Source organism: Vicia villosa, linkage group LG1 (genome assembly GCF_029867415.1).
Source record: "Vicia villosa cultivar HV-30 ecotype Madison, WI linkage group LG1, Vvil1.0, whole genome shotgun sequence".
In the NCBI taxonomy this organism is placed as follows: Eukaryota; Viridiplantae; Streptophyta; class Magnoliopsida; order Fabales; family Fabaceae; genus Vicia; species Vicia villosa.
This window is the reverse complement of record NC_081180.1, coordinates 78,752,430-78,824,518: the sequence shown is the minus strand read 5'-3', so window position 1 is coordinate 78,824,518 and position 72,089 is coordinate 78,752,430. Positions and strand designations below refer to the sequence as shown.

Here is a 72,089-nt window from a genome sequence, read left to right as displayed (position 1 = left end):
ACCTCTACCAGAAGCTGAATGAGGCCTCCAACTGGAGGATGAGGCAGTTGGTCGGATCCTGCACACTACTTACGGTATGTTTTATTTTAACACATTATCGTATTTATTTATTTATTTATGTTTCGTATTTATTTTTAATACATTATCGTGTTTGTGTTTCAGAGCTGGATCATTTCCTACTTCTCCCGCATCCACGGCTTCCACATCGATCGTGCATACGTTGACGCCATGCCCAGGGCCGCCAGATACGCTCTCCAGAGGGGGAACGATGCGGTGGGACCATACCGTTTGTACCTGGACCGCACGATGCACGACGACGTCACCTGGAGGCCGTTCGTCGACTACGCTCAGATTGTCCCCTTTGATGGCATTGCTCTATATTCAGGCTGGTTGGCATGCGGGACCGGCATCATGGCCCAGTATCTCCCTGAGCGGTGCATGCGTCAGTTCGGATTCGTGCAGCGGATACCCAGGTCACCCTTTGAGGCAGCTCCTGACATAGTGACCCGAGTGCAGCTCACTGCCATATGGGAGGACTGGCAGCATCATGTGGTACCGCAGGAGTACCGTCTCACTCGGTTCACACAGGACTGGCACAGTGAGGAGGGGTACGTCACATGGTTCTACCGGGTGTCCCATCCTCTACTGAGACCCGACGTTCCCGGCGCTCCTAGGCCAGCACATGAGGAGATCTTGGAGAACCAGCACGCCGAGGATGACCACGCCATTGATCTCCTGCCGATCTGCCAGCGGATAGAGATGCTTGGGCGGGACGCCTTGGATCGGGGTGTCGTTCTTCAGGGCGGTCCAGATGCAGTCGCCGTGATGGAGGCGATCGTCACTGATGCGGGCCGTGCGGCGGGGTACAGGCGGCAGAGGAGGGCTCAGGGTGAGAGGGTTAGGCACACCCAGTAGTGGTCGGGTGGTCGGGTTTATTTATTTTTTGTTTTCGGATTGTATATTGCGCACACTATTACTATTTGGTTCGGCTTGTATATATTATTTGGATTTTATTTATCGTATTGGTATTTTCTGTTTATATGTCGCTTATTTTATTTGGCGTTTGCGTTTAATTAAAATGCGAGACTATTTAAGAAAAAACATTAAAAAAAAAAACACAGTTTCTGCATAATTCGGAAATGAACTTCCGAATTCACCCATGAGGTGTTTTCGAAAGTTCCTCTCCGAAGACACCCCCCATGAGGTGTTTTCGGAGATGCACTTCCGAATTATGGAAATTTTTTAAAAAAAAAAAAGCGCTTCGGAAGTTCATTTCCGAAGCAGAGGTATTTTCGGATTTTCGCTGGGGGTGACCCCATAGGGAGGTGGCTAAAGAAATTTTCAAAATTTAAGGGAAAAAAAGGTAATTTCTTCTAGAATAATGTAAATATTTACATGAGATTTGATTGATAGCTATCATCAATAACATTGATTTTCTTTTTCTTTTAACTAGTTTCCTTATCTTTTCCCCCTCTTTGTCTTTGTCTAATTTGTTGGTTGAAAATCAAAATAAAGAAGAAAAAAAAAAGACAATTTCTTTTAATGAAGACATGATCCGCTAGTGAGATAGACCATAGGTGAGGCTCCTCCAATTTCTTTTGTTGATTTCAGGTTTGTGGAGTTAAATCTCATTGTTAGATCTAATAAAAATAAATAAATAAATTATATTAGATCAAGCCTATTAATTAGATTGGCCTAACAGATGCATAGAAGTTTCTTCAATTCAAACACTATTTTTTTTTGTTAAATCAATTGGGCTAACATGTGAGTCCTTATGTGTTTAGTATGATATATATTGATGAGATAATTATGGATTAATCTAACCGCCAACAAAAATATTTAAGATTCTTGAGGTCGAAAGACATGATATTATAGTAATAGTTGTCATGATTTGACATGAAGGTTGTCTTGGGCGTGTCCAAGGATCCATCTGAAACTGGTTGTACCCGGAATATGCATCAATGAAGCTCAACATGCGGTAGCCTGGTGATCTATCAATGAGGCGATTGATTTTCAGCAGTAGGTACAGATCTTTAGGACAGACGATGTTCAGATTGGTGAAGTCTACACACATGTGCCACTTATTGTAAGCTTTCTGTAATAGAACCACGTTAGCCAGCCAGGTGGGATACTTTATTTCTGTGATGAACCTGACGTCAAATAGTTTTCCCACATCTTCATCAATGGCGACCCTCCTTCAAGTCTTTCGCGGAAGTGAGCCTTTCTGCTTCGGCTCCCAATCTAGGGTCCCAACACTCAAAGTTAGTATTTGGAACTTCGGAAGGGGGCACATTAATAAGGGTGATATTTTCTCTGACTATCTCCAAGCTACTCGAGTAGCATTTGCGAGCCGCTCGTTAATCCCTCGGATTGTACCGACTCATCAATCGAGGAGTGGATATTTCAAGGTTAGATACATAACGTGACTATGATCGCTTTGAGGGCCTTGATAGCCAACTACCCAAGGATGATGTTGTATAAGGTAGATGATGTCAATGGCCTTGGCGTCAGTTCCCTCTCCAGATGTGGTTTCTAGGGTTATATGACACATAATTTGTACATGTTCTCCTGACAACCACGTCAAAGAACCGTTGAACATTTTTATGTCGTTCGAGTTGAGTTGCAATTTTTATAAGGCATCCCAAAATAAGATGTTAGCAGAGCTGCTAGGGTCTATCAAGACGTGCTTGATGTCCCAGTTTCCCTACTACTCCGTGATGACAAGAGGATCATGATTGTGAAGGTTGAGTCAGTCCTCCTCGAAAAAAATGATATTTTATTCATGTTTTTCCTTGAGATACTCTAGAGAAGTCAATGAATATTATATTTGCCGCAAATACTTGTTTTACATACTTTCTTCGGGAAGATCTAGAATTACCTCCACCGACGAAGATAAAAAATAAGTAAGTGAATTGTTTGAAAAGAACCTACAAGTCATACTGAAATTTGGTAAGAATTTTTATAAAAGTTGCGAAATTTGAAGTTATAATTAGTCATCAAGTTTTAATAATTATCTCATTTATGTTTAGTATTTTAAGTTTTTGGTAAGAATTTGATGTTTATGTTTACATTGCAATATTTAGTCATCAAGTTTTAAGAATTATCTCATTTATGTTTAGTATTTTAAGTTTTTGGTAAGAATTTGATGTTTATGTTTACATTGCAATATTTATCTATTTCTACTCTAATCCTATTATTTTGGAGTTGTTTGAGTTATTTTAGCATGTGACATATATCTAACAAGTTTATGAAAATTATACAAAGAATTCAACTAACTAGCATATGGAGTTATGGACTATAGATCAAACATACATACTCATGCCATCATCTGTACATCCATTTGCCACTTCATCAGCATAAGTACACTAGTTCAAATGTCAGGCCAACATCTGTACCCAGTTCAACGTATGAGGCCAACATATGTTCACCTAAATCAACTACATGCGCTATTTCAAATTCTAGGCCAACATTTGTACGCCCATTTCCCACTTCATCCGCGCACATAAGGAAGAAAAAAAAAATATGATGCCCTGATAGTATTTAATCGGTACACTACCTTTAACCTCTAAGCCAAAATGTCATGTATGTATGCCTACACTCATCTAAATTGTTTGTATGATTTTTCATTAGAATATAAGTTCAACGTTAAATACTTTGATAAAAACATTATTGTCTTTCATCAGATAGGGCTATGGATAAACTCTTAAAACCTGATTATTCCTTTTAATCGAATAATTTAATTTTATATAATTCACTACATACTTTATGGGTTAACTTAAAACTAAAGGTATATTCATTAAGGAATTAAGGATAAACAAAATAGGGAATCGGAAGTCTCTTAGGTGACAATTTTTTATAGAAAATTACTAATTTAGAGTACCTTGGAAAAATTAAAGTCAGTCTTATTTAGAGCTATCAAAATTGACTACTCGGTCCTAAACAGGTCAGCCCATGCAGGCCTCAGGCTTTTCAGGACCGGGCCCAAAAACTCATATTTAAATAGACTCTATTTTTACTACTCAGACTCAGTCATGTCTGGGCTGCGGGCTACCAGACCCTAAATGGGCCCAGTTCAAAACGGGTCTATTTCTAAAAAAACCAAAATTTTCTCCTTATTTTTCTAATAACCATGCAATTGCATGCAATAATACTTTTATATATTTTTAGTTTACTTATTCAAATATATAGTATATTTTATAAATTAATTTCATTATATTTAAATATATGAAAAATTAATTTTAGTTTATTTATCCAAATTATATTATAAATTAATTTCAATTTATTATTATATGCTAAAAATTAATTTCAATTTACTTTAAAATATATACTACAATTTATTTATCCAAATATATGTTAAAGGTTATTTCTAAATTAATTTCAATTTATTTTTATTTATCATTTTAAAAATAATTATACATCAAAACACATTTTAATAGTATATATTAAAATAAAAAGTACTTAAAACAAAAAATTAAAATCGGAAATTATTTAAAATAGATTTAGTAGTTATTAATTATAAAATAATTAAAACATTAATTTTCCAAATGTATTAAAACTGGAAATGTATTAAAACATTCAGTTTATTATTATATGCTAAACAATTAAAACCGAAAATTAATTAAAATAGATTTAGTAGTTGTTAATTATAAAATAATTAAAATATTAATTTTCAAATGTATTTGATGTATTGATAATGTTTATTATATATAAATATCATGTGAAAGATTATAAACTAACTGTCATGGTGTATTGGTAAAGATGCTTGCATTGATGTGGAGGGTTGTGCGTTCAAGTCTAATGTGATGCAAAAAAAAATTAGAATTTTATGTATTTTGAGTTTTAATAATATTAAAATAAAAATAAAATAAAATATTATGTGGCAATAAATAAAATATAAAATAAAATATGACGTGGCAATTATCTGACGTGGCACAATTAAAAAAAATGAAAAAGTCAAATAGGATGACACGTAAGCAACCGGAGTGTTTCTTTCCTGCCAAGCTCTAAAAGGAAAGAATCTTTTAATGGCAGAGGTAAACCAAAAATGGCTTATATGGTAGGAGGCAAAAATAGTAATAACCCTAAAAAATTTAATTTTATTTTAGCTCACGGGCTACCTATTGCCTATACGGCCCGACCCATATTTTTTAGGACTTTTTAGGACTGAGCTTAAAAAGGCTCAGATGTAAATGGATTTGAAAAATAAGGCTCAAATCTTAACTATTTTTGAAGTTGATAACCGGTCCATGGACTTTGGCCCACTTTGAGAGCTCTCTTATCCCTATAATTTCTTTTAATCATCACATCTTACCTCGGTCTATCTATCCCTCACCTATCTTACATTTCTAATATTACTTATTCATAAAAAAGTAAAATTATAACTACACTTGAATACCAACAACATGTAAAACACAAGTCGTGTCTTTTTTACAAGAAAAGTCAAGGGACTTTAAAATAAATTTCAAGGGTTTTGATAATCAGTGTCATCACGGTAATGGTTAAGCATTAAAAAAAATATTTTATAGAAAATTTAACATTTCAATTTTTAAAACATTAAATATGTAAATTACCGAGATAAATTTACTATTTTAAAAGTCTTAATCATTATCCTGAGAGCACCGGTTAGTGTTTCCCAAATTTCAACTATACTGTAAAAAAATATACTGAAGATTGTGCACCACTATGCCTTTACTTACCCACTCACTCAAAAGAATCCTATCCTATGAAATGATAGTAACTCGTGTACTACACATATACTAGTACTGCAACCAATTGACTAACCTACACATTTGACTTAACAAGATAAGGTCGCAACAAAGTGGGCCAACATTAGCATGTGCCATGTGGCCTACGTCGCACGTGTGTATTAATCGCAGGTGATTGTGCCAAATTCTACGTCAGCATTACCTCATAATTGTGTCAGAATTTTGATAATTATTCCGATAAGAGCAATTTATATTGCAAATAATTGCAAACAAAAAAAAAACTAAATTTGTTAGAAATTTAAAACATTTTCTAGCACTTGATCAACAATTGAGAAGAAATTATTTTGATATGATATCGGGAAAATAGATTCCCACGGTTTTGGCAAGAAAAGGGAGGAGGAAAATTGTGAAAGAATGTTATTTATAGAGATTTTAAATCCATGTAGTCATCACAATTTTTCTTAGGTGAGATGTCACATTTTTGGGCATAGAAACTTACTACATGATCACCAAAATCTATTCAAATTTATTATTTTATTTATGTCAAATACGAAAAGCTTGACTCCGAGATTCACTTTAAACATCATATTTTTCTTGTGGATAAATTTTACGGTAATCCTAGATGTGAAATGATTTTATTATTAAAAATAATGTTATCTATTATATGTATGATAAATAAACAAATGTTTGTTTCAAAGGCATAAGTTAATAAATTATTTATACAAATATTTTCTTTAAAATCGTGTATTCAAACATGACATGATATTTGATAAACTAATATTTAATTTTCCACAATTATATAAGGAACATTAGCTATTCAATTCAAATATATAATATTATTATTTTAAATCGTTCATGGTATAATTTTTATGGGTCAAAACTAATTACAAATAAAAAATATAAAATGTGGCGTCAAGTTTGGTTCTCTATAAATAACCCCCATTAAAGTAAAAGTTTCTCAAATCAATTATACATTTTTTAAAATTTTTTAAATCTTACACATTACTTTGGGTCTACATAAAGGAATTTTTTTTAAAATAACCACTTTTTTCAAAAAAAAATTACATAAATAATCAATGTTTCAAAAATATTACAAAAATAATCATTTTTTCAGTTTTTTATCCATTGTCGCCACCCTAGGTGGCGACTACACCTAAAAAAGATACCAAGTCGCCACCCTACTTGGCGACAATGTTTAAATTTTATTTTTTTTTAAATTGTGGCGCTTTAAAACCGTCGCAAATGTATTTTTTTAAAAAATATATATTTGCGGCAGTTTTGAACCGCCACAATTAAAAAAATTAATTAAAATTTTCCGACTTGCTCCTAAAATGAGTATAGTCGCCACTATGGGTAGAAATATGCTAGGCTAGGCTTTATAAGGCCTGAGTCAGGCCTACGATAAATTTGAAAGGCCTGAGCCTAGTCTGTGGCCTATAATAGACTCTCTTTTTTGACCTGATCTGGCCTTTTTAAGAGTCTGGTCTGGCCTAAAAGCCTATTTAAAAATCTATTTTTCATTATGGTTTTCAAATAATCCATATTATTTAAGAAAACTTATAAGTCGTCCTATATATGCATATATAGGTCGGCCTATTTAGCCTTTGTTCTAATATATGTGCATATATAGGTTTGCATATTTAGCCTTTTTTCTAATAAACATGCAAATATATGACGATCTATTTAGCCTATTTTTAACATACATGAAAATAAAGGTCGGCCTATAAGGCTTGATAGTCTTTTTAATAGCCTAAGTCTGACCTATTTTATTAAATAGACTCTTAAAAAAGCCTAAGTCTGACCTTTTTGTTAAATAAGTCTGGTCTGACCTTATATAGACTAGATCATAAGTCTCTGTAGGCCGGTCTGACATATTCTCGCCCCTAATCGCCACTCTCATTGGCGACATTATGTTAATTGTTAAAAATTAGCGATTTGCGTAAATAATTGAAATTTTTGGTTATTTGTATAATTATTTTTAAAAATTTAGTTAATTTAAAAAAAAAAATCCCACATAAAGTATCTTGGCTTACCTAATTAATTTACTCCTAGTCAATATGCTCTAAACTCAACATTCATTAATAAAACTAAAAATATGAAATTCTATAACTAAGGATTTGATTTGATACCCAATGCATGGTAGAAAACAAAAAAGGAAAGTGGGTGGAGATGTGAAAGTATGTGTTGTTACTGTTAACGTGTCCGGACAAGGGCGAACAAAGAGCGGCGCGTGAGGCCTCGAAAGTGTGTCTGAGCCAACAAACGCTGTGGTCCCGTTTCAAGCTTTTTTACGGAAATGCATTGGATCACGCATGCTCAAACCAATTCAATCTTCTAAGTTCTAACAGTGATTTCTGTTATTTTTCAATGGCTATTGTCTTTCTCTTTTACATGGACTCTATTGTTGGTATGTGGTTATGTGTAATATAAATTATAATCATGTTATTACTATGCATTCACATTAATTCAGACTTTAAGCATGGTTTTACTTTTTCTCACTTCAGCTTTTAGACACAAAACCTTAAATTAGACAAACGATTTAGGTGTTTTCGGTAAAGTCTGCCGGTTTGGATGTTTTATCAAATTCATTGGAATTTTAATTAGTATAATCAATAGGCCGATAGGCAACATTAAGTTTGTGGTAGAAGAGGATGGATGTTCAATCTTTGTAAAGGCGATTGAAGAAATTTTAGCTTCAATCAAAACATTTGAAATACAAGTCCCATAGTCGGTTCAATTAGAGTTGTTAAAACATATTTGCCCAACCTTAAATGAATCGGCTCTAAGGGATTTAGACTTTTCAAAACCAAATTTAAAACATTGGGCCTTATATAAATTACATATTACCCGTGTCTCATACAAGCTAGCCTTAATATGTAGCGTACATTGGGAACTACTCTTCACACCCTAATTGGAGATCACCCACCATAGTAAAAAAACAATAATGCCCCTAAAATATGAAACATAAACTTCAGACAAATCCAAAATACAACAATAGTTAAGTCTCTGATGCAAGTCTGAACAGAGAAAAAAATCTAGAGTTTAATCTCCATATTTATATCAATGTGCCAAACCTTCCCTCTTCCTTCTTCATTTTAGAAACTTACTCAGAACTTAAAACAGAGCTCGTGAGCAAACTCCATTTACATCATTTTTCAAACTTTGCCACTTCTTTTACTACATTCAATTGAAAATCACCTGCTTCTCACGTTTGGTAATTTTCTCATTTTCTTTTATTTTTTTGTTTGTTTTATGATGTATTAGGTTGCAGTTAAATGCATAATATGTTGTTTATGGTACATTAGATTGTAGTTAAATGCATAATAGGTTGGTTGGTGAGGCACGCATTTAGATTTTTTTAAAGTTTGAACTTTAGAGCCTAGTGCATCCTCTATTTCTCTGTTGGCACAATTTTCTGTTTCTACCTGGTACGAAAGTTAACTTATGTATTTTCTTGATATGCATAGCTTGTTTAATTAAAGGTAAAATATCTAACAACCAAGAAATATTGAGACATGGTAGAGTGGCTCAACATGCTTGTGTTCAAAGGAAAAATGCTAGACCCTCGCGCCCATTCGTTGGTGCCACTTCATTTGATATAGAAGCATCATTTTTCCGAGTTCATGGGTCTCCGACATTGTCTTCCCTAGATGCATGTGTCCCCTGCTGCTTCCCTAGAAGTCCAACCCGCTTCCCCATAAGCCCCAAAAGTCCAACATGTTGTTGTCGTTGCTGATGTTTTTACAAGAGGACCATCAAACACCTTACCACTTTATATATATGCAGACCAAACTGCTAGGTATGTGTGGTATGGAGAGATAAAATAAATCTTTATTTATTCATTTAAACATATTAAAATTTGAACTTTCTGACGATTATGTTTTTTTTACACAATTGCGAGTCAGTAAAATGTATCAACCACGATAGGAAGATTGCACAATCGTCGCAGCCTGAGGAACCATAATTTTATGATGTCATGTAGCTACCAGGACTGCAAGATTTATGCATGACTGAGTATAGTTTTAGTTACCATGGTTTGTTGTATGCTTTTATCGAGAGGTGACACTTTGAGACATCATCATTTCATCTTCTAATTGGTGAAATGTCCATTATACTTGATGATGTGTCATCCCTTCTACATCTTATAATTATAGGAAGAATTTTACAGAAATTGAAAAAGACCGAAAGATGTAAATTCAGATCTTCCGTTGGCGAACCAGAAAATTGGTTTTGTTATACCATGGACAACAATGAGGGTTTTACCACAAAGTTATTCGCTGGTATGGCAGGACGAACAATACTTGAATGGGATTCTTCATCTTAGGGTACATTGTACTCTTTCAGCGGTCAAATATTGTTTCCGACCATCACTTTTTGTGTTTGTAGTAATCGTCATCTTTCATGGAAATAACGCTCAGCTTCCCTAATCAGTTCAACAAGGTTCCCTAAACTTTAGTTTCTTCGCATGCAACTGAAAACGATTGTTCAGAAAAATAAATTAAATAAAAACAAGAAATTTGTCTTAGTCTAGATGGTGATACAGCAGAATAACGATATTGAAAATTTTGTCCCCAAAACGGCACCAAAAACTTGATACTCTGCAAGTGTACAACAATATCAAAGTAGTAAAAGAGATATCATCCTGAGAGACAAGAATTTGAGTATCATTTTCTATCGTATTGGTGTTTATCTAAGACGATAAAGTATTAAATTTGTTTGCACGAAAAGGTAAAAATAATGATTCTTTCCGGAAAAAAATGTTACTTCGATTATGCATATGCGAAGTCACATTTTTTTTCAAATAAAAAAGGTGAATTCGAAGTTGCATATGCGAAGTCACATTTTTTCTAAAAAAAAGTAACTTTGGGATTTTCAACAGAGGTTTTTAAGAAGGTATATGTGTGCATAAAAAAATTCTCTAAAAAAAAGCAATTCATTGAATTTTTAGAATAGGTTGGATGGATTGGATCCATCCCTAACTAAGTTAACATAAAGATGGATTGGATAGATTATTGCTTAGTAGATCCAATTGTCACCCCTAATATAAGAATTGGATGGTGAAAGTGTTATGTTATTGATGAAATAACGTAGTATTTTATTTGGAGTTTAATTAACATGTAACATAATTTTACAATATCGTTCAATAATAAACCAACAATCTATTATGTTATTTAAATAATTTTAAAAGATAAAGAAATTTTGCGAAATACACTATATTTATTCATTGATGGTGTAAAATTAATTTACACATTTATTTGTAGTATCTCAATTTGAGGGAACATTTGTTTTTGGGAGGAGTAGTACGCTAATTCTCTTTATTAATCCAATTGCTTATAAAAAACATAGAGTAATGGAGCGATGATGATGGAGTATAGACTAATTATGTGTATGAATTGGGTGAAGGGATTTATATGGTTGTGAGTGTGGAATAAAATGGAGCATAAAATGATAACTCTTGTTGAAGTCAAAATTACCACGTAAAATCTTCAAAGATGAAAACAGTTATGTTTTAAATAACGATTATAAAACTATCTATAAAAAAAAAAACACGATAACAAATGATAACCCAAATCAATAAATTAAAATATAAATCAAATTAAATGCTAAATTATTTTAATTTAAGATTTTGAAAGGAATATACTATCAAAGACTTAAACATTCTCCAGCAAACCAACTTCTTAGGCTATGTTTGGGAGTTTGGAGGGGAGGGGAGGGGAAGGCTTCCAAAAATAAAATTTTAAAAAAATATAGGAAAATATTTGACATTTTTTGAAAAAATGATTTTGTTTAGAATGATAAAAGAGTCATTATCATTAATAAATTTTTAATTTTCATAATACTATAACAACCTAAAACATATTTGGAAAATTTATGTAAGCCCTTCAAAACCCTCCAAAACCCTCCTACAATACAATTTTTGAGTTCCTCCATTTTATGGGGTTTTTGATGTTATGAATAAACTCAAACCCTCCAAAACCCTCATACCCAAAATCTTTTTACCCTTTTCACCCAATTCTTCATATTTTTTAAAGTCCTCCCCTCCCTTCCCCTCCAAACTCCCAAACATAGCCTTAAAGTACTGATGCACATTGTTTATTTCTAATTAAAGTTCTTTTCTAACCAATGAGCACAATGACAATGACAATGACAACGATTATTGTTTGTTATAAGAAAAAAAAACTAATAGAAAATTTTATCTAAATAACTAAATTTTTAAGTTTTAATAACCGATGTTTCTCTATAATTTCTAATAATATAATCATGTTTTAAATAAAAATAATTAAAGAGAAGGCATCCATTAAATTGGTATCTCCTATATATATATATATATATATATATATATATATATATATATATATATATATATATATATATATATATATATATATATATATATATATATATATATATATATATATATATATATATATATATATATATATTTTCAGTTATTTACAAATTTTTCCATAAATGTTACCTGTAAATTTAATTGCGAATTTACCTGGGAATAAATCCACAGGAAACATGTCTAATCCTCAAATAACAAGAAAAAAAAATTAAAAAGAAAGATTGGAAACATTTTTTCTTTTATAATTCATTTTTGAAATAAATTTATATTGAAAATTATGATTACATTGAAAATTATAAAGAAAGATTGGTTAGTGTAGTATTAAAACTTAAAAACTTCTTTACTTACATAAAATTTCCAAAACTAATGCTACTGGGATGCCATCACGAGATTAACAAATTGCATAAACTTACCTTCCCCTGTCAAAACATATAAATCAAGAAATAATTCCAAGATCTATATATATTTTTTGTTTATTTTATTACAAAGTGGATCTATGTTTTTCCTAAGATCTATATATTTTTTGGAATCGGAAATACTTCCAGTTAATACTTCTACTACCAAGAAAATAATTATAACTATATATTAAGAAAATTAAGCTAAAAAAAATAGATCAGAAACACAAATCAATATACTGAAAATATACTGAATGAAGATAGTGTTAGTGTTTCTCACCAAATCGAGAAGGGTGCAGAAAGTAAGGGAAGAGGGAGAAATAGAAGAAAAGCATAGGTATGGGAGGTGTAGGTAAGAAAAAACAACATAGCATAACTGCATATGTTATTACATTTTCTTTCCTACACCCCCATGCCTAAACCTTCCTCCAATTTTAACTCCCTTTTCCTCTCATCTCTTTAAAGTTACACAAACCATAACTGTGAGGAGGAAGTTCTATCTAGATTTAAGATGGTAGTGATGCTACAAGACCTGAGTTATTATAAAACGAGAAAAGATGCTTAACGATTAAAGAAAAAAAATATTGAAAATAGTGAGATTCCTGACATAAGAAGTGGACAAAAGTAAAACTGGACCTTTACTTCCTTCTAGGCCCACTTGACACCCACTTCTCTTTATCACCTCAATAATTTTTGTTGCTTAAGAAAAATTTTAATCAAATTTATAATGTCGCATTTCAATGCTATATGGGTCGAGTTAGAGTCCGTCTTAATTTTTTTTTTGGTCGTGGGTAGATTAATTGCAGTATAATCATGACAAAATAAATAGATGTTTTATTTAACTATAGTTTAACTATGATAAAAAAATTATGAGATCTTTTTTAATTATAGTTTAATTGTGATAAATTTTGGATACGGTGCGGTTGTCCACCTTATACGCCCTCAAAGATGATTCTGGTCTAGCCATATAAAATACAAAGTTTGTGCTTTAAAATTAAAGTCGGTAATTTTTATTTTTTTTTGTGTTTTTTAACTCAATTTGAAAAAATTGATTATCAATTAGGTTTTGCCAATAAAGGCCATGGATAATTTGTTTGAACTATATAACTACAAATTTTAAATTTGTATTAATATTTATGTCGTCTTGTTCAAAAACAACACATTGAGTTCGCTTTACTAAATTTTATTTCTTCTTTTCTATTCTATTTTATTCAATTCTATTTTATTTTATTATATTCAATTTTCCTTTGTTAAATATTTTAAATTAATATAATTAAATTAATATTTAATTAGTTCATGTTCCACTTCACAACTTTCTCATTTTCTATTAGTTTATGTTATATTGAATATTTGTGTATTATTTCGAACATTTTTAAATTTGTAGTGTTTAAAAACATATTATAGTATTTTAAAAATAATATACTATTTTTATTATAGTTAAAGTATTACACTGTATGTATTATTTTTATAATAAATCTTTTGAAATTTTTATTTTAGTTGTTATTACAACATAATAAAGAAATTATTTGTTTAGGATTGGGTAGCTCGTAACCAATATATGATTATCTATCTCATTAAGGGATCTTCTAGAACCTAAGCCAAGGATTGTCGGATCCATATAATGGATTCCATGAAGTCCCCTGAAAGATCTACACTCAAGTATTATTTAGAGGAATTAAGGACCATGGAAAGATCTCATCCTAGTGTCGTATAGAAGCGAGACGAATAAATGCTCTAAGGATCCCAAGATTAGGAAATCAAGGAATACTAACATTATTCTCTAGAGTAGCTCTTAACAAAGAAAGTTCTAGCACCGTTGAACCTAAGATGAACCTACCCTAGGAGGACACTTGATCAAAGCAATCACAAAATGAAATGTTCGTAGAACAAAAGTAAGTATTTGTTTGTATCGTCTCAACAAGGACTTGTGTCATAAATAAAATTTGTTTAAGAATTCTCATGATTTTGAGGAAGGTATTTAAAAAGTTTTTTTGTCAACTAGATTAAAATAACAACGAGCGAAAATAAGATTTAACAAGTGAAATTGAGATTGCTCATGTTATATTTCTTTATCATATCCTTATGCATTTTCTTGATCAATTATGTATATTCTTAGACATCAATTAATATTATCACATATGGCTCTGCATATATATTTTTATGTCTAAACAACAACGTGAAATCAATAGTATTACTTAATTGGCGATTTCTCATTCGGTTAACCAGTACGATATCATTAAGATTCGACAATATATGTAAATGTTAAATCTAAATCCATGTATAGAGTTTAGCATCTAATAGATGAAAATCTTTGATCTAGTCAAGAAAAATATTTCTCAATATCAATTCAAAACCATTATAAAATAATTTTAAGTAGCTAATTCATAGCAAGAATTAAGAATGAAAATAATCATCAATATTAACAAAAATACGAGAACAATCAGAACATACACGACACCATGATCAATATGAATACATAATTTTTTTGGATAACTACATCTAACCCCCAATAAATAGGGATGGCAACGGGTGCTCGCAGGTGCGGGTCTTATACTACCCAAACTCACACCCGAAATTACCACCCGAACCCGAACCCAAACCCAAATGCTATTCGGGTGACAAAATAACACCCACGCCCATACCCATTGGGTTCGGGTTTTTTCACCCAAACCCAAACCCGCAACAAAATACATAAAATATATTTTTCCTACAATTTTCTTACAACTTTCCAAAAAATATATATATAATATATTATATATATCATATATATTATATAATATATATTATATAATATTATATATATTATATATATTATATAATATATATATATATATATATATATATATATATATATATATTATATATATAATATATATTATATAATATATATATATATATATATATTATATATATAATATATATTATATATATTATATATATAATATATATTATATATAATATATATATATATATATATATATATATATATATATATATATATATATATATATATTCGGGTGTGATTTCGGGTTTCGGGCGCGGGTTTCACACTACCCAAACCCGCACCCGAAATATCGGGTGACACCCGAACCCAAACCCAAACCCAGTCAACTCGGGTTTTCATCCGTTGACTCGGGTTCGGGTGCGGGTGGGCCCCGCGGGTTTGGGTCTGTTTGTCATCCCTACCAATAAAAGAGGATTTATATACTCTTACTCACTGTAGCTTTACAATGATGATTAGGAAAAAAGATACTCCCTCTGTCCCAAAATAAATTTCACATTTTAACAAAATATTTGTCCCAAAATAAGTGTCACTTTTGGTTTCCAATGCAATTTTCATTTTTTCTTCCAATTATACCCTTCAATTAATACTTCTTACATCATTTTTCTCTCACTTAGCATTTATGATCATTAGAATACACCAATATATAACAAGGATAACATGGTAAAATTGATATTCTCTCTTTTTTATTAATCACACTTTCTTAATATGTGTGAAATACTCAAATGCAACACTTATTTTGGGATGAAGGGAGTATGAAAAAGCATCCATGACGATTTGTTAGTCGGATGTTAGGTGCCAAATTGTGTTTATATTTAGTTTAATTAATGGCACCTTTCGACCGTTTTTATCGGATATTCGTACAATTCCCTGAAGTTTTAGATAATTATTTATAGTTTATAATATTAAGCTTTCATTTTATGTTAATATGTGTTTTAGTTATGATTGTGTAGGTTTTGGCCAATTTTGGGATGTTTGGAGCTTGTCTTGATCTTGACAAGAGATTCACTGGCAGAAGTATGCGCGCGTCACGCTGGGATGTGGGCGCGTCGCGCCCTGGGCAAGATATTTTGGAGCTTCCAGACAGAGAGTTGCGCGCGTCGCGCGCATGGGCGGTTTATAATTTTAAGTGTAATGGCGCGTAGCGCGCTGGAGGGCGCGACGCGCCCTGGACAGAATTCAGAAATGCTATATAAAGGGGTTTTCAGATATTTTGTTTTGGTTGGTTGATCTTGAGAGCTAAAGAACACTTGTGCACTGTAGCAAACAAAGAATTGAAGATTGGAAGCTTTGATCGTCGATTAATCGCCTTTGATGCTTGTTGATCTTCATCCTTTACTTCTTGAGCAAGCTACCATTCTCATGGATAGCTAAATCTCTTTTGTATCAAGATAAGATGTAATCTTCCTAGCCTTTTGTAGGTTTTTCTTGTGAATATATGTGTATGAACAAGTGATGATCAATATAGATGGTTTAGTTTGTTTATTAAAGCTTTTTCTTTGGTATAAGTGTTTGAGACATCAATATTTGTATCTAGATCTAACTTTATCATCTATCAAACTATAAATTGCAGACATGGATTTAGCGTTTGATGTTTACTTAGTATCGGTTTTAAAACGTTATTTGTATTGTTTAAACGGTGGAGAAATCGTCGGTTAAACAATACGGTAAATCTAACTATATCGTTGCGGACACGGACGATATAGGCGTCGATACGTAATTATGTTGATCGTTACCATGTTCATATACGTATATTTATAAGGAGACATACAAATTTAGGTCGATGAAATCGAATCTTGATACATTTTCTTTAACTTAGAACTTTCATTAATTTACTCTTTGCTACTAAAAGAATTGAATGACCTTTTGCAAACCCAAATTTAAAGTAACATTAACTCAAGACAAAATAGGCTATAGAACGGCGGTGATATCGCAATAATCCCTGTGGATACGATAATAACGAAAAGTACACCACAATACTCTTTCAACAAAATGGCGCCGTTGCCGGGGATTGTTGTTTAGATATTGCAAGCATTGCAATAGTTTGTTTTGTATTGAGTCTTATAATTAATATCTTGTTTCTAAATTTATTTTCCTTGTGTTTGTTAATTTGCTTGGTTAGTTTTTCAGATTACAGTTTATGCGAGGACGTGTACCTGCAGATCAACTCCTTTTTGATCCTGAGATTGAGAGGACTGCTCGTAGAGAGAATAGCAAAACTCGTAGGAGGAGACAACTAGCTAGGGAAAGAAGACAACAACAAGAGGCATCTTCTTCTTCAACTCCGGTTGAAAACTTAGTTGAGGGAGAAATGGCAGGAGAGATTCCTAATGTTCCAGTTCGAGGGCCTTGTGTTAATAGCCCTCGACTCAATGCACAATTTGCTCGTGATCAGGCCAATGGAAGAAACTCCGAGATGAAGACGGGGTTACTTCAATTATTATACCAAAATCCGTTCACAGGGGCAGATCACGAGGATCCATTTACTCATCTAACAAAGTTCTACGAGATCGCCGGAACAATTGGTGCTCCGGAAGACCAAGAAGAACAGGTGTTCAGGAGACTTTTTCCTCATTCCTTAATTGGAAAAGCTAAGGAATGGTACCTTGATCAACCTAATAATGTCATGACAAATTGGAACGAGTTAGAAGAGAAGTTCTTGGATCGGTTCTTTCCTCACAATAGGTTCATGGAAGCGAAAACTTCTATTGCGGTGTTCTCTCAAGGGTCGAATGAATCTCTCAATGAAGCATGGGAGAGGTTCAAGTCCATGGTTAGAAAGTGCAAAGGTCATGGGTTTGATGAATTGTCTCAAATCCATATCTTTAGAAATGGACTCCAACCTCAACCAAAAACTCTTTTAGATGCTACCGCGGGTGGTTCGTTGATGTCAAAAACTGCTGCAGAAGCGATTGCTATCATTGATAGAATGGCTTTGAATGATCATCAAGGGCAACACAACCGTAGTGCATTGCAAAGAAAACCGGGAGTTCTTGAATTGAATACTAGTGATGCAATACTTGCTCAAAACAAGTTATTGACACAACAAGTAGAATTGCTCACTCAACAAATGTCAAAACTCCCTCAACAAATCAAAGAGATAAATGGGAGCCCTTCTAAAAATCAACATGTGATGTGTTGTGAATTGTGTAGGGGTGACCATCAAACAGGTTTTTGTCCTCCACCGGGTGAAGAGGTGAATTATGTGTCTAATCCTAATCAAGGATATGGTGGGAGACAACAACAACAACCTTACAACAATAACCAAGGTTACCAACAAAGAAGTAATCAAGGTTATCAACAAGGATGGAGGCCGGAAGCGGGCCCATCGAATCGTCAAAATCCTTATCAAGGCGGTTACAATCAACAACCTCAACAAACAAAGCTTTCAATCGAGGACACTCTTAGCCAATTCATGCAATTGCAAATTGCAAGCCAAAAGAGTACGGATGCCGCAATAAAGAACCTTGAAACTCAAGTCGGGCAATTGTCAAAGCAACTTGCCGATCAAAACAAAGGTCCTTTTCCGGCTACTACACAAGAAAATCCTCGTGAGCATTGTAAGTCAATTCTAACTCGTAGCGGTAGAAATATTGATATGGGTGTAGGAGAAATAGTTGAGGAGGAAATTGTTGAGAGTGAAAAAGATAGGGTGATTGAAGTAGAAAAAAATGTTGAGGGTGATTTAGTTGAAAATGAGAAAGAGAAAGAATTAGTGGAAAAAGAAACTCTTGAGAAGGTTGTAGAAAAAGAGAGAAAAAAATTGAGTGTGAGTGAGAAGGGAAAGAAGAAGGTGGATGATTCTATACAAGTGAAGAAATTACCTTACCCTCCCGGTCCGTCAAAGAAAGAAGATGCAAAGCACTATGCTCGGTTCTTGGATATTTTTAGCAAGTTGCAAATTAATGTTCCTTTTTCCGAGGCATTAGAGCAAATGCCGATGTATGCAAAATTCATCAAAGACATCATCACTAAGAAGAGAAGATTCTTGGATCCGGAGGTAGTAACGGTGAGCTCTTGTTGTAATGCGTTAATTCAACGCACTACTCCGATAAAATCGAATGATCCTGGGCGGGTAACCTTACCGGTGTCTATTGGAAATGTCCACATAGGCAAAGGTTTGGTAGATACCGGTTCTAGCATTAATTTGATCCCATTGTCTATGGTGAGAAGATTAGGAATCAACGATTTGAAGCCGACAAGAATGACGTTATCATTAGCAGATAAATCCACAGCTCATCCTCATGGAGTTGCGGAAGACTTGCTTGTCAAGGTTGACAAATTTTGGTATCCTGTTGATTTTATTGTCATAGACATGGAAGAAGATCCTGAGATTCCATTGATCTTAGGAAGGCCTTTTATGAAGACGGCCCGAATGATGATCGATATTGATGATTGCTTAATGAAATTAAGGTACCAAGATGAAGAATTATGTCTTGATCTCTTTGAAGCCATCAAGCATCCTAATGATGAGGATGATTGTTTTAGAATCGATGCTACCGAAAGGGCTATTATGAAAGTGGAGAATCAAATGCACTTGTCAAATCCTCTTGAGAAGACTTTAATGGAAGCTCTTGAAGTTCTCACCAAAGATCAAGAGAAGGAAATCGAAGATTGCTTGAGAAATTTAGAGGCTTGTGAGGAGATGAATCCATTTGAAACTCAAATTGAAGAGTTGAAGGATGAACCTAAAGTTGAAGAGCAAAAGGTGGAGTTGAATGTGTTACCGTCTCACTTGAAATACGTGTTTCTCGGTGACAATTCTACTAAGCCGGTTATCATTAATAGTGGTTTGTCTAACAAGGAAGAGCATCGATTGAAGGAAGTGTTGACAAAGAATCAAGAAGCAATAGGATGGGTTTTATCCGACTTGAAGGGTATTAGTCCGGCCTATTGTATGCATAAGATTATGTTAGAAGATGATTTTCGGCCCGTGGCACAACCTCAAAGGCGATTGAATCCAACCATGAAAGAAGTTGTTAGAAAAGAGGTTGTGAAGTTATTAGAGGCGGGTATGATTTATCCCATCTCCGATAGCGAATGGGTGAGCCCGGTGCATGTGGTTCCTAAGAAGGGTGGATTGACAGTTGTGAGAAATGAGAAGAACGAGTTGATTCCTTCGAGAGCGGTGACCGGGTGGCGTATGTGTATTGATTATAGGAGGTTGAACCAAGCAACAAGAAAAGATCACTTTCCATTACCTTTTATGGATCAAATGTTAGAGAGGTTAGCCGGAAGAAATTTCTATTGTTTCTTGGATGGTTATTCGGGATACAATCAAATATCAGTGAATCCGGCGGACCACGAGAAAACTGCTTTTACATGTCCTTTTGGCGTTTTTGCATACCGAAGAATGCCATTTGGACTATGTAATGCTCCTGCAACATTTCAAAGGTGCATGCAAGCTATCTTCTCAGATTTGATCGAAAAAAGCATTGAGGTGTTCATGGATGATTTTTCTGTGTACGGGTCATCATTTGACTTGTGCTTGAAGAACCTTGATGTGGTGATGGAGAGATGCATTGAAACAAATTTGGTTCTCAACTGGGAGAAATGCACTTTCATGGTGACGGATGGGATTGTTCTTGGCCACAAGGTTTCTTCAAAGGGGCTTGAGGTCGATCCGGCAAAAATTGAAGTTATTGAAAAGCTTCCCCCTCCGGTGAATGTTAAAGGCATAAGGAGCTTCTTGGGACATGCTGGGTTCTATAGAAGATTCATCAAGGATTTCTCCAAGGTCGCAAAGCCTTTGAGTAATTTGCTCAACAAAGGTATGGAATTTAATTTTGATGAATCATGTCTAAAAGCTTTCCTAGAACTTAAAGCAAATTTGACCACCACACCCATAATTGTCGCTCCTAATTGGTCGCTCGAGTTTGAACTCATGTGCGATGCGAGTGACTATGCGGTTGGTGCGGTCTTAGGCCAAAGGAAGAACAAACAATTCCATGCTATACATTATGCGAGCAAAGTTTTAAATGAGGCACAGGTTAACTATGCCACTACCGAAAAAGAATTGCTCGCAATTGTATTTGCATTGGAAAAGTTTCGCTCTTACCTTATTGGTTCTAAAGTTGTGTGTTATACTGATCATGCCGCAATCAAATATCTTCTTACCAAGCCTGATTCAAAACAAAGGCTTATTCGGTGGATTCTTTTGCTTCAAGAATTTGATCTTGAAGTGAAAGATAAGAAAGGTACAGAAAATTTGATTGCGGATCATTTGTCTCGGTTAGTGAATACCGAGGTGACAAACAATGAAAAAGAAGTGAGGGAAGAATTCCCAGATGAAAAACTGTACATGGTACAAGAAGTTAGACCCTGGTTCGCAGATATGGCTAATCACAAAGCATCTGGCTGGATACCGGAGGATCTAACTTGGAATCAAAGAAAAAAGTTTTTAAACGATGCTAATTTTTATGTTTGGGATGATCCTCACTTGTTTAAGTTGAGTAGTGACAATCTTTTGAGAAGATGTGTCGCGGATGAGGAGGCAAAAAGCATTTTGTGGCATTGCCACAATTCGCCTTATGGTGGTCATTTTAATGGTTTGCGTACGGCCACAAAAGTCCTTCAATCGGGATTTTGGTGGCCTACTTTGTTCAAAGATGCTTACCACCATGTTGCCTCATGCGACAGTTGTCAAAGAACTGGAGGAATAGGGAAAAGAGAGGAAATGCCCTTCCAAAGTATTGTAGAAGTTGAGGTATTCGATTGTTGGGGCATTGATTTTGTTGGACCATTCCCTTCCTCAATGTCAAATGAATACATCTTGGTAGCTGTTGATTACGTGTCTAAGTGGGTGGAAGCGATTGCTTCACCCAAAGCAGATGGTAAGACCGTGATAAAGTTTTTGAAGAAAAATATATTTTCGCGGTTTGGCTCGCCAAGAGTATTAATTAGTGATGGTGGATCTCATTTTTGTAATGCTCCGCTTGAAAAAGTGTTGGAGCAATATGGAGTAAAGCACAAGGTAGCTACTCCATATCATCCACAAACTAATGGGCAAGTTGAGAGGACCAATAGAGAGATTAAGAGAATTCTTGAGAAAACTGTGTCTAGCTCTAGGAAGGATTGGTCAATGAAGTTAGATGAAACCTTCTGGGCGTATCGGACCGCTTTCAAAGCACCGATCGGTCTTACACCATTCCAAATGGTGTATGGTAAAAGTTGCCACCTTCCCGTAGAACTAGAGCATAAGGCATATTGGGCCTTGAAGCTTTTGAATTTTGACCACAAGTTGTGTGGAGAGAGAAGAAAAATCCAACTTAATGAGTTGGAAGAGATGAGATTGCATGCCTATAAGTCCAATTCAATTTACAAGGAAAAGACCAAATTCTATCATGATAGTAAGGTTAGAATGAAGGACTTTAAGGTAGGGCAATCAGTTTTACTCTTCAATTCCCGGTTAAGACTTTTCCCGGGAAAGTTGAAGTCTAAATGGTCCGGACCGTTTTTGGTCAAAGAAGTGAGAAGCCAAGGGGCTATTGTGATAGAGGACCAAAAATCAAACCAAGAGTGGGTAGTAAATGGTCAGAGGTTGAAGGTGTATCGAGGAAGCGATTTTAATCGTGAAACTTGCGTTTTATCGTTTGGCGATCCTTGATTGCCTTTGACCGTCGAGCTGACCGACGTTAAACAAAGCGCTCTTGGGAGGCACCCCAAGTTGTATATATTCACTTGTATTTGTGTTATTTATGCAGGTGGGATTTTTGAGTTGTCGTCGAGCCAGAAGCGATCTACCGGTATTTTTGGGCGTGCTGAAACAATGCAGTTTTTCTGCTGTTTCTGGTGTAGCGCGCGTCGCACCCATTTGCGCGCGTCGCGCGCTTTGTGAGTTCTAAGACCCCTTCCTGGCAGAGATGAGGGCGCGTCGCGCCGGTTCTCCGCGCGTCGCGCGCTGTACATATTTTTGAAAAAAAAATAATTTTGGTTTGGGCCTACCCACGCTGGGCCCGACCCGGTTTCGTGGCTGAAGAGGTTCTTAGGGTTGTTGGAGGTTTTGCCTCCATTCTTCCCTTTCTCCTCTTTGTTCAAAGAAAAGAAAAACAACTCACACACTCTAGTTCTTAATCTCTTGCATTTTCCTCACTATTCTCGTCTCTCTATTGTCATCATCATCAAAGGTATGTTCTCTCTTCCCTTCTATTTCCATTAGTTTAAGTTTTAGAAGTTTAGGTTTTTAGATTTAGGAATTTTGAAAAAAAAAAAAAACTAGGGTAGAAGACATCTTTTGCTGCATCTTTTGCCTGCTGGAACCCTTAGAAGGGAGGAGAAGCAAGTTCTTCTCTTCTGTTTTGCAGAAAAATGAAGTTTTTTTTCTGGGTTTCGCAGAGCGCGCGTCGCGCCCTGTTCAGCGCGCGCCGCGCCCTGGGTTCAATTTTGAAATTTTTTTTTATGTTGTCTGTGCTGTTGTATAGGTCTGTTTGATGATTGATGATGACTGTGGCTTGAATTGTGCTGTTAATTTTGAGCATGTGCTAGCTTTATTTCAATTGTTGTGTGTTTTGTTTGAATTGCAATTGTGCAGGAATGGCACCCTTTTTAAAGAGAAAGAAGACTGGTTCTGGTGAGGGATCTTCCTCACAAGCTGGCAGGTTTGATCGGACGAAGTTTCTAGGTCCGGAGCAAGAGGCGAGGTACCATGAGCTTGAAAGCCGCGTTGTGTGGAGTGAACGAACTGTGGTTCCTATTGACCACGGCCTCTTCCAAAGGGCGTGGACTGCTTTGTCTGAAACATGCTGGGACAAGTTGTTCACTCCACCAAAATTCTATCAGGTGGAAATTGTCAGAGAATTCTACGCAAACGCCTTGCCTCCGAGCGATTGGTCAGGTACTGAAGCTTACCCGTTTAAAACATGGGTAAGAGGTAAGGCCATTGATTTTAGCAAAGAGGCTATTTTTGATTTTCTGGATAACCCTCTTGCTTTGGTAGAAGAATGCCAGTACCATCCCAGGTTGAACAGAGGAAACTGGGACGTGGAGAGTATTAGGGAGAGGATTTGCAGGACTGGTTTCACCTATACTCTGACTAAAGCTGGGCTGCCAAAGACTTTTACTCGTAGTCAGTTGACGGAGGAGGCTCAGTTGGTGACTTCGGTGGTCCTTTACAACATTAGGCCACGGAGTCACACTTCTTCCCTCACCATTGATACGGCAGGTTTGGTTCAGGGTATTCTGAATGGTGATAACATTGATGTGTCCAGGATTGTGGCGAATGAGCTGAAAAGAGTCGCCCTGAATGGGACTCTTCATGGAGATGGGGTGAAATGTAGGTTGATTTTTCCTGGTTTAATAATGGGTTTGTGCAGGAAGGCTGGTGTCCGGTTCCCAACTGGTGGGATGATCCCCATGGATGGTGTTATAGATGATATTTTTGCTAACAGGTACTGTTTGCCTGGAGGTCGTCCTTTTGGTGTTGCTGCTGGTGCATCTGACCTTCCCGATGCTTCTCAAGCTGTTCCGGTTGCTGCTGCACCGCCTGCTGGTCCACAGTATGGTGATGCAAGTGATTGGAACTATCAGATGCATATGGCGCATCAGAGAGCGTTTATGTTTTTGCAGGATTCTATCCGGCAGCTTTCTCTGCAGCAGCCTGTTGGTTCCAGGGATGATTTATCTGCCTATGCTTCATGGCCTGAGGGCAGGCCAGATCCTGAGGAGGGGATGGAGCAGGATGATCCGGAGACTTCCGATGAGGAGTAGTTTTGTTTTACTGTTTTATGTTTTATTGTTTTTAGTTTTATGTTAGAACAATTTTTAGTTACTTTGTTTTTAATGTTTATAGTTTTGTTCCATCCTTTTGGATGAGGTACTTTGAAAGGCTAAGTTTACGCCTTTGGATAGTTAACACCTGTTTGGTGTGGTTTTTATTTTATATAAGTTCAGTTTATTTTATTTTTGCATTTATTTATTTTTAAGTAGTTTATTTTAGTTTAGTGTTTATATTTTAGAAATAATGGTTTGATAAGTTGTCCTGATGATTAATTAGCTGGAACACGAATTTTTGTTGCCACGATGAATTTGGATGATGCAACACAATTTGAGTGGTGATGATATAAGTTGAAAACTGTACGCGCAAGGTACATCCTTTATCATTTTATTTATCAAGTACCTTCGATTCTGATGCTTTTAATTGTACAAATTAGTTGTCATTAATTTCTGTGGATAAAATTAGTTCAATTGTGAATCACTTTAGCCTAGCTGTAGTTGTGAGGAGACTTTCCACTGTGTATATATATAAATTGTGCTGGATACCAGCAATGTGCGTTTTAACTCGTTTTTATTATGATTAATCTTGCATTGTTATTAAATTGTGTTAAGCATGAAAGTGATCAAGGCGTTTTGTTCTGCACTATGAGAAAAACTTCCAATCCAAATATAACCTACCCGGTGAGTGTGTGAGTATTTGCTAACCACTTTGAGCCGTTTTCCAAGATTCTTATCGGTTAAGCTTATGTTGTATATAGATCTCTATACCGATTTTTGATAGAATCTTGATGACTTTCTTTTCTTTCTACCTTGAACTGTTGCCATTTGATATGGTAAGGATTGATCCCTTTTTGCCTTAGAATAGGGAGCATTCTTAGTGATGTCTTGGTAATATACAAGTTGGGGAGAATGAAATAAAGGTGTACATTGGTGAGGATATATCAAAAACTAGTGCTCAAGGGGTATATATATTTATGTATATAATAAAGAAAAAAAAAATAATAATAATATATAAAAAAAAAAAAAAGAAAGAAAGAAAAGAATTCTGTGACCCTTGAGCAAGTAATGAATAATGTGGTAAACTTGGTTGTTTAGGTTGTGATAATTGAATTTGAATGCTCTCTTAGATTTTGACATTTTCGATTCAATGGCCGTGAGATATGAGACACTTCCTTGTTAACCAAGCCAAGCTACAACCCGAAAGTCCTTAGTGATTCATGCTTATACACTTTTTATATATCTTATGCTTAGATGAGTTTATAATTAATTCGGTATGTTTGCGTCATTGTCTGGTGAGTGTTAGGATCCTCCATTTTTGTTCTCTCAGTAGAGAAATACGTAGGTGTGATTCATTCTTGAACTTCTTTTGCTTTGTGGAATTTCTGACATAGAATTTGTATATAGGATTAGCATTGCTATCATGGTATTTTGATGAAAACTGGTAAGGATTGATCTTTGTGTACTTTTGGAATTTGAACCATTCAATTGTTCTTGTTTCTACCTTGTTGTTTCATTTGTGATATTTTGTGTTCCCGGTAATTTATCATTGTTTTGTTTGAGGACAAACAAGAGTTTAAGTTGGGGAGAGTTGTTAGGTGCCAAATTGTGTTTATATTTAGTTTAATTAATGGCACCTTTCGACCGTTTTTATCGGATATTCGTACAATTCCCTGAAGTTTTAGATAATTATTTATAGTTTATAATATTAAGCTTTCATTTTATGTTAATATGTGTTTTAGTTATGATTGTGTAGGTTTTGGCCAATTTTGGGATGTTTGGAGCTTGTCTTGATCTTGACAAGAGATTCACTGGCAGAAGTATGCGCGCGTCGCGCTGGGATGTGGGCGCGTCGCGCCCTGGGCAAGATATTTTGGAGCTTCCAGACAGAGAGTTGCGCGCGTCGCGCGCATGGGCGGTTTATAATTTTAAGTGTAATGGCGCGTAGCGCGCTGGAGGGCGCGACGCGCCCTGGACAGAATTCAGAAATGCTATATAAAGGGGTTTTCAGATATTTTGTTTTGGTTGGTTGATCTTGAGAGCTAAAGAACACTTGTGCACTGTAGCAAACAAAGAATTGAAGATTGGAAGCTTTGATCGTCGATTAATCGCCTTTGATGCTTGTTGATCTTCATCCTTTACTTCTTGAGCAAGCTACCATTCTCATGGATAGCTAAATCTCTTTTGTATCAAGATAAGATGTAATCTTCCTAGCCTTTTGTAGGTTTTTCTTGTGAATATATGTGTATGAACAAGTGATGATCAATATAGATGGTTTAGTTTGTTTATTAAAGCTTTTTCTTTGGTATAAGTGTTTGAGACATCAATATTTGTATCTAGATCTAACTTTATCATCTATCAAACTATAAATTGCAGACATGGATTTAGCGTTTGATGTTTACTTAGTATCGGTTTTAAAACGTTATTTGTATTGTTTAAACGGTGGAGAAATCGTCGGTTAAACAATACGGTAAATCTAACTATATCGTTGCGGACACGGACGATATAGGCGTCGATACGTAATTATGTTGATCGTTACCATGTTCATATACGTATATTTATAAGGAGACATACAAATTTAGGTCGATGAAATCGAATCTTGATACATTTTCTTTAACTTAGAACTTTCATTAATTTACTCTTTGCTACTAAAAGAATTGAATGACCTTTTGCAAACCCAAATTTAAAGTAACATTAACTCAAGACAAAATAGGCTATAGAACGGCGGTGATATCGCAATAATCCCTGTGGATACGATAATAACGAAAAGTACACCACAATACTCTTTCAACATCGGACATAGCTTCCACCTTAAGTTCTTCAATATTTCCCATGGGAGATTTCCCTCTTAATTCTCCCTTGTTGTTTCAAACTATAGAATGATGGATTTTGCCATTAATGTCCCTATTAAATTGACAGAGAGCTCTATTTATAAGTTTTATTCTAGTGTCATCACCTATAAAGGTCTTTGGCCCACATAGTGTCTATCTGGGCTTAGTCAGCTTATCTCGCGTAGTGAGTCTCCCTACTCGCCAAGAAAGAAAAGTTTTCCTTCAACCTTAAGTTACTTAACAATATGTCTTATGAACTGCCTTTTCTTGCTTGGCGAGCTTGCCACCTTGCACAACGAGTTGACTTGCTTCAACATGAAGTAACTTGGCCTAGGAGAAATTTCTAGCTGTTTCTGCTCGCCTAGCGAGCTTGTCTCTTTTCTTGGCGAGATTGAGTCAGCAAGGTTACTCTATTTTGCTATGTTATTTGTTGGATGAGCCTTTGCCTCACCCAACAAGTTTTTTGCAACTACCTTATTCAGTTTGTTATTTCTTTGGGTGATTTCATTTGTCCTCCTGAATATCAGAGTTAAAATGTTTCATCTTATTTTTATTATAAATCGGGGGGTTCTTGTGTTTTAAGTTAATAAGTACTTATGATAAATGGGTAATTTTAGTATTTATCAACTCTCCTTAACTTATCTTTTTATTTTTCCTAAAAAAATATTCATACAAGCCTCAAATGATTCATAAATCTAGTATGGTTTATGACTATAATCAGGAACATTGAAACAAATTCTATTTTGGCATGATTCATTTAATTGCACATTCAAAAATAAATATCATGATCATCCATAAATCATAACATGAATATGAAAATCTTATTTGACCTAAGTATAGTTTCAATGTAAGTTTTAGATTAACAATCAATTTTCATTAAAATCATATTCTCATTATTTATATATATATATATATATATATATATATATATATATATATATATATATATGTGTGTGTGTGTGTGTGTGTGTGTGTGTGTGTGTGTGTGTATATGTGTGTGTGTGTGTGTGCTGTTTATATATGCTGGATAAACTTTATTGGGCTATGCACGGTAGGGCTGGACACTTGGGCTTCGCCTACATTGAATCTTGGCCTACCCAAAATAGTTTTCCTGAAGGCATGCCGGGGTGTTCACCAGCTGGGAAGCCTTCCAAAGTCGTGGTCGACACCTCGTTATCACATTACACTACTACAGAAAACATATTTTACAATAGTTGGTAAAGGAATGCCATCATGGTTAACCAATCGTTATGAGATTGGGTGTGATTGTAAGTGTGTAGTTTACGACCATGGTCTTTTGACTGTTGCAGTAAACTCAGGGTCGGCCCTGGGCCAGGGCAAGTAGGCCCGTAGCCCAGGGCCTCGAAATTTAATTTTATGGGCTTTGTAAATAAAAAACAATATATTAAATAATAACTATTACGGTATAATTACAAAATAAGCAAACAACGCAGTGGTTGAGAATGATGTAACGGGACCCAAGGTATTTCTAACATGTCCGGTTGTTTTTTAACTCAATTGTTTAAGTTGCCACTTGCTTTAATGAATCCAATTTTTTATATTTTATTATAATTTTTATAGATTTCAAAATTTTACTTAAATTTAATGTTATTTTAAATAAAAAAATTTAAAAAAGATTATTTTTTAAGTATATCGTTTTTAAAAAATTATGTATTTTACATTATATTAAATTTTTTAATGTTAAATATTTAGATGCTAAACTTTTTTTTAATCTACAAAAAAAAAAATAAAAATAATTTCTAATATATTTTTAAAAAATTCTCACAAAATCATTAAATATTTTAAGGTATTTCATATCATTCAATTGTTTTAATTCAACAACAAAGTTAGTTTTATAAAGATTTCAACTTCTATCTCATTTTAAAACTACAAATTAACATACATAGCAATTTAGAGTTTTTATAAATTATTTAAAATTATCTTTGCTCATATGCGCTTTTATATTTATATATAATATTTTTTTTAATTATTAAAAATATAATAAAAAATTCAAAGTTAATTGTTTAGTATTTTATTAGGGGTCTGTATTTATTATTTGCCCTGGGCCTCTAAAAACCCGGGACCGGCCTTGAGTAAACTGCACTACATATAACAACAATTGTGTAAAACAACAGTTGTGAACCGTGTATTAAACAAATAGTTGTGAACCCAACAACGCCATTTTTGGGTTTTATTATTATGGATATCGCTCTACTTATAACAACAATTGTATTAAACAAATGTTGCTATATTATTTATTTTTTTAAATATTTTTTTAAATTTTACAGAATTGCCAAATTTTTAACTTGAATTTTTCTGAATCATATCAGATCATAAACAACAACACACCCATTTGTAAATTGAATTAGGCCAAACATTGTATTACATCAACGACAAAATTCCATTGAGAACAAAAAATTGTATATTATATCAAAACCAAAATGGTGCAAAATAACCTATAATATACACATCATTACATCAAATAATAGTATCTTGGTGTCTTGGTGTCTTGACTTTAAACACCTATAATTTTAAATAATAATACTTGTTAGTAAATAAACTTAGAAATTATAACTCACAATAAATTATTAATGAAGAATATAAAATAGTTACTTGTTAATTTTCCTATGTGCCTTTTTGATGATCGTTACGAATAGCATGGACATCATCTCTATCAAATACTATGAGGAATATATTTTCCTCGGAGAACAATTCACCATATCCTCGATAAGTCTGAGGGGTTTGTCACAAAAAAAAACTTATTTTGCTTGAGTAGCCATGATGAATGGTTCGGTCATATAACTTGCCTTACCAAGATCAACCCATGTGAATCCCTTATCATCATTTTGTACACCATTGTTATTGGGAGCCCATTTGCATTTAAATAAAGGCACTTTGAAAATAACATTATCAATCTCCAAAATCTTCTCAATGACACCATATAACACGCTAGTTGCCAAAATAAGATTCTTGTCTTTCGAACTAGAGAAATACATGGATTCAGCGTCAACCATAACCCCATTATTTTGCATTGTACAGATCATCTTTTGCTTTTGAGTAAAAGGAAAAATTAGAAATATCGTATGTTGTTCAAGTTATCACAATAAATTTTGGCATGTAAGACATCAATTTAATCGTCTCAAATGTATTATCATCATTAGAAATCCTTTTATTAAACCAACTTATGAATCTCTTGTTATGTTGTGTTAACAACCACTTGTCATTCATTCGGGGTATTTTTTCTTTATAATTATTTTGCGAGTAGCTATGTAAGGTTCAACTTCACTAAGATTATTTAATATATAGAAATGTGCTTCAAGTACTACATCCCAAGTCATTGACTTAAACATTTAAACCTTGAGTATCTCTACCTCCAAATCTCTCAACATAGCGAGACTTTGGAATTCCTATAGACTATATTTTCGACAAATAGTTTGAACAAAACTCAATAGCTTCTTTTTATGATATACCTTTCAACGATCGAAGCATCTGGTTTGTGAGGATTCTTCGTATATCCTTTAAAGATCTGCATGTATCGCTCTATTGGATACATCCACCTTAAATAAATTAGACCACAAAATCTGATTTCACTGACTAGATGAACAACCAAGTGTACCATAATGTCAAAAAATGATGTAGGAAAATACATCTCCAATTAACACAAGGTTATTGCAGCCTCATCTTCTAGTTCATCTAATTTTTTGAAATCAAGAACTTTATTACATATAGTATTGAAGAATAAGCACAATCTGATTAAAGTTACTCTTATATTTTTTGGAAGGATGCCACGGATAGCCACTGGTAGAAATTGTTGCATCAAGACATGACAATCATGAGATTTTAAGTTAATTAACTTGAGATCTTTCATTGATACAAGTTTCTTGATGTTTGATGAGTAACCTTGAAAAACTTTGATACCATGCAAACACTCGCAAAAACTTTTGTTTTTCCTTTTTAGATAGAGTGTGATGTCGGAGGTAAATAAATTCTTTCTCCTCGATCTTCTGGAGTCAACTGTTGTTGTATACCCATCTCCACCATATCTAAACGAGAATTCTTACTCTCTTTAGTCTTGCTTGGAATGTTTAGAAGTGTTTCTATCAGACAATCACACATAGTTTTCTCCACATGCATCACATGAAGACAATGCCTTACATCGAGGCTAGACCAATATGAAAGATCAAAGAACATCGATCTTTTTTTCCAAATATTTCTCTCAATGAGACCTTTTTTAACATTTCCAAAGACAACAATAAAAAAAGAACACCGATCTTTTTTATGGGTCTAATTTTAAAAATTGACCCATTAAAATTAAATAAAAATTATTTTTTATTTAAACGTACTAATTATCAAGAATATAAAAATATATAAATAATTTAAAAATATTTTAGCAGAAAACTGTGATCATGCAAATATGATTTTCACATCTCTTATATTTATAGAATGTCTCACATTTTGATAAAAAAAATAATTCTTTTAATAATTTCTGTAATGGAAATAAAAATATGTAAATTAAAAAGTAATAAAAAAAACCAAATTACAAAATATAAAAGTAAAAATAAAACCTAATACTTTAATTACATAATACATTGTGCTAAAATATGGCTTATTTTTCAAATAAAAAAACCAATTACTCTAATTAAAATAGTAATACACTTTTTCAAATTTTAATATTGTATTATAAATTAAAAATTAATAATACAATTTTAAACATATTGTTGATCCTTCTATAAAAAAAATCACATATAATATTTTTTAATAAAAATGTAATAATAAGTGAGTTGATTGTATGATTTATTTTAATTAAAACACTGATTTAAATGCTAGTATAGTAATAATTAAAATAATTTTAAAAAAAGATTGAATAAAATTCAATTACACAATAACCAAGCGTTTGGGCTCGAGTGGCGAACGAGTCTCTGCAAAGGACGATATTCGGGAAATACCGAATTCGATTCCTGGCAGAAACAACGCTTGGCCAGTGCACGTGCCTCCGTAGCACGAGCCGGATTAGTCGATCTACTATGGAGATCGGAACCGGTGCAAAATAAAAAAAAATTCAATTACACAATAAAAAGATAATAAATGAAATGGTTTCAATATCTTTGGTGTAATGGTAATGTTATACGCGACTTTGAATGGTAGGTTGTAGAATTTATTAACGAAATAAATTATTAAAATAAAAAACCGAACCGCTATCGCTAGGCTATAGTAAAGTACATGACATATTGTTAAACGAATTTTACATATACTTTATTACTTTTACATTTTTTTAAGCCCACACATAATTTTGAGGCCCAGGCATTGTGCGGTGGGCTTGGTTGCACACCCACAGGGCTGGCCCTGCATATTCATAACCACACATATTTCTTCATTTGCAATAGAGTTATAACACCAAAACGAAAACAAGATCATAGCTTTTTAACTACAATAACATCACAGAACCATAACATGACTCATGACAACAACACATAGGTTTCTAACAATGTAAACATCACAAAATATGAATAAAACCTAATGAAAATCTGAATAAAACCACCATATAAAGGAAAACCACACCATAGTGCGAGAGAGACCAAGAAATGAACACTCAACAATGAACAACGAACACAAAAAGTTAACTACCGTACTTCGAAGAGGATGAAGAGACCAAGAAATGATATTTGTTCTCAAAAGTGAATGAAGATTCCCCTATCGTTATCGTCTCGTTCACTAGGGATTTTTGCCATTGAAGACTCTTCATCTTCCCTCTTTGTGTAATGTTTGTAAAGTTTATGATGTTTATCGTTTTTTTTTTTTTTTTTTTTTTGGAAATCTTGGTATCCGGCCTTGCGACCGACTAATCCAAGAGGGACCAATCCCACCGTCCACTAGCGGGGGGCCCATTTAAAGCCAGAACGAAGTTCTGTATGGACTGGCCCACACAAGGATTGATAGCACCCAGTAGGATTCGAACTCAGGACCTTGAGAGGAGCACACTCTCAAGACCCAAGCCTCCACCGCTAGGAGGTCAATGTTCTTGAAATGATTAGTTTTTTTGCATTGAACCTTGTAGTGACTTATGTTTTATGTTCTATCTGATTTTTTCTGTCTGACTTTAATGCTTCCTCTCTCGATCAAAATGAGAATTAATTTACGGTTATCTATAAGGAAGGACTTTCAACAATAACGCCTGATTGAAGTATTTTATATTAGATATCACCTAAAACTAGGGATACCGTATAAGTACCGATATGTTCTTGATATATGACAAATAAATAGTCACTTGATACTATTAATAACAATTTAGAAAATAATTTATAAATAGGGTTTATTTTGACATTTTAACAATAAAATTTGTTTTATTTTCTATTAATTTCTTAAAAATTATTCTCCTACGAATTTATTCATATAAATTTATCTTAAAATATTGTGTTTTATCTCAGTCAGTATCAATATATTATGTGGGTTGGAATTTTAAGAACCATCAAGAGTGTGATAAAAAGTTATAGGGTTAATGTAATTTTTGTTTTTTTAAACTTAATTTAAGGTTTCATTTTCGTCTCTTAACTAATAAACATTCATTTTAAGTCTCTCAAAAATCATTCGTTAGTCAAATTGGTGTTTTTTTAAATTTTATTAAAAAACGTTAAGTCGTGCATATGTGGCAATCTAGTTAGAATTTTGTTATATGACCTGACTTTTTATTTATTTATTTTGAAGTTAGTAATATTTGTAATCAAACACTGGAAGCACCCTAAACCTAGTATCCTTCATTTCATTTAATTTGGTAATCAAACATTTGAAACACAAACAATGGGAGGGAAACGAAGAAAAGACGAAGACAACATCAATCCCTAAATTCCTAGAAGATATATATGTTTTAAGGAAGACGAAAACGTACGATTATCCACCTCCATTATTCATCTCCATTCTTTAAAAGGTATGCTGATATGAACTTGTTAAAAATGTGAATTTTTTGGTTTTTGTATCTTCCTCGTTAATTCTTTCTTCTTTCTTTAGCTTGAATAGGTCATGAATAGAGATTTGAATGTCTTTTTCATCATAGGGATATGTTTATCGAGTTTATTAAATTATATTACAATGGACTAAGGTGTGTTTAACAATGTTTTTCGCTATTGTGTGTGTTTATTTTGCTCATGCTAGTAATCTTATTATCGTTGGTGTTTATGAAGGTTGTTCACAAAGTTTTGCTATTTATATTATTGTGACTACTTAGGTGTATGCTCGGAGTAACAATAATTTTTTTTCTTGTGAATCTTATTATTTGATTGAGTTATTTTCATTGTTATCATTTCTCTTGATAGAATGCTTGTATTGGTTTATCAAATATGTTACCCTTAGATTAATTCAGTTGCACAAAATAGTAGAGTAAGGATGACAACGAGCAGGGTAGGGTGCAGGTTTCATATTAACCAAATCCACATCCGAAATCACCACTCGAACTGGAACCCAAACTCAAAGGATATTCGGATGGCAAATTAACACCCACGCCCTTACCCGTTGGGTTCGGGTTTTTTCACCCGAATCCGAGCCCGCAGCAACACACATAAAATATAGCAGCAACATTGAAATTTTCCATCAATCCAAACGGGTGGAAAAATATCGTAGAACTAAAATATATTTAGGGGCATAAAATACAACAGCAACATTAAAATACAATGTAAATTATATATATTTAGGGGCACTTATGCAATTTAAGGTCTAAGCGGGTGTGGTTTCGGGTCCAGGTTTTTCACTATCCAAAACCGTATTCGAAATATCGGGTGGCCCCCCAACTCAAATCTAGTCAACTCGGATTTTCACCCGTTGACTCGGGTTCGGGTGCGGGTGGAATCCGCAGGTTTGTGTCTATCTTCCATCCCTATAGTAGAGTGTTTGTCTCTCCATGTTATGGAACATCATCGAGTAATGGATAAGTTCAAGAGTTGAATTTATATAATTGTCTACCTCTATGAGGTGTGAGGTGTCATGCACTTAATTTTGAAGTTATTTCAAATAATTTTTCATAAAAAATATTTTTAAAATATAATTTTTTTTAAAAACTTGTGATTTCAACTATATTTTGATCTTAAATAGTATGTGTTATTTGTATTATAGAATATAAAAAAATAATTTTTTAATTTTAAAAAATAAATATAAAAAAACTTATAATATTTTAAAAAACATCTTTCTAAAATTTATTTTTGAAAAAAAAATTAAGTTAAAAACAAAGAGACCCTTGATCTTATCTTTATTATTGGTTGAGTATCAATAATTTTTATAATAAATACAATAAATTAAAATTACACAATAAATTAGAAGAAAAAGAAAATGAAGAATATAAAAGCGAAGAATAGAATCGTTACTCTCATTTCGTCTCCGTTCTCGTCACACCAATTTCAACATTCTTGATTTCACCATCTTGTAAGTCTCAACATTCCTTTTCTTGTTTTTTTCTATCTTTTTCAAAAAATTTACGCCATTTTAACTCTCTAAATCTAAACTTGATTAACTGTTTAAATTTCAAATGCGTCTACCAGATGTTTGTTAAAATGCCTGAACAGAAATATTTACATTTGTGAGCTTTTGTTATGTTCATTTGTTGTTTCTTTGATTTAAGTTCTTGACTCATGAGTAATGTTATGCTGAATGATTTATTCTGTGCGGTTAAGATGGTAGCTTGTATATGTGTTAATCATTTGGAGGAAAATATTGAAAGTTGATTATGCTAATTTATGGGTCATTAGCTATAATGAAACTACAATTAAGGGAAATGTATGATTTTCTGGGCATAGTTTTCTTCAAGGGTTGTTCTGTTTGGCTTCTTCTTTTTGTATACCTTGTTTGTTCAGTTTCTAAGTAGCACCGACACTTGTGAAAAAATGCGCGTCGGTATCCGTGTTAGTGTCAGACATCGGCACCGACACTTGTGATTACATTTAATTTATTCATTTTTTCAAATTATTACCGGTGTAGTCATGTCAGTATCAGTGTCGTTTTCAAGGTGTCTGTGTTTCATAGTTCAGTTTAATATAGAAATGATATGTTGTTTTTCTTCCTGCTTCAGGGCATGGGTGGGTTTGTGATATCATGTGAAACTTTTTCTTAAATGAATGATAACAGTAAACTAATTCACAGCTTTAGATTTGGAAAGCATCATGCTTTGCATTGTGATTTATTTTATTTTATTGAAGTCTATTTCTTTATATAGGGTTTCAATGGCTACAGTGAGAAATCTGAAAATTAAGACTAGTACATGCAAACGGCTTGTGAAGGAGCTAGATTCTTACGAAAAGGAAGTTCTTAGAGAATCTGCCAAGACAGCTGATATGAAGGACAAAGGTGCTGACCCTTATGATATCAAACAACAGGCAAGCCAAAATATTATGCTCACTTGATGCATAGATTTAAGTTCTTTATCGGTTTAGGAATGATTACTGTCTGTTTAAAATATTGTGTTGACTTCTATTGGACAGGAAAATGTGCTGGCTGAGTCTAGGATGATGGTTCCTGACTCTCGGAAGCGTCTGGAGACTGCTCTGGAAGACTTGAAAGGAACATTGGTACATATATTTCTTGTTTATGTGATTACTGTATATCTTAGTTTTCTGCTATTTTGTCTTGTCATGGACACTGTTAAGTTAACCACATTGTCATGTTCAGCATTTGATGCTTTGGCTTTAATCTAGTCATACAAATCCCTATTTATAATTATAGGATACATAGAATCAAGAATAAATCATAATATTAATAGCTAATATAAAATATGATATTAAGAGGTATTCTAAGACATTCTAAATTAATATAAATATATTGTAAGATATCTTATAATATCTTAACACATTGATCTCAAATCTGTATTTCTGTTATGGGACAAAGTCGCTGCCTTCCCTCAATCTATGCTTCTTTTTCTCAATTTGATTTGTGCAACTTTCTATGTTCCACTTTGTGGCATTTTGAGAGTCTAATAGAAAGTTGTATTGCTGATTGAAAACAAACTATTGCAGTGGGGAAGCCAACCTGTAAACTCAGAAAAACCTCTTAGAGAAGCCATTTCTCTGTGCAATGACAAGCAAACTACTGATTTCTTACCCTTCACTCCTCCTCCCACTGGCAACTAATTGTCTCCATTAAGCATTTCTTTTTCCTTAACCATATAATCCAAATCCCGTGCTTCTAATGATATGAGCCCATTAGCTTATTCGCCCATGTCCCAAGCTCTATCACATGTGATATGACATTGCTTTGTCTCGAGACTTAGATTTGAATGTAGGAACACAACTCCAACTATTCAGACAATTGCCTGGAAATGAAACTTCTGGCACTCAACCACACTCCAAGTAGAAGAGCTCAAAGACTGCTTTAATTCCTTCAGCTCTTTACTGTATTTGCCAATGCAGAATAGTAGAAGCTTGATACCGATAGTATCACTGAATTAAAAGATAACCATAGAAATCTCAATTTCTCGTACTGCCATCAATGTTCCTCTCACCCACACTATCACGTTGCTCTCTCACCTAGCCCCCGATAACAATGTTTGGCCTAACTAGAAATGGTTAATCTTTTGTAGCATGTTAAACTTTTTGTAGTATTTGGTATAATTATGTTTTGCGGCAATTTGTTCTCATGTTTATGAACCAATTATTGCATGTGTGATGCAGGGTCTTAAACTAACCAATTATTTTCAGTATGGAAAAAAAAAGCTTTGCCTTTCATTTCTAGTGCTTATAGTCCAATTTTTGTGTGAAGACTAAACTATTTTCAGTATGCAAAAAAGAAGCTTTGCCTTCCAATCCAATTGATATGTGAGTATTTTTTTTGTCTGCATTTAGGCCGAGTTGTTGAAGGAAACAGATGAAAAGGAAGGCACTGAAATTGATGATGCTCGAAACACCATTGTGGAAGTTGAAGAGGTATTAGAAACTTAGCAAAGCAATTTCACTAGTGTCTTGGGTCGAGAATATTGTGCATGTATTATATAGTTTCTCCTTGATATTCAAAAACCGATCCATACTGAAAAGGTTGTAAAATTTGTGACATTTAACCTTACATAGTCAATGTTTTTGTGGAATCTGGAAATTAAAAAGCTTGTAACATCATAACTTTTACAAAGTTCTTAGGCTTATCATTTAGGTGTCAACCGTTCCACTCCAAAAAAAGCGAAATTTAATTATAAATGTATAAAAACAAATTAATTTTGTATTTTTATCTATCTCAGTTGCTCGTAATCATTGATTAAGTCCTCGATTAATCGGTAGTCAATATCAACATGTTAAACTAATAAGAAGAATGTGATAATAGTAATACTCGGATGTTGCAGAATGACATTTTCTTGCATCTAGAAACATAATATCTCCTTCCAAAATGTTTAAAGTTTTAGCACAAATTGTTGGAAATATCTCTAGGTTTAAAAGAAAAGACCAGTAGATCTTATATCATATCATTCTTAATTGTTTAAACATCATTGTTAGTTTTCAATGAATTTTTTATTTAATAATAAATAATTATAAGAACAAAGCAAAAAAAAAAAGATAAATATCTGTGAACATATTTCGAATTAATATCAAGTAATAGTAAAATCATAATAAACATTATATTTCATATTTAGAATTAATATCAAGTAATAGTAAAATCATAATAAACATTATATTTCATATTTAAAATTATAACATGTAACATCTTTCAAATATATATATTTGTCTTTAAATCCGGTGTCTTTGGATGATTATAGACCCATTTATTTGGTGACATTTATGTATAAGGTCATTTTAAAACTCTTGGCGGGAAGATTGAAAAAAGTGTTGCATTCGATTATTTCTCCGAGTCAAAGTGCTTTTGTGTTGGATAGACAATTCCTCGACAGGGTTTTGGTGGCTAATGAGGTAGTGGATTTTGCTAAAAAAGAGGGGAGGGTTGTCTCTTATTCAAAGTGGATTTTGAGAAGGCGTGTGATAAAGTGTCTTGGAATTTTCTAAGATAGATGATGGTTAGAATGGAGTTTGGTTTGGTGTGGAGGAGATGGATGGATATTTTGGTTTTTCAAAGCAAGATGTCCGTGTTGGTTAATGGTAGCCCAACGAAGGACTTCGAGGTGGAGAAAGGGTTGAGGCAAGGTGATCCCTTATTGCATTTTCTTTTTGTTTTGGTGGTAGAGGGTCTTGCGGGTTTAGTGAGGAAATCTTTTGAGGATGGAGAATTTAGAGGCTTTGGGATTAATGGGAGTTGTGTCGTCGACATTCTCTAATTTGCGGATGATACTTTATTAGTTAGGAAAGAATCTTTGAGGCATATGTGGGATATTAAGGCGATTTTAAGAGCTTTTGAGCTTGTTTTGGGTCTCGGTATCAACTACCATAAGAGTAAATTGATAGGTGTCAATGTTAATAATAATTTATTGGATGTCGCTTCTTTTGTTCTTTCTTGCAAGGTGGAGGATTGTAAATTTTCTTTTCTTGGGATCACTATCAGGTGTAATCTGAGGAAATTTTTGTCTTGGCTCCCTCTCTTGTCTATGATGAAGAAGCGATTATCGGGTTGGAAAAATCGGCTTCTTAGTATGGGTGGTAGGATCACTCTCTTGAAATCTATTCTTAGCTCGCTCACTATTTTCACCATGTCTTTTTATAAAATGCGGGTTATGGTTGTCAAGGAGTTTTCTAGGACTCAAAGTAATTTCTTGTGGGGAGGGGGTGGAGGATAAGAGGGGGATTCATTGGGTGAGTTGGAAGAGTATGTGTCTTCCGATTGATAAAGGGGGGCTTGGCATACAAAACATCACGGATTTCAATTTAGCTCTTCTTAACAAATGGAGATGGAGAATTCTTAAAGGACATGACTCTCTTTGGTACAATTTGTTGAAAGCTCGATATGGTGACTTATCCATAAAGACTTTTAATGGAGGTATGATTCCTATCGTTTCTACTTCTTCTTTTTGGTGAAAGAACTTAATTTCTATCGGGAAATCTATGGTTGGTGATCCTATGGTGGCTCATTGTCGGTTTAATATTGGCAATGGCTTTACCACCCCTTTTTGGGAAGCAAGGTAGATGGAGAATTTTTGTTCGAAGGAGGAATTTATGAAATTATATTCGATCTCTTTTTTGAAAAAGGTTGCGGTAGCGGGGATGGGGAGGATGGGAGAATGGTGTGTGGAAATGGGGAATTGTGAAATTATTTTGTCGGAGTTGACCGATATGCGCCTTATGTCGGTTCACTCCTCCTTTCGGACTTCGCTACTTGGCCACGAGGTACACTTTAATGGGGGGATGATGTAACTTGGAGTATTGCTTCAGATAGTGGGTTTTCCGTTGCTTCTTGTTATGAGCACTATGTCGGTTCGCGCATTCCGTTTGATCCTTTTAATAGGAATGACGTTGTTTTAGGCTTGGTTTTGAAAGTGGAAGTGCCTTTCAAAATTAAGGCGTTTGGATTGAGACTTTTTGTGAATAGACTTCTGACTAAGGATTTAATTTTGTATAGATGCATAACTTTGTCTTCAGATAATGCTAAGTGTGTTTTTTGTCGTATTAATCCGGAAAGTTAGGATCGCTCTTTTTTCAAGTGCAATGTGGTGAAGGTTGTTTGGAGGGAGGTTGCAAATTGGATCAGGAAACCGGTAGGTGGATTGGAGGAAGAGTGTTTATCGTGTTTCATGGATTGGTTTTCCTTTTGTAAAAAAAGAAGGTTAAAGAGGGAAAATTAGAAGTTGTGTGGTTAGCTATTTTGTGGATTATTTGGTTATCTAGGAATGAGATATGCTTCCGGAACAAAGTTTTGAATGTAGAAAATACGGTTTGAAGTATCAAATCTTTGATTTGGAAGTGGGCTTTAATAGAAGAAATTACTCATCTAATTTGTAGCTTTTACGAATTTAACAAAGATCATTTGTTATTTCTTTCGTAACTCTAATTGGTTTGTAATTTCTCTCGCTTTTTTGCCGGCTTTTTCCCTATTTTGCTGTGTATTCAGGTTTTGAGAACCCTTAGTTCTCTTATTAATATCATCTTGTTTAGACAAAAAAATTGACATTCAATTAAATTGATTGAATATATCAATTCAGAACGATACATATTAAAAGTAATTAAAATATAAATGACATCTAATTCCATTAAATCATCTCAGTTGGTAATTGTGCAGAGACATTAATTACAGGAGGATAGATTCGAACTCGCGACATTTCTTTTTTTCCCTTTTAAAAAGATGAAATTTCAACACTAACTACTTATCCGAATAAAAAGAAAAAAAATACTCATTTTTCTTTCAGATTTGCAAAATTGAAGATCTCAAAGTATTTGATTTAGGTTCTGTTTGTTAAAAATAGCGGTTAACTAATAAGTTAGCTGATAGCTTATACCTTATGATTGACGGTTGATAGCGGATAACTTATAGTTGATGACTGATGACTTATAGTTTATAAGCTAATTGACGTGTTTGATAAGATTAACGGTTCAATTAGCTGATAAATTAAAATCACATAAAAGACATTTAATATATAATCATTTTATTTTAAATAAAAATAAATTATAAATGATAGTAGTGGATTTTAGTTAAAATAATAAGGACAAAACTGTGAGAAGTATAGGAAACACATAGCTAGTTTGTGTTAGCGCAACATCGGGGGAGAGTCGAGCGAGGAACATTGGACTATTTTTCATATATTTTTCCTTTTGTATCTGTAACGCCCCAGATACTTTGACCTCACTTGCACGCTTTCTGGAAAACTTCTCAGAAGGTCACCCACCCCAGAATTGCTCCAGGTCAAGCACACTTAACTGTGGAGTTCTTATGAAACGGGCTACCGAAAAGAAGATGCATCTTGTTGGTATAGGTAGTACCCATCAATCCTTATAAGCTTTCCTTCAACCATGCAGTCCTATACCTGCACAACCTCAGGATTCCTCTCATTCCGATGTGGCGACCACCCTAGCCCTCTTCGGCCTGAGGTGTTACATGCGGTGTAACCACCCCTCGTCTTCTTTGACCTCGGGTGTTACAGTATCCTTAGTAGGTTGAATCCATGCAATCGCCGTGTATTAAAATGTTTTTGGATCAATCAAATTTTGCTCTATTTCAAAAAAAAAATAAAGACAAAACTGGAAGAAAAAAAGATATACTATAAATTATAAGTTAAAACGCTATTTGAAATAACATTTAAAAAATAAACTATAAACTATTAAATTAAACTATAAATTCTTGATAGAAAAACTATTACCAAATAAATCTTTTATTGTGATATTAACTTATAAATTATAAGTTATAAATTAAAATGTATTTTGTCAAACAAAACCTTAATATAAGTGAATGGAAGATAATCTATTAATCCGAACATGTTAACACCACAGCATAACAAAGATAATTTATTAATCTAACAGAAAACTTTCAAAACTACAAACAACACAATATCACACTAGGGAAGAAAAAAGTGAAACGTTTTATTTAAATAAAAAAAAAAGGAGATAAAACTTATTTGATTACTAGTTTTTTTTCCCACTAACTTTGCTTACATACATCTTTCTTATATTATGGCAAATAAATAGTCACTAGTTACTATTAATGATAATTTAAAAATAATTTATACAGTGTTTATTTTGAATTTTTAACAATAAAGTTGTTTTTATCTTCTATTAATTTCTTTAAAATTATTGTTCTACGAACTTATTCATGAGTTTATCTTTAAATATAATGTGTTTAAGAATTATCAAGAGTGTCCTAAAAAGTTTTATGATTAATGCATGTTTTACCTCTTTAGCTTTTTTTACTTAATTTAAAGTTTTATTTTCACATCTTAACTAATAAACATTCATTTTTAATCTTTTAAAAACTATTTATTAGTCAAATTTGTTTTTTATTTTATTTTGTGACATAGTTGAGCTGAGGTTATGTTCAAGGCGGTTAAGAGGTTGGCCTCGAAGTCGAAAAATGGAATTTGAATATGCATTCTTCACCCGTACTTTTTTGGATGGAAAAGACAGACTCTCTCACCATCCTCACAAGTCTCCAGTATAATATCCTCCTCGTTTCCTGTGGATGAGAGGTTTTTACTGGCACAAATTTTTTCTATATCACTGTAGTTGACGGTACTGCATTTGTAGCTTAGGACTTCTGAATCTACGAAAGAACCAGCCGTCTCCATTAGAACTTCTATAGAGCTTGATGATTCAGATTCCGAGTCAAAATCACTAAAGAACTCATAGAGATCTCCATAAACCTCTTTTATGATTTGGGCGAATCCGTTTCGCCCTAAGTGACCCTCACATGATTTCATGCATTTGGGCTTCCTTTAGTAAAAATGTCTTAGGTTTTTAACCAATAGATCATATAATAACACATCTCATAATAGGAAGAAATTTGATCGCCCTGTTTTTAAGTGCAAGTTGTGCAATAAGCTCGGCCATTGATCGGTCACCAATTTCTCTTATACTCCGCGATTTATTTGGTAAAAATCGGTCATTTCGGTAACACTGTGAACGTTTTGTTCTTTGTTTTTAGTAGTTCTTTCATGTTTTGCTAATCTAATTGTTTTTGATAAATTTTAGTAGAATAGTTGCTTTTGATCACTTTGCTGGTAGTTATTGGTTATTTCAGGTGTAAGGAAGAATCGCCAAAAAATGGGACGAGAACAGAAGAAAACAAAGCCAAAATTGCAAGGAAAGAAGCTGACGCGGGCGCCAGTGTCGTTTGACACACCCATGTCAGCTGAAAAAGGAAGAAAATGCTGCTGGGAGCTGACACGGGCGCCAGTGTCATTTGACACGGCCGTGTCAGCTGTTAGATGAAAACTGAGTTTTTTAAAGAGAAAACAGTGGCTGACACGGGCGCCAGTGTCGTTTGACACGGCCGTGTCAGCTGTTGCGGCCAGAAATTGAATTTTTAAGCTGTTTCATTAGTCCAAGTCTCATTAAGGGCGTTTTCGACTTTTTGCATGAATGGAATGTAACCTAACACTACTTAGTCCTAGTTTTGGAGTTTGGAGAGGATCTTGGATCATATTGAAGAATTTTACGGTGAAGAAGAGAAGCTATCAAGGGTTTCGGAGAACGGAGATTTTCAACGGCAATCGCAATTGAAGATCAAAGTATTCCCTAATTTTTGTAATGTTCATCATCTTTCTTTATAATTCTTTGAATATTACTATGAGTAGCTAAACCCCCCAATGCTAGGGGGGTGTCCCTGAATTGCCATTGTTATGAACTAATTTTCTCTCAATTTATGTTATTCAAGTTTTAATGAATTTATCTTCATTGTGCAAAGTTTTTAATGCCTTATCTATCGGACAAATAGTTTTTGGATTTACGGTTGAGGTTTAGGTCGGACAAACCACTCAACGCATTTTGCACAATAATACTTCGGTAAAAATTGCTTAGGAATGAGGATTTCACCGTAGTAACCGTTTAATTCTTGATATTCATTATTATAGCACTTGTTGTTATCGTTAATAGCTAAGGAATTAGGATTAAAGATAAACACCAAAGGTTTTCCGTTAAGGAATTAAGGAAAACAACTCTTGAGATTCGGTAGTAGTTCATTATAACTGTATTTCATAAATTGGGGAATAAAGTTCATTGCGCGGCAATTTAAACACCTAACCTAGCATGCTTTCTCATATTGTCAAGAACGATTATTTTACTTTTGCTTTTATTAGTTATAATTAATATAAATTCTCTACAAACAAACAAATCCCATGATCTTTTGTTCAATTGAATAATTGTGAAACTTATATTTCCTACGCAGTCCGCGAGTTCGATACTGGGTATAAACCTCTTTTTAAAACTACATTGATGAAAAATAGTACACTTGCTAATTTTCTGATCAAGTTTTTGGCGCCGTTGCCGGGGACTGCCAAAATATAAGTTTTATAATAATTCAATTGGAATTTTTGTTGCTCTGCAACTAAAATTTTAATTTTAATTTTCTGTTGTTTTATTTGCTCACTATTAATAATTGTCTAATCTTTTTATGTGAGGTAAGGCCTCAGCAGAATTTCTTTTTGACGCAGAACCAGAACGATCGTTGCGAGCTAGACTTCGAAAAGCAAGGCAAGAGAGACTGGAAGCGATAGAAGAAAATCTGACAGCTTCGGAATCTGATAACGAAGATACTTTTTCTGTTCAATCTGAGCACTCGGATTCGGAGGCTGAAACTATGGCAGCTCCCGTAGAAAGATTGTTAGGTGATTATGGTGGAGCAAATGCACCAGCTGGCCGGATGACTATTGTCAATCAACCGGTCGATGTTGCGCACTTTCAGTTGCACCCGGCAACAATACGACAACTTGAGAAGAAACCTTTCTCTGGAAGAATTAATGAAGATGCCAACAAGCACTTACAAAGGTTTCTCACTATGACTACGTCGTTGAAAATAGAGGGGCATTCTGAAGAGGCAAAGAAACTAGTAATGTTTCCGTTCACTTTGTCAGATGATGCTGAAGAGTGGTTCTACTCTTTACCTGCTGGAAGTATCACCACTTGGCAGCAAATGGAGACAACATTTTTAAATGAGTATTTCTCTGCTTCTGTGTATATCCGCAAAAGATATGACATAGTAAATTTTAAACAGAAGGAAGGAGAATCACTCGGAGATGCTTATAAGAGATTCAAGCGATTGTTGGTTGCATGTCCCACTCATAACATGGATGTGACTGAACAAATGCAGAATTTTGTGAATGGTCTTAAGCTGAAGACGAAGCAACTTATTGACACAGCTGCTGGTGGTTCAACAAATTTCAAAACAGCCACGGAGATAAAAAAGATCATTGATGCTATCGCGGCAAATGAACACTTGGAGTTATATGACCGTAGTGTTAATCAGCCTGAAGGGTTAATTGATTTGAAGTTGTCAAATCAAGTTGTTAAGATGGAAGACCAAATTGTGGCTGAAGTTGAACGAAGACTAAAACAAATGGCTCTCGAGAAGCAAACTGTAGCACAGGTTCAACCAGCTCAGCCGATTCAAGCGGTAAATTGTGAGATATGTGGAGGACCTCATTTTGCCATGCATTGTGTGGCAACAACTCAACAAGTGGAGGAAATCAATTTTTTGAAGCAGAACAATCCCTACTCCAACACTTACAATCCAGGATGGAAAAATCATCCGAATTTCTCCTGGAAAGATCAACAAGGGAATGTCCCTAAACAAGGAGTTGTGCCATTCCAAAGTGTACCACAACAACAACAATATCGGCCACCGCAACAACCATATCAACAACCGCAACAACAATTTCAGCAACAGGGACCAAGAAAAGCAGACTGGGAGATCGCCATTGAAAAGATGGCCGCTCAAAGTTCCCAATTTCAAGAAGAAACAAGGAGCAATTTTCGAAACACGGGTGCATCCATCAAAAATCTTGAGGTTCAGATGAGTCAGATAGCACAACAACTCGCCAATGCTCAACCACAAGGTGCCTTACCAAGTGCAACTGTTACAAACCCAAGGGAGCATCAGAATGTGAATGTCATCTCAACAAGAAGTCAGAGGAGATCAAAACCAGAAGAAAAAAATGAAATCGAGTATGATGGTATCATCGAAGTAGATATTGAAGTGCATGAAAATAAGAAAGTGCCAGAGGAGGTGATACAACCTGTGAAGCCAACTGAAGAGAGAAGGAAAAAAGAGCCGACACCATTGATTAAGTTGCCGTATCCTTCTCGAGTAGCAAAGAAGGACCAAAAAGAGAAAGACTTGGAGAAGTTTGCCACATACTTCAAAAAGTTAGAGATCAATATTCCATTCTTTGATGCACTCGAGAAGATGCCAATGTACAGGAAATTCATGAAGGAAGTGATATCTAAAAAGAAACCAACAAGGGGTGAAGGGGTAGTTAAGAAGGAGAAATGTTGTGCAATCTCACCAGAGAAGAGAATACCAATCAAGCAGAAAGATCCTGGATCAGTTGCAATACCGTGCACGATAAAAAACAGAACTTTCATGAAGGTTCTAATTGATTCGGGTGCTAGTGTGAGCTTAATGCCATTATCTATCTTCAAAAAGCTCGGTATTGAAAAGGTGAATGAAAGAGGAACAGAGTTGAAATTTGCAGATCACACCATGAAGAGGTCATATGGGGTGGTGTAGCAACCTGCCCTAAAAATTGAAGCTTTTAGAGTCGCCACCTATTCTGAAGGGCGAATAGGAAACCCTACGCAGATATGAGATTCAGGGTAAGTTATTATAATCAGGTCGAGGGAAGGTGTTAGGCACCCTCAACCCTTTCCTATTGGCTTTGAATCTAAGGGTCAAGTTTTATGGCTAAAATTATAGGTTAATAGCTAAGGAATTGAATAGGGGAAAATTGAGATTTTAGGGAGGGGGAGACTCGCCTTGTTACCAAGTGCCTACATATCTCCTTATGGAGAATCAGAGTCAACGTAGTTCGGGCACAAGGTTGTACGCCTTAGAATTTGATATGAATGTGTTTGAAGTTGTTTTGAAATGCGAAGTTCGAAGGTATTTTGAATTACCTTATCGTAGTTATGAACATCGCAATGTTTGAAAGGATGTAAATCCGTAGTATCGTGGTTTAGTGTTTTAGATGTGGTTTTGGGCGTACAACCCTGCTTTAATATGGCACTGTTAGATGCGGTGATCAATAGGTTTGATCAGTATAGCTAACAGATTAATGGGCATTGCTGGTTACTCAGATCGATAGATTGATCGTCGCGGGCAGCAAATTAAATGTGTTTTGAATTTATGTATTTTTATTGCTTTATTCAAATATTTGATCAGTACGACATAGAGAGTCGACTAATTCGAAGGCGGGATGAAATAGATATTCATCCGCCATTTATCCGTTAAAGGGGAGGTTAGAATTGATGTTTTTTATTATTATTTTTATCTCTCATCTACTGCGACTAATAGCTTTAGTCGGGTCGAGGAGAGAATTAATTGATGGTTAATGCTATTTTTATCTCTCGTCTAATGCGACTAATAGCTTTAGTCGGGTCGAGGAGAGAATTAATCGAAAGTTAGTGTTTCGCCAAATGGGCAATGGGATCGGGCAAACCCTAATGTATTTGTAACTTTTAGGTTTTTTGTGATTTATAATAATTAAAACAATTAAATCGAATAATCGAATAAATAATCCTAAACCCCTAATTATAACCCTAATCCTAATTTAATTATAATATCTAATCCTAATTTAAATAAACTAAATAAATCAAATATAATTAATTATTAATTAATCTAAATATTTAAACATTATAATATATAATAATAAATAAACATATAGAGAAACCTGGTTTTTGTTATGTGTGGGCAAGCTGAGAGATTTGAATAATAGAAGAGATCTTGTGGCTGATACGTGAGGACGTACAGTGGGCGTTCATAGAGGCTACGCGCAGGATCTGGAAACATGCTTTATCAAAGAAAATCAGAAAAATATATGTGGGATGCTGGGATCGAACCCACGTCCTTTTGATTCCGAGCTTTGCCCCAATACCACACGCGCTGCAATCAGTTTAGTGTCAGCCTAATGACCTGAATTCATAATATATAAAAACAGATGAATGAATTGAAATTTAAAAAGAGGAAGCGCACAGACAGTGCGTCTTCTTCGTGAGTTTTTTATTTTTTTTCAGAAGTTTCAGCCACGCTTTTTCCACTCTATGGCCATAGCTATGCCTTCATCCAACCTGTAAATCCTTCACAAAAAATGAATAAAAATATTCCAGATTGATTGCAAACAGCCTTACGAATCTGATGGCACCCTTAGTTTTTCCTAATTTTTCTTCTAATTAAGGTTCCCTAATTCAAAGCTTATAAACCATAAAAATGGTAAATCCTTCAAATGGCACCCAAAATTCAATTAAATGTGTACAGAGACTCTAAACCTCTTCCTGATGCAGAATATATGTTCAAATATGATTTTAATTGTATAAATGTGTGGAATCAGAGCCTGTGTCACTATCGTCGTTGCCCGGTACGGTTGTTCTGCAGGTGGTTTGAAGACGAGATGCTGATGATGAAGAATCACGGATCCATTGGTGATGAAATCTGAAGGAGACGATGCTTCGCATATCCGGTGCGGCAAACTTCAACGCATCGTTCTTTTTTTTTGGAGGAGACTTTTCTTTTCTTCTTTTTTTCTTTTTTTTTTACGGTTGTTGTTCTTCAGTCAGATCCTTTTTGCGGCCAATCCCCCCTTTGGTTTGTTAAGAAGCTTCCTATTTATGTTGGTCAATTTAGGTTATTTCCATACCTAATGGGCTTATTACCCAACTATAAAAAACTAAAAAAAATAATTCTAATAATAATAATCCTAAGACTAATTCTAATAATAATAGTTGGTAATAATAATTTTAATAACACTAACACTAATAATCCTAATAATGTATAAAAATACTAAAATAATTAGATTAATAAAGTTAATAATAATAATATCATCTAATATTAATATTAATATCAATAATAGAATTACTAATATTAAATACTAATAGTTAGAAATAAAAAAATTACTAATAAAAATGTAAATGTTAGTAAAAGAAAAATAATATTAACAAATGACGAAACCTTGTAATAATTTGGACCCCAGGTTTGGATCCCAAAACACCTGTTAATCGCACCCCATTATGTTCTCAGGATATTTTATAAGAGGGCGGGTTTGACAATAGGAATGTCAAACCCCATGGCTCTTAATTCTAATCCTTGAGGCGTAGATTTGATCGGGCAAATTTTAGGGTATTACAGCTGCCCCTGTTCAATCTTCTTAAACCTGAAGAGTCAGATAGGCACGTCTGCTTATCGTAATCTAAAGGTAGAAGATGATTGAACACTGAAGTGCCCTAAAATTTGCGTGTATCGGGAAGAAATTCCGTGGGAGATGGGCTTACAGATGCCACCCAAGGTAAATACCATTCCTTTTTTGTGACACATGATGCCTTTTGGAGTGCACCACGTGTTTTGACTGGAGTACGGCCTAAAAAGGCAACCTGAATTTTATGCAATGGTATGGTGCATGCGATGTATGAGGCAGCAAGCTTCTCAAAATAAATGAGAGCGATGTTTGTATATGCATTATGTATGAATGAGATGTGCAATTGAATGATGCATGATTTTTAGTTACGTTAGTTGAAGTATGTTAGTAGCTCTGAAAAGAAAGATAACACCTTTGATTGTTGGGTGAAGTTTTTGAAGAAGATCACTACCGAGGGACTAACGTGATAAACCTAATTTGAAGAACTGTTCGAGAAACCTTGTGATCAGGGAAAATAAATCCCTACTTGCAAAGAGACGTAGCTTTGTATCACTGCCAGGGGACTAACGTGATAAGACATAATCTTACTGCTGCTCAGGGACTAACGCAATAAGTCATGGTTGGGGTTGAATTTGAAATTGAAATTGAAATGAGTCTTGGTTACTAACGTACCAAAGAACTCGGTGCCATATCACTGCCGTGATAAGACGTAACGCAAAGGTCACGATTTAGATTGAAATTGAAATTGGAGGTGCCATTATCACTGCCAAGGGACTAACATGATAAGACGTAACGCGATAGGTTACGATTTAAAATTGAAATTGAAGGTGCCATTATCACTGCCAAGGGACTAACGTGATAAGACGTAACGCGAGGGCTACGATTTGGATTGAAACTGCCGTTATCACTGCCGTGATAAGACGTAACGCGAGGGTTACGATTTGGTTGGAAATTGCCGTTATCACTGCCGTGATAAGACGTAACGCGAGGGTCACGATTTTGGTTTGAAATTGCCGTTACCACTGCCGTGATAAGACGTAACGCGAGGGTCACGATTTTGGTTTGAAATTGCCGTTACCACTGCCGTGATAAGACGTAACGCGAGGGTCACGATTTTGGTTTGAAATTGCCGTTATCACTGCCGTGATAAGACGTAACGCGAGGGTCACGATTTTGGTTTGAAATTGCCGTTACCACTGCCGTGATAAGACGTAACGCGAGGGTCACGATTTTTGTTTGAAATTGCCGTTATCACTGCCGTGATAAGACGTAACGCGAGGGTTACGATTTGGTTGGAAATTGCCGTTATCACTGCCGTGATAAGACGTAACGCGAGGGTCACGCTTTTGGTTTGAAATTGCCGTTACCACTGCCGTGATAAGACGTAACGCGAGGGTTACGATTTGGTTTGAAATTGCCGTTATCACTGCCGTGATAAGACGTAACGCGAGGGTTACGATTTGGTTTGAAATTGCCGTTATCACTGCCGTGATAAGACGTAACGCGAGGGTTACGATTTGGTTTGAAATTGTCATTGAAATTGGAATAGGATTTGAAATTGGAATTGAAATGGGATTTGAAAGCTGGGGTTTGGAATTGGAAATTGGGAATAGGAATTGAAATAGGATTTAGAAATAGGATTTGAAATAGGATTCGAAAGATGGGAGTTGGGAATAGGATGGGGAATCAGTTCGGAATAGGAATTGGAATAGGAATTGAAATAGGATTGGAGGTAGGAATTGGACTTGTACATGAAAATTGGACCTCTGTGATATGCAGTATGTGACTACGTTAGATGATATGTATATGCTAATGCGTATGTATATGTTTTATGAAATGTTCAGCAGGGTTGCTATCATCGGTAAGGTTACCGGGAAGCAGGTGGACAATGTAGCTTAGCACCAGAGTTTTAAATTGGATGTTTCGATGCATGGGATAATGCTTATGCTTATGCATATGTTGATTGATGTAACGAGTGGAACGAAATAATGTCTTCTATAAGACTACCTGAAAAGGTTGGAAGAAATGTCTTAAAAGACTACCTAAAAAGGTTCTTGGAAAGGATAATGGATGTCTTTAGAAAAGACTACTTAGGAAGGTTCATAGAATATCTTAAAGAAGACTACCTGTAGAAAGAGAATGTCTTAAAGAAGACTGCCTAAAAAGGGTTCTTGGAATGTCTTAAAGAAGACTACCTGAAGAGGTTCTTAGGAAAGAATGTCTTAAAGAAGACTACCTAAAAAGGTTATCGGAAATGATCATAGGATTTGTCTTAAAGAAGACTACCTAAAAAGCTGTGGTGTAATGTAACAGCCATTGTATGTAATGCATGAGTTATATGTACTTGCATGGTACTCGAATGATATGTTGTTGATAACCAAAGCGTATGCGAAATGTTGTGAGGTTGTTGGATAAGGTAGGGTGTGATGCTAGCGCGATTTCCCAATACCTGTTTTGTTTGAACTTTGAAGATCGTAGTTAGAAGAAATATTTGTCGGATATTGTAAAGTGCGAAAACGCCTTTCCCTTTGAGGTTCTCCACCTTTAACATTTGCGGTTCTCCACCTTATGGATTTGATGTCCCATGCCACAATGTTCAGTGGAAAAAGATGCTTATGATCTCCAAGCAATGAAGGAAGTACCCCGAGAAATAACCTAGTCATAGGCTTCGACATTTGGATTGAAGGGGTATGCCCTTGATCCCTAGGATATGGAGGGTTATCCATAGTGTTCTATCCTTTTGAATTTGAATACTTCCCATGTCTGACATGCCCCTGTTTGTGATTTCTTCGAGATGTGCCCCGAGTTGATTGAACCCTAGGAAGAATGCCCCTAGTCGATAGGATGTTTGATTGCATGCCCCTGTGATCTTTTGAAAATTTTGCCCCTGTTTAGGAGAACCCTCTAGATGTGGTCCCCCCGACTCCAGGGTCTTTATTAGAAAGGATCGCCTTTGATTAAACCAATTTTGAGGTCTCCTCGATGCTAAGTGTATACTTGTAGATGACGTTGTACCCTTTGAGAAGTAACTCCAATGCAATGTGTATGCAAGTTTTAAAATCGAAGTCCGTTATGAAATAGGACGGGATGATTTAGAAATGAACGCTTGAAGAAGCACAATGGTTTAGAAATATTTTTTAACAAACTTAGGAGTCAGTATAACAAATCCTGCGTAATATGCTTTCATAGTTAACCTTGCCTCAATTAGGACTTTTGAATGTTATAACTTGGCATGGTTCACAGTTTTAAGAAACAATGGATATAAGGCTCAAAGTTTATTTACCCCACCCCTTTCTCCTTGATGTTCTCCGAATCCTAAAAGTTCGCTTAATCCAATGGATGTGCTTTGTTTGCAAGAGAACCGCTTTGGTTTTGATGTTGAGCAGAAGCCCTAGTAGAGATCCAAGCACTGATGAAAAATGTTGTAAAGATCCAAGCGTTTATGAGAAGCTTCGATGGTTTAGCAGTCACAAGATTATCCTTTGTATTTCTCCTTTGTTTTCCCCTTATTTTTGCATGAACCAACCCTTTTGAGTTTGACCCATCGGGATGCCCTAAATTTTGCCTAAGTCATTTTTGTTTTCTTTTATGAAATTTTCCGTTTTGACTTAGCGGGCGTTTTTCTCCTTTTTCTTTTGAATACTCCTTTTGAGATTGATCCTTGGATATTGAATGTTGTGACTGCTATGTTGATTTTGATTTGCAAGCTTCGCCTTTGATACTTCCTCGATCTTGAATGATGTAATGAGGAAGAAGATTGTTGTAAATGTTATCTCCATTACTTCCTCATTCTTAGATGAATGCGAGGAAGAAGATGTGCTCGAACCTTTGCTTTGCTTGATCCTTATGCTTGAACCCTTGCTTGGATTAACTGATTCTCTTGACAATCAAAATACACCATTGAATTAATTGAAATCTACCCTGCCCCTGGTTAAAATCAAGGTTTATTTGAAAAAGTAGAAACAAACTCCAACTCCTGGCTCGATGGGGTGACGAGGGATTAACATCCTTATATCTCCACTGTTTGGGAATTGAATCAATGCCTGTACATCCTCGGCTCGGTCTTACCTTGAAAGCATATGTTTAGCTGGACCAAGTTATTTGTATTCGTCATTCTCCCTCAAATTTGTTAATACTCTTAAATTTGAAAATAGAAAATAGAAGTGTGCGACTGGAAAGTCGTAGTAGTGAGCGAAAGGAGCGAATGAATTGATTCCAAAACCTGCATGGTCATCCCATTAGAATTGCTAATCCGAAGGTACAACTATTATCTTGAGTAACACTTAACGATCGTAGGGGTTGAAATTTCGATATGATAAACACCCATTGATCTTAGGGACAATCTCCTATGTAGATCCATCGACCTTGTTTTACTCCTTAGTTAATGAACTTGTAGAAGTGAGGGTAATCTCGAATTCTCCTTGGACATGTCAAACTTGTCGGGAATAAATCGTTAGCGGTGGGTTTTCGTCGTATCGGAACTTCACGAGTTTCCTTTGACTGAACCTCTTTTGCTCTTTTTTTTAGGATAGTATCACACCATTTGCAACCTCCGAAGTTTGTAGATTGATAGAGAGAACGCCTATGACCCTTTTGCCCCTTGGTGTGGAGTTAACACAGGTCGCCTTCCCTCCATCATAAATGTGCATCTACATTTAGGATTTTGCCCCGGTTGGACTAATCCTTGCCCCCAGGTTATCGTAGAGTGTCCTTGAAAGTTTGATATGTTCTAAGATGAACCCCTTTATGACTAGATACATCTTGAGTGTATCTATGAGGGAACTCTTTGTTGAACTAATCCTTGCTCGATGAAAACCTTTATTGTATTTATAATCCTGTTATGACAAGGCATGGACATGTGGCTGACATGGTGAAAGACATCCTCTTTTTCTTAGTAAGACTAAGATCATTCTCAATAATTTATCCTCCTTTCTCCATAGTCTACGATCCCTTTTCTTTCTTCGGGATTTTCGGGAAATCTGCTAGCACGCGAAAGTTTGGATGCGGGCGAAGATAGAAATGCAAATGCATGCGTATGAGAGAGACTCCTTGTATTGTAACTCTGTGTATGCAATGCAGACGTGTGACGTGTAATCCTAGGGATAGCCTTAGAGGCGACATTAGACCCTATTGAAATTCTTGCGAGATAGATGTTATGACACGCCAATGGAAATCCCTTAAATTAGGGAGTATGCGGAAGGTAGCGGCTGGTGACCGTTCATGACAGTCACCAAATCTCATGGCCATCGAGAGGCCAATCGACGTGTACTAATGAAGTTGTCCTTGGTGGGAAGGTTTCTCTATGCGGAACACAACCTATCTAAGGACGATTATTGGATGAAATGAAATCCCTACAGGCTAGGGATGAAAGATGTATAGATGGAAATCCAAACCCTACAAGTTAGAGGGTACGCGGAAACAAGCATGGAGTGACCGTTCAGGACAGTCACTAGATCTCATAGCCATCGAGAGGCCAATCGAACGCATGTTAATGAAGTTGTCCTTCGTATGAGGGACGTTATTTTAGAAATATAAACCCTATAGGCTAGGGAATACATAGTTATAAGCACTGGGTGACCGTTCAAGATAGTCACCGAATCGTATAGCCATCGAGAGGCCAATTGACGTATGCTAACAAAGATGTCCTTCGTATGAAGGATGTTTTTTTTAGAAATATAATCCCTACAGGCTAGGGAACTCGCAGAGGTAAGCACATGGTGACTGTTCAAAGCAGTCATTGGATCGCATGGCCATCGAGAGGCCAATCGACGTGCGTAAACGAAGATGTCCTTTGTGGGAAGGACACGTAGCTGTAAAATGCAAGGATATAAAAGGAAACTCCCCACAGGTTAGGGGGTGCGTAGATGCGGGCGCGGAGTGACTGTTCATGACAGTCACTAAGTCTCATGGCCATCGGGAGGCCAATTAACGTGCATAAATGTAGATGTCCTTCGTAGCAAGGACATGGTCTTAGAATTGTGGTCCCTGCAGGCCAGGGAACGCGTAGGAGTACCTGCAAAAATTAAAATGCAAAGCATCCGCAATATATAAATTGCATATATAATAAGCACGTAAGCACATAAGCCCTAGGTTCATAGGTCCGACGTAACGGCTTAGGGTGCCTACCCTTCCCATTGGTATGTTCTAGAAGGTCTCATGGGGTCGTTCGTAGCCGCCGAGACTTTTTTTCTCTTTGGATTTTAGAACAACTCATTTATCCATGAGGTTCGAGTTTTAGGGGTAGGTTCCCAGAGAGATCAGCCAAATACCAAGTCCAGCCCTCAGCAAGGTCGAGCCTCGTATCAGACCTTTCCGGATATTCAACCCACTCTGAGTGGAATTATAATAAGACTCGTAGGCGATGTAATTCCCCTCTGGTCATTATTATAATTCCCACGCTTAGGTTTAACGCAATTTATATATAACCCAAAAAGTGCAGTAAAATAACAAATATTCACGTAAATAAATATTTAATTAAATTACTGTAAATAAATGTAATTGTTGTAAATAATTGAAATTGCAAGTAAATAAATAAATAAAATTTAAATATTTACAATAAACCATAAGCCCTAAAATGGCGAATTAGCCAAACCCTAAAAATTTCGCCAAAAACCTAAAAGTTTGCCAAAAACCTAAACCCTACCAAAACCTAGGAGCATCATAATTTACAGTTTTGTTATCACTGTCCCCAGCAGAGTCGCCAGCTGTAGCAACCTGCCCTAAAAATTGAAGCTTTTAGAGTCGCCACCTATTCTGAAGGGCGAATAGGAAACCCTACGCAGATATGAGATTCAGGGTAAGTTATTATAATCAGGTCGAGGGAAGGTGTTAGGCACCCTCAACCCTTTCCTATTGGCTTTGAATCTAAGGGTCAAGTTTTATGGCTAAAATTATAGGTCAATAGCTAAGGAATTGAATAGGGGAAAATTGAGATTTTAGGGAGGGGGAGACTCGCCTTGTTACCAAGTGCCTACGTATCTCCTTATGGAGAATCAGAGTCAACGTAGTTCGGGCACAAGGTTGTACGCCTTAGAATTTGATATGAATGTGTTTGAAGTTGTTTTGAAATGCGAAGTTCGAAGGTATTTTGAATTACCTTATCGTAGTTATGAACATCGCAATGTTTGAAAGGATGTAAATCCGTAGTATCGTGGTTTAGTGTTTTAGATGTGGTTTTGGGCGTACAACCCTGCTTTAATATGGCACTGTTAGATGCGGTGATCAATAGGTTTGATCAGTATAGCTAACAGATTAATGGGCATTGCTGGTTACTCAGATCGATAGATTGATCGTCGCGGGCAGCAAATTAAATGTGTTTTGAATTTATGTATTTTTATTGCTTTATTCAAATATTTGATCAGTACGACATAGAGAGTCGACTAATTCGAAGGCGGGATGAAATAGATATTCATCCGCCATTTATCCGTTAAAGGGGAGGTTAGAATTGATGTTTTTTATTATTATTTTTATCTCTCATCTACTGCGACTAATAGCTTTAGTCGGGTCGAGGAGAGAATTAATTGATGGTTAATGCTATTTTTATCTCTCGTCTAATGCGACTAATAGCTTTAGTCGGGTCGAGGAGAGAATTAATCGAAAGTTAGTGTTTCGCCAAATGGGCAATGGGATCGGGCAAACCCTAATGTATTTGTAACTTTTAGGTTTTTTGTGATTTATAATAATTAAAACAATTAAATCGAATAATCGAATAAATAATCCTAAACCCCTAATTATAACCCTAATCCTAATTTAATTATAATATCTAATCCTAATTTAAATAAACTAAATAAATCAAATATAATTAATTATTAATTAATCTAAATATTTAAACATTATAATATATAATAATAAATAAACATATAGAGAAACCTGGTTTTTGTTATGTGTGGGCAAGCTGAGAGATTTGAATAATAGAAGAGATCTTGTGGCTGATACGTGAGGACGTACAGTGGGCGTTCATAGAGGCTACGCGCAGGATCTGGAAACATGCTTTATCAAATATAATTAATTATTAATTAATCTAAATATTTAAACATTATAATATATAATAATAAATAAACATATAGAGAAACCTGGTTTTTGTTATGTGTGGGCAAGCTGAGAGATTTGAATAATAGAAGAGATCTTGTGGCTGATACGTGAGGACGTACAGTGGGCGTTCATAGAGGCTACGCGCAGGATCTGGAAACATGCTTTATCAAAGAAAATCAGAAAAATATATGTGGGATGCTGGGATCGAACCCACGTCCTTTTGATTCCGAGCTTTGCCCCAATACCACACGCGCTGCAATCAGTTTAGTGTCAGCCTAATGACCTGAATTCATAATATATAAAAACAGATGAATGAATTGAAATTTAAAAAGAGGAAGCGCACAGACAGTGCGTCTTCTTCGTGAGTTTTTTATTTTTTTTCAGAAGTTTCAGCCACGCTTTTTCCACTCTATGGCCATAGCTATGCCTTCATCCAACCTGTAAATCCTTCACAAAAAATGAATAAAAATATTCCAGATTGATTGCAAACAGCCTTACGAATCTGATGGCACCCTTAGTTTTTCCTAATTTTTCTTCTAATTAAGGTTCCCTAATTCAAAGCTTATAAACCATAAAAATGGTAAATCCTTCAAATGGCACCCAAAATTCAATTAAATGTGTACAGAGACTCTAAACCTCTTCCTGATGCAGAATATATGTTCAAATATGATTTTAATTGTATAAATGTGTGGAATCAGAGCCTGTGTCACTATCGTCGTTGCCCGGTACGGTTGTTCTGCAGGTGGTTTGAAGACGAGATGCTGATGATGAAGAATCACGGATCCATTGGTGATGAAATCTGAAGGAGACGATGCTTCGCATATCCGGTGCGGCAAACTTCAACGCATCGTTCTTTTTTTTTGGAGGAGACTTTTCTTTTCTTCTTTTTTTCTTTTTTTTTTACGGTTGTTGTTCTTCAGTCAGATCCTTTTTGCGGCCAATCCCCCCTTTGGTTTGTTAAGAAGCTTCCTATTTATGTTGGTCAATTTAGGTTATTTCCATACCTAATGGGCTTATTACCCAACTATAAAAAACTAAAAAAAATAATTCTAATAATAATAATCCTAAGACTAATTCTAATAATAATAGTTGGTAATAATAATTTTAATAACACTAACACTAATAATCCTAATAATGTATAAAAATACTAAAATAATTAGATTAATAAAGTTAATAATAATAATATCATCTAATATTAATATTAATATCAATAATAGAATTACTAATATTAAATACTAATAGTTAGAAATAAAAAAATTACTAATAAAAATGTAAATGTTAGTAAAAGAAAAATAATATTAACAAATGACGAAACCTTGTAATAATTTGGACCCCAGGTTTGGATCCCAAAACACCTGTTAATCGCACCCCATTATGTTCTCAGGATATTTTATAAGAGGGCGGGTTTGACAATAGGAATGTCAAACCCCATGGCTCTTAATTCTAATCCTTGAGGCGTAGATTTGATCGGGCAAATTTTAGGGTATTACAGGTGGCAGAAGATGTATTGGTAGAAATTGACAAATTTGTTTTTCCAGTTGATTTTGAAATAATGGATATCCCTGAAGATGAAGAGACCCCTATTATTCTAGGTCGACCTTTCTTGCGCACTAGTCGGTGCAATTTCGATATTGAAAAAGGTACTCTGACTTTGAAATCTTTTGATGAAGAAATAACTCTGAAAGTGTTAGACACCAAGAAGCAAGGTGAAAGTGGAGATAATCAATCTTCAGTTGGAATGATCCACATAGTAGGCAAAAGCAAAAGGTCGGAACCAACCCCAAAAAGGGTCTCAAGCATAATCTCTCAGGTGGCAACATCTCATATAAAAACTCCAAAGTCCAATAAAGAAATCAAGGAAAGAAAGAAAAGGGAACATCAAGACAAGGAGATGGAAGTTGAAAGTGACTTGAGGCAAAAAGTGGTCCATCCTTTAAATCTAGATGAGTTCTGGGTTGCGGAAAGGACAAGCAACATGGTGTGGAAGAGGAAGTATCCCCCATAATAGAAGGGAATGGACCGTCGAGCCATGCGACGTTAAACGAAGCGCTTCGTGGGAGGAAACCCACAGTTTTAATAATTAATTTCTTTGTTTGTTTGTTTTATTTTCAGGAAATAAAAGAGAGCATCTCTAGTGGAAGCTAGGAAGTTATCATTGGAATGCAATACCTCTGTAAGCAACCTCTCCAAGGCTGGTTCTAAAACATTGAGGACAATGTTTAGTTCAAGTGTGGGAGGGGTTCTTTTCATTTGCTTTTAGTTGTTTTCCATTTTCGTTTTTGTTTGTCTGTTTAAAGTTGACCTTCCAGTGTTATAGATTGATGTGCTTTATTGGATGATTGATGGAGTAGTAAGGAAAGGATGAACGAGACAACCCAATCTTGCACCGAAAGGCATCCCTGAAAGTTGATACAACCGAAAGAAGTAGTTGGACGCAGCTTGATGACACCTGACTGAGATTGAAAGCTAGTACATACGAACCGGAAAAGAAGCGACATTACACAATAAGTACTCTGGACCCTGTAAGCTATGCCCAACATGGTGAGATCATAAAAAGCCAGAAATTTATCATCATGAGAGAGTAGTCAGGTATGACTTTATCACTTTGAATTTGCGTAAGTTCTACTCATATGACACTACATGATAACACACACTGAGGCACGTTTTTTGTTGTTTCCCCTTGAGCCTTTCTAGCCGTCCCTTAATTATGTTTATCCATTGCAAACCCTTTCTAGCCTGTATCCCTTGTTTGTTTTTTTTTTGTTAACCGCATATATTACCCCTTGGCCAAAAAGAAAAAAATATTCCCTCTTACCCGTGCTCGGCATAAACGTTGTGGATGTAGAAATTGTGCAAAAATTCTAAGTTTGGGGTGGTGAACCTTTTGCGAAAAGGGCAAGTGTGAAAAAAAAAAGAGAAGAAGAAATATATGTGGAGACTCTTGAATGCTCCGAAGAAAAAAAAATATAGAGCTCATAAAACACACTTGTCCCGGTTAAATGACTTGGTTACATTCGAAACACTCGAATAATTGAGTGAAGTTAAAAAGTCAATGCTACACCCCATTGTATTAAAATAAGCACAATGACAAGAAAGACACCATGATTGCCGAGCCCCCTAAACCTTTGTGTATCCGTTTCCTTGTTTATCCTACCTGTCCTAAGCCCCGTTACAACCCAAAGACCTCAAAAAGTGTGTGCAAAGTGTTTGTGTATGAAAGTAGAATTTGTTCTAATTTAAAAGTTGATATTGCATATTGTGACTTATGAGTGAATTGTTTTTAACCATGAGAGACTTGGTGAGAAGTGTGAAAAAGCTTACAGGTGAAGGAGAATTTTAACGTGAAAGTGGAGCGGAAAATTCGGGGAGCGAAAGCTAGCACGATTGACCGGAAGGGTGGAAGTCGAGTTGTGAAAAGCACGGTTGTATTGTGGAAGCATAAATTTAGGGGTGACCTTTGTTTGATGTCTCAGGCATGCTTGAGGACAAGCAACGATTTCATGCATTTGGGCTTCCTTTAGTAAAAATGTCTTAGGTTTTTAACCAATAGATCATATAATAACACATCTCATAATAGGAAGAAATTTGATCGCCCTGTTTTTAAGTGCAAGTTGTGCAATAAGCTCGGCCATTGATCGGTCACCAATTTCTCTTATACTCCGCGATTTATTTGGTAAAAATCGGTCATTTCGGTAACACTGTGAACGTTTTGTTCTTTGTTTTTAGTAGTTCTTTCATGTTTTGCTAATCTAATTGTTTTTGATAAATTTTAGTAGAATAGTTGCTTTTGATCACTTTGCTGGTAGTTATTGGTTATTTCAGGTGTAAGGAAGAATCGCCAAAAAATGGGACGAGAACAGAAGAAAACAAAGCCAAAATTGCAAGGAAAGAAGCTGACGCGGGCGCCAGTGTCGTTTGACACACCCATGTCAGCTGAAAAAGGAAGAAAATGCTGCTGGGAGCTGACACGGGCGCCAGTGTCATTTGACACGGCCGTGTCAGCTGTTAGATGAAAACTGAGTTTTTTAAAGAGAAAACAGTGGCTGACACGGGCGCCAGTGTCGTTTGACACGGCCGTGTCAGCTGTTGCGGCCAGAAATTGAATTTTTAAGCTGTTTCATTAGTCCAAGTCTCATTAAGGGCGTTTTCGACTTTTTGCATGAATGGAATGTAACCTAACACTACTTAGTCCTAGTTTTGGAGTTTGGAGAGGATCTTGGATCATATTGAAGAATTTTACGGTGAAGAAGAGAAGCTATCAAGGGTTTCGGAGAACGGAGATTTTCAACGGCAATCGCAATTGAAGATCAAAGTATTCCCTAATTTTTGTAATGTTCATCATCTTTCTTTATAATTCTTTGAATATTACTATGAGTAGCTAAACCCCCCAATGCTAGGGGGGTGTCCCTGAATTGCCATTGTTATGAACTAATTTTCTCTCAATTTATGTTATTCAAGTTTTAATGAATTTATCTTCATTGTGCAAAGTTTTTAATGCCTTATCTATCGGACAAATAGTTTTTGGATTTACGGTTGAGGTTTAGGTCGGACAAACCACTCAACGCATTTTGCACAATAATACTTCGGTAAAAATTGCTTAGGAATGAGGATTTCACCGTAGTAACCGTTTAATTCTTGATATTCATTATTATAGCACTTGTTGTTATCGTTAATAGCTAAGGAATTAGGATTAAAGATAAACACCAAAGGTTTTCCGTTAAGGAATTAAGGAAAACAACTCTTGAGATTCGGTAGTAGTTCATTATAACTGTATTTCATAAATTGGGGAATAAAGTTCATTGCGCGGCAATTTAAACACCTAACCTAGCATGCTTTCTCATATTGTCAAGAACGATTATTTTACTTTTGCTTTTATTAGTTATAATTAATATAAATTCTCTACAAACAAACAAATCCCATGATCTTTTGTTCAATTGAATAATTGTGAAACTTATATTTCCTACGCAGTCCGCGAGTTCGATACTGGGTATAAACCTCTTTTTAAAACTACATTGATGAAAAATAGTACACTTGCTAATTTTCTGATCAGCCATCCAGGGCATTATTATTATGCCAAGATAAATGATTTAAGATGGTATAAAGAAAATAATCATATACCTTTTAGAACCACTAACACGTCAGGGACCAAAAAGATTTGGGTACATAAGGTGAAAACTTAATCTGTTTTGTAGGATTACTTTACAGTTTTGAAAGAGCTTAATGTAAATTTGATAAAGTCGTGCAAAGCATATAAAGATTGATCAAAGTTTTATTTGCCATAATGATGGTGCTCAACAGTCGTGATTGACCAAGCTATTTTTTGACATTGATGTTGTCATTGACCAAGTTGTTTGTTGGCATTGATAATGGTGCTCAATAGTCGTGATTGACCAAGCTGTTTGTTGACATTGATGGCGGTGCTTGTTAGTTGTGATGGTCCTAATGTTTATAGAGTATGAGAATCTTTGATGATCATGTCACTCATTTGGATGTTTTAGCCAACTCTTGTATCAAGCGATACGTAGAGATGAAATTTCAACGGTGGTTTGTCATTCCCTCATGGCGGGGAGTTTTCTCGAGATACCTTGATATTTTGGAGGTAAAACACTTGGTAGAAATTGAATAAAAAAGCTCTGATAAAATTCTCTAGAAAGTAGTCTTTAATAAGCTTAGTCGATATTGTTTTATCACTAGAATATTTTTGGTTTGAGTTCAACGTGTCTTTAGTAAGATTCCAAGTGAAATATCTAGCCAAAGGATGCAATGTTGAAGAAAATGGGTGCCAAAAGCAATTGACCCTAAACTCAAGTTTTCCAAGGCCTAAATTGGCCAAGGAAGACTTGAGATAATTGATTAGTTCAAAGAGATAATCGATTATAATCTATTTTCACCTAAAATCTTCGGTCTTCATAAGTGAAATATGACGAGCTCACGATTGCATCTCCTCCAAAAATTAAGCAAATCAAATCATTAAGGAGGAACGCACAAAATCTTAATATTTTGAAGATCTAATAGATTATGCTCGAGGTGTAATTGATTAGAAAGCTTGTTTCGAAATTATTTTCAAATAAATATTTTCTAAGCCAAATATTTATGGATCTTATTGATTTTCAAAAAAAAAAATAGATTCATAAACTTAGTTAGATATAGGTAGGGTATATTTTTATATTTATTAGGAGAGTTTAACAACTCCAATCATTTATCTTTGTTTCTTTTTTTTTTTTCCAACTTTCTAAAAGATGTGTTATCATCTTCAAAAAGGTGGAGAATGTGGATATACTTTCTTGCAGATATAATGGTTGTAAAGATCAGTTGACGTGTTTGGTTTTGATGATGACAAAGTGAAATCTTTTTCTTAAGTGGAGATCAAGTCTATTTGGTGGAGAGGCAAGGGTGGTTTCACTGTGAATAGGCTATATACTAGCCTATCACCCTTAGAGGATGAAGCAAGGTTAGATGATCTGAGTCTAAGAGCTCTTAGATATGTTCAGAATTCCAAAATTCCGAGTTCAATTCGATTCAGGTGTTTTGTTGGAGGCTTATTTAATTGTGTCTTCCAACCATAATTCATTTGGCTAGATTTGGAATTATCGAAGGATATCAGAATGTTGTGTGTTCGTTGTGTTTGAGTAGCGAAGAGGATGAAGCTCATTTGTTCCTTGCTTGTCCGAAGTCTGTTTTGGTTTGACAACAAATTTGTTCCTGGATAGTTATCGGTTTTATTGCAGAAACCACGTATCCCGAAGCATTTCCATAGGTTTTGTCAAATGACTATAACAAAATTTTATGTTAAGAATTTTGATTTTTTTTTGGGCTACAGTTTGTTGGACAGTTTGGTTATGCAGGAATAGTATAATTTTTGAAGTTTGCTTACTGACACAATGGGATTTAGTTAGAAGAATTAAGATGCTAACGAGGGAGTGGTACAAAGTTAATTTGCAAAGATCCCATCTTCATTTTTGGAAGGATAGACAATTGGACCAGGTTTATGTCTAAATTGCATTGTCTAATTGTTGTTTGTTTTTCTCTCTTTGTAGTTTTTTGTTCTTGACTTTCTTTTTGATTCTCTTGTATTAGTTGGATTGAGTAGCTCTCTTCATTAATACAACGGGTTGCTTATTAAAACAAACACTATCACTAGAACTCGAGGTTACTTAGCTTGAGGAGGTTTAAGCTAAAAACTAAAAACACTATTCTGAAAGAGGACGCATCCAACCTTGTTATTTCATAAACCTTTAGCTGAAAATAAAATAAAAAAGTTTCTTGATAAACCATGTATAGATATATAAATATATATCTTAAAGGAAAAGGTATAGAACATAGAAAAATAGACCACAAGAAACTGCTTAATTGGGAAAATAAAGCATAGGAAAATAGACCACAAGCACAAGCAGAAATTGCTTAATTTGCAAACTATCGAATGATGTATTTATACAAAACAACCAAAAAAGAGTATTATTTCAAAAAGTACTTTCCCTTAAGTTCGCTGTATTAGGACCAATATAGACGTATGTATGCAGAGTTCAAAAACTAAATCGAAATGCCAAACATATGGGGGAGAAAAAAGAAAGACCCGATGAATGACCACATTCTCCACAAGAATCATGCTCTAGACTTCAATTTGAACAATCAAGAATATTACTATATACTGTCGTATGTGTTTTGAGTCAAACAACTCCATAAGACTATTTATCTTTCCAGCTTCACTGATTTGGGCATAGATTGTGAGATAGCTTTCTCTTCCTCAGTAAGTGCATGACGGAAATGGCATCTATGTCCATACGGGCAGACAACCCCAGCAAAAACCATCCTACAGACCTCAGTTTTGTAGCGTGGGTGGCGGATCACCGGGCGAAGCTCCTCAATACCATGAGCGAATTGACAATGGTCAGTATAAGGGCATGTGCCTGTTTCCTGCCATTTGTTACACAGCTCAGTCTTTAACATCCCCTGATTATACACAGTCATCTCAAGAGGTTCTTCCTCTTTCTGCCCTCCTTGCACATATACCTTTTGCTGCACCATAGCAACACACAACATTTCAGCAATAATCAAAACATTGCAAATAGTTAAACAATGAGTACAAACCCAAACAACTAAATGAAGAAAAATGAGTCACATATGTTACACCCCTGCATTACTTTGTTACATTTAAAATCACTCTAACCATTAATTTAACCACTTTTACTCTTGGCCAAGTCTAACCATTAATTTAACTACTTCTACACTTGGCAAAATCAATTGATTATAGCTGCAAAGAAGTTGGAAATACAAATCACTACCAAGCAGCACAGTTTCTATCATAAATATTTTAAGAATTTGAAGATGTAGGAAATATAAATCACCTCCTAAGTATATTTTCATAATCTAGCTAGTCTTAACTTAACTCTGGAGCATGAGCATGATACCAAGCACAGAGCACATTGGCACAGCACACAAATAAAAAATGTCACAAAAAGGCTTCAAAGTTTAATTAACTCATCCATTTTTCCTCATAGCAAATAAATCTAATGTGGTCCTGTGACACTACTAACTAACTTGGTTGCAGCTAACAGGTAATGACACACACAAGCAAGTTTTTACTTCATTCGGAAGGAAAGTAATTAAGCTACTAGCGAGCAGGTCAAGTTCGGTACATAGCCAAAAAAACAAATAATCACAAATTACATTACGCCTAAATGAAATAACAATAGCAGCAAAAAAATAATAATAGTAATTAATAATTACTATAATTATAATAATAAATAAATAAAAGCAATCATGACGTGCGTGTGCTTACAGCTTGATCTGGTTGAGTAGAAGACGCACGAGAGCGGGTAGCGCCCTTGGTGCTACGACAAGCATTATTGTTAGTTACGACGGCTGGAGGCTGAGCCATCTTCACGTAGCCCTTGGATCTCACAGATATGCTCTTCGGCAGCGAGAACCGTTCCGCTTCATCATCAACATCGTTATCGTCTATCACACTCTCTGAACTCTCATCCGAATCTTCCTGCAGCTCTTTATTATTATTATTGATGTTATTATTATTGTAACCAGCACAGTTTTCTTTTCCATCTCCAAGATTCAAGCCACGGGCACTGTGCAATACATCAAACGGAATTGATAGTGTCGGAACGGAGGATCCGCCACGGCCAAATCGGTTCTCCAAAGAAGCCTGAACTAGGAGGTTCAGATTCTTCTGCAACTCTTTGCTCAAGGCACGGAGCTCTTCGTTCTCTTGCTGCAGAGCTTTAACCTCATTGGAAGCTTCCATGAGGCGACTGAGACACATACTGTGACGATTCACCATATCCTGATGCTTCTGTATCACGAACGAGTCGTACTCAGTTTCAGAGTCAGAGTACGGATAAAGTGAAACGCCGCCGCCGTTGTTGTAGTTCCCGGAGAGTGACGGAAGATTCTCACTACTGTTAGTCAGAGCGGAGTACAACGAAGCGAACGCGCCGGCGTCCAACTGCATGTGGCCGGCGGTGTTGATGCCGACGCCGAATCTGCTTTGAGATAAGGGAGAACAGACCTCCTTGTTATACATTTTGATCGGTGAAGAAATGCTGTAAAAGAAGAAAAGGATTCAGAAACGTGACGATCGATTATCAGAAATTCAGAATTATTTACGCATTAGTTAACGTTCTTCTCATTTTCAGATCAATAAATTGTAAATTCAAGAAACAGTTTCGATTCAAGAAAGTGTATAACTGAAAACGAAAACGAAAACGCTAACAACTGAACGAGAGTATTCGAAGATGAATTAGGAGAAAGCATTTACCTAAGAAGAAACTCGATCGTTGAAGAAAGGATGAGAAACGAAGAGAAGCTTCAACTTCACAAGGTGAGTTGAAGTTCTCCAGAGAGAGAGAATTGTAGAAAGAGAAAAACGGTTAGAACTTGGAAGAGAGAGAGGTTGATGAAAGGGATTATATAGTGGCAATGCAGAGGGAGAGGGTGTGTTTGTTGCGAGGGAAAATGATTCAACAAATTTTCTAACTGAATTTTCTTTCGGAGTTTGTGTGACTTTCGAGGCAGCTAAAGAAGTTTCCATAATCACCCCTTGTAATTTTGAAACAGTTGTGCATTCTTGATGGGGTTTTTGGGGAATTCAATTTTGTTTCTTCCTTGTAACTGAAACGTATCTTATGTGTACCACCACCGTTGATAAATAATCAGACCATGGAGTTTAGTTTTGCGCTCAATCACACCAGAAAAATCCCCTACGACTACATTCTTTTTTTTTTTGGCTGTATGCTAGTTTTTTTTTTAATTAGTATAAATTGTCTGTAATTGATGTTTAAGTCTATTTGATTCTGAGTTAATTTGGCAAAATCATAATGAATTACAATTTTTGTTGTTGGAATTAAAATTAAATTGATTGATATTAAGGTAATCATGATTTTGTAAAATTACATGAGTTCAATGAAGATGAAAATTTAATAACAACGGTGGAAAATTTTACACTAGCAACATACCAACCATGCAGGTATGAAAGGAACCATGACTGCAATTACAACATACCAAGCAAGTTATATTGAATTTACCACTTTTTGTGAGTTGTAAACACACTTTTTTCATAATTTCCCAAATCGTTTAGTGTGCAGAAATCAAGTCCTCTAGTGTGAGGCAATGATGTCCTTATATATTTAAGGCAAAGAAGTCCCTGTAGTTTGAAAAAATGAAGTCCTCTAATGCAATGCACAGATATCTAAGTTTGATTTTTTTTAATGGTTGTCTATAATCAAGTGTGATTATAATAGAAAACTCTCAAGTGTGTGAGGACTAGATTAACCTCTAAATAACAAGGTGAATCAATATAAATTATGTGTGTGATTCTTTTCCTTATTCTATTTATTTTCTGTCACATTACATTGTATGCTTGAGAATATCGATAAAATATTTAAAACCAACACAATTCAACCCCGTTTTTTATTGTGTTTTACTCACCTTTGGTTGGCATCAGAGCGGCAATTTCTTATTTGAACTGTGAACCATGTAAGAATAAAATATCCTTTGAGAAAAACATGACAAAAAATCAAGGTTTTATCTATAACTCTAAAATTAATAGTAATCATTATTTCTTTATAAACCACATGTATTCCATGGAGATGTTGAACAATTTATTTGGTGGGAGAATAAGTTGTATAGTTTCTTCGTTTTCAAAAAGAAGATGTGTGGAATATGTTTGAATATGGTCATAAGACACCTATTAATGCTCAAGGAGTAGTGAAAGTAGGAAGCATTATGGTAAACTCTATCTCTTTCAAGGAATTTCTCAAAATTCTTAATCAATCTATTACCAAGAGTAACTATGATTCTCTAATAAAAACCTATAAAGAATATCAACAAATCTAATAACTCAATGTAGGGATTATGCCTTGAACAAGAGTTACATTATTGTAGATCACGTGAAGAAGATTCTCAGAAGTCTACCTATTAGATAAAGACCCAAATTATTTATCATTCACAAAGCCTAAGATTTGAACCAATTGGCTCTAGAAAAACTCATAAGTTCTTTGAAAAGTCGTGAGTTTGAATTAGATGCAAATGAACCTACCAAGAAGGTCAAATCAACTGCCTAAAGTCAAAAGGTAAAACATTCAAAACCAAGGCATTCTAAACTAAGAAAAAATAGTCATGCGATGATACCCTAGACAATGAAGATGCCCAGGGACCATATAATGAGGATCTAGATTTTCTCACCAAAATGATCCAACATATGTACATAAGGAAATGGTTTTTCATAGAAAACTCTCAACCATACAGAGGATCATCATCCAGACTCAGCAACAAGGACTAGAAGGTATGTTATGGTTGCAATAAGTCATGACACTTCAATAATGGTTGTTCGGAACTTCAAAAGGATAAACCTAATGGTGGTGACTCCAAAGGAAGCAAGAAAAACGGTCTCATGGAAATATGAGATGGATTTAAAGAGCAATAAGAAGATGAATAAGCTAATGTAGCATTGATGGCTACTACCTATAATAGTGATAAATACACTGATGATGAAGCAAAAGATGACGTATTTTATAAATTATCTATATATGAGTTGATATCTACCTTAAAAGACATGCTTAGTCATTCTAAAAAAGCCAAAATTTTAAAATCTTGCAAAATCACTATACACTTTTGCTTGAAAAAGAAACGACTTTGAACAAAGAGATTGAGGATTTAAGAATTGAAATAATATTTTGAAAGAAAAATCTCAAATGTTTGTACCAAGAAACTATGACTCTAATGAACATGAAAAACAAGGTGGCATTGATAATTTATGGTCTTAATAGGAACAACATAATAGGAATTGGATGTATAGAGGATGAATCTGATAGTCAAGTTCATAGCCCAAAAGTATCAACCTCTATGGTTAGTTCTAGTGGGTTAAAGAGAAGGCATGATAACTCATCTTGATCAATGTTTAAAACTAACAAGTTTAAAACACTAAAGAAGAAGAAACTCTCTAGAACTAACCCCCAGAGGACCTAAAAATATATGGGTACCTAGAAACCAAATTATATATGTTGTTGATGTGTTATACCAAAGGATTAAAGTACCCTTCCTAGTATGTTGGATAATGAATGTTCTTGAAACATGACGGGAGAAAACCATATGCTATAATTCCCAACACTCAAGGAGAAAGGAACTATAAAATTTTAACTTTAGTGGAAACCAGTAAATGAATAAAATTGGATTTGGTATAGCAGTTAAAAATGTTTTAAATAACATATCATTGTTGAACAAAATGAGTTTAAATAGGAAAAATTAAAATTTTATGTTTTATTCATTTAAATATACATCACTATTAGAAAATAATTAATATGTAATCTTATGGATAAGAAAGTCCATTTTTAAAGAAAATTGAACCTTAGGTAGAAAAAATTCTACTAGATCCAAATGGTGGAACACTTGCTTCAATTGTAAGTCAGTTCATACTACTATGGTGTATGTTAGGAAGTAACACCGCAACTTCCTAGATGTAGTTACGAACTCTGGTGTTGCCTTCTATATCTTCTAGTATCATATTTGTGGTTTAGCTTTGGCTTTAGAGACAAAATAAACAGGTTTATGGGTATAATACGACTCTCTTACAAGGAAGACACTGATTACATCATCAGACACGACCAAATTGAGATAGGAAATCTCCCAGACTGAAGGACTGGATAGTACTGGCATAGTTGATAGGGGCATCTTTAAGGATGCAAACGCCTGCTAACATTATAGAGTCCATTTGAAATGTACGTCTTTCTTCAATAGTTTGTAGAAAAACAAGGTATGTTGTGCTGACTTCGAGATAAACATGTTTAGAGTTTTCAACTTCCCATTTAAATTTATCACCTTTTTCTTGGTCATCAATGCCTTCATATGGATGACCGTCGCACACTTATTTGAGTTTGCTTATATGCCTCTCTCCTTTAGATAGAAGACTAAAAGTTTACCGCCTCTGACTCCAAAGATGAAATTTCCTAGATTGAGCCTCATGTTATACCGTTGGGCTCTTTGAAATACCCGGGTAAGATATTGATCATGTAGTTCTTCCTCGTTAGATTTGACGATCATGTTATTCATATACACCTCTAGTGTTTTACCTATTTATTCTTTGAATACCATGTTCATGCCAAAAGGCATTA

The 72,089-nt window shown here is 35.0% G+C and overlaps 2 protein-coding genes and 1 long non-coding RNA gene across 3 annotated transcripts; 1 reads left to right on the top strand and 2 right to left on the bottom strand.

The window, feature by feature from the left end:
* Positions 1-9,771: 9,771 nt before the first annotated feature.
* Positions 9,772-13,104, bottom strand: LOC131610267 (uncharacterized). The gene is made up of 2 exons (XR_009286444.1): positions 12,730-13,104; positions 9,772-10,176 (listed from the first exon to the last, which is right to left on the bottom strand). It is a non-coding gene; the product is annotated as an uncharacterized LOC131610267 (long non-coding RNA).
* Positions 13,105-36,078: 22,974 nt separating this feature from the next.
* Positions 36,079-38,848, top strand: LOC131610260 (tubulin-folding cofactor A-like). The gene is made up of 4 exons (XM_058882154.1): positions 36,079-36,176; positions 36,964-37,123; positions 37,229-37,315; positions 38,585-38,848. The coding sequence occupies exons 2-4, from the start codon at positions 36,971-36,973 to the stop codon at positions 38,678-38,680; spliced, it is 336 nt and encodes a 111-aa protein (XP_058738137.1). The 5' UTR covers positions 36,079-36,176; positions 36,964-36,970; the 3' UTR covers positions 38,681-38,848.
* A 27,004-nt stretch (positions 38,849-65,852) lies between these two features.
* On the bottom strand, positions 65,853-68,461 carry LOC131643139 (zinc finger CCCH domain-containing protein 15-like). The gene is made up of 3 exons (XM_058913295.1): positions 68,240-68,461; positions 67,250-68,024; positions 65,853-66,486 (listed from the first exon to the last, which is right to left on the bottom strand). Exons 2-3 carry the CDS (start codon positions 68,003-68,005, stop codon positions 66,160-66,162), a joined length of 1,083 nt encoding a protein of 360 aa, XP_058769278.1. The 5' UTR covers positions 68,006-68,024; positions 68,240-68,461; the 3' UTR covers positions 65,853-66,159.
* Between the last annotated feature and the right edge of the window lie 3,628 nt (positions 68,462-72,089).

Coding starts and splice junctions, on each gene's coding strand:
- LOC131610260 (XM_058882154.1), top strand. CDS start 36,971: ATGGCTACAGTGAGAAATCTGAAAATTAAGACTAGTACATGCAAACGG. Junction 37,124..37,228: donor CTTATGATATCAAACAACAG/GCAAGCCAAAAT, acceptor TCTATTGGACAG/GAAAATGTGCTGGCTGAGTC. Junction 37,316..38,584: donor AAGACTTGAAAGGAACATTG/GTACATATATTT, acceptor GTCTGCATTTAG/GCCGAGTTGTTGAAGGAAAC.
- LOC131643139 (XM_058913295.1), bottom strand. CDS start 68,005: ATGTATAACAAGGAGGTCTGTTCTCCCTTATCTCAAAGCAGATTCGGC. Junction 66,487..67,249: donor CTACTCAACCAGATCAAGCT/GTAAGCACACGC, acceptor GCTATGGTGCAG/CAAAAGGTATATGTGCAAGG.